Source organism: Pinus tabuliformis, chromosome X (assembly GCF_031772625.1).
Source record: "Pinus tabuliformis cultivar Carrire ecotype Pingquan chromosome X, CPIR1, whole genome shotgun sequence".
Classification (NCBI taxonomy): domain Eukaryota; kingdom Viridiplantae; phylum Streptophyta; class Pinopsida; order Pinales; family Pinaceae; genus Pinus; species Pinus tabuliformis.
In genome coordinates, this window is record NC_142308.1 from 143,140,321 (window position 1) to 143,212,409 (window position 72,089).

The following is a 72,089-nucleotide window of genomic DNA, read 5'->3' on the forward strand; positions in this document are numbered from 1 at the left end:
GCTGGTATACCATCTGTCCCGGCTAGTTATCAAGCACTAGTTGGAGTCCACTCAGGGGCTATTTCGACGACATGGTCTGTTCCTATTTGTTCATCCAGAATCCCATCTGGTATTTCTTATGTTGAAACTCAACAAATTGATCCTGCATGCTAGTATCAATTTGGGTAGACTAGTCTTCAAAGACCGATATATCCTTTGAACACTAGACTGCCGCCATATGGAGGGCAGTATGCTTTTTCATTGTTCCCTCCTGGAGAACAACCATATGAGAGTTCACAACAAAATTCAGGTCAAACTGGAATTACATCCAGCGGTTGGGTACCAATACTGCCTCAACAACCAAGGGTTGTATATTCAATGCAACCAATCCAACCTGTGTCGAACATTCCCACTACACCTGCTATTGTGACTGTGTCGCAAGTACAAGCATTGCCTGTTGTGTGTCAACCTCAAGTCTCTCAGGGTGCAATACAACAACCTCTTGTCTCTACGACTCAATCACAACCTCAGGTTAGTGTTTCCTTACCTGGAACGACTCAGGCTCAAACGGGTACTATCACTCCACATCTTGGTCAAACATCCAGTATTGGGCAACAACAAATGGTCCAACAACCATGGCTAGTACAATATCAACAACCGCAATTCCAACAAACTTACCGAGGATCTGAGCAACAAGGCTTTGCAGGTAATGGACAACCGTTTTTTCAAAACGGTTATCAACAATCATACTATAATGGTTATGTCCAACAACCTTATCAAAGTTACCAGCATCAGATACATTATGCTGGTATGCAAAGACCTACTGCTCAGGCGATCCCATCTTATCTTGGGTATGCTTCACCAAACCTGAATCAACAGTTGCCTTTTGTAGCAACTCTAGAATTACCAAACTTAAATCGACTAACGAATGATCCAATTGCATACACCCCTTGGTGGCCAGCGATTCCTCATAAACTTCCCTCTGATATTCCTAAATTCAATGGAAATCCGGGTGAAGATCCATTGAATCACGTAATGACCTTTCATTTGTGGTGCTCGTCTAACACCCTGAATGATGATTCGATTAGGCTTCACCTTTTTCAGCGAACGCTAACTGGTCCGGCAGCAAAATGGTATATTGAATTGCCTAGAGCTTCGTTTGATAACTTCAGTGCCCTTGCCACTACTTTTCTAACCCACTTTCAGTTACCCATAAGGTACAAAATGGGGATAGAACTCCTTACCAACTTTCAACAGACAACAACCACTCACATATCTGATCATATTCATGAGTGGCGGTGTCGTCTTCGAATGGTAAAGACATATGTTCCCGATCAGCGCCTAGCTGAGTGGTTTATTAAGTCATTATTACCTTCAATTACTGAGGATGTGGCGAAAGGAGGAGTTGTCATTGAAGAGCAAGTCATTGCTCGTGCACAATATTTAGACTTGATCTACACTCAGTCTGGCACGCTCTACGATAAAATTCTTGACGCTCCTAGACCAGAATTTTTCGTTCCTCCCCCTCCTAAATCAAACAGGGACTCTCACGCCGGTGACGGCGTGATCGGTACCTCAAGCACGCAAACCGCAAAGGCTCCATACGGCAAAGCCCTTGCAATTTCTAGTAAAAAAGAAAATGAAAAACCTCTTGCCTCGGAGATTAATGCCGTGTCATCTGACAAGGGCAAGAATCCAAAGCAACCAGGGGGAAAGAAGAAAGGGAAAAATAATAGGAAGAAACTGGAGAATTCACCTCCTGAAAAATCTTCAGAAAACCTTGTTGGGTAAAGAAACCTCATTAACCATGTTTCATATGCGATGAGGACCATTTCACGAAAAATTGTCCGCATCAAGTTGAGGTTACGAAATTTTTAAAAACTTCAACTACCTCAGTGGTGTTGACTGATCTGTTTCCAAACCCAGAAACTAATCTGGTTGCTATCGATCATGCTTCCACATCATAAGTGCTTATGCTATCCGTCTCGAAACAACAAAATGATGCTTTGATATCGACAAGGAATAAAGATTACGGGAATCCACAGTCGTCGAACAACAAGGCTACAGATCAACCTAGTAGTTCGACAACAACTTCCTTAGAAGTTGCTCTGCCCATCATTCCTGAATTAACTATAAATTCGCCAAAGGGAGTAGTACATAAATCGACATTTAATCCTCGTGCTCGAGTAGCACAAAATTATAATATAGTGGAAGATCTGGCTCAATTGCCATCCGCTATGTCAACACTTGAAGTACTGCAGAACTGCCTCGCCCAAAAGCAGGCTTTGTTATCAACAATAGGTGGGATCGATCCAGTGGATTCCAATCTTTTGGCCTTTAACCATAAAGGATGCAAACCTCAGTTACCAGCCCAACTCGCTTTCCTTATACAGGTAAAAGCCCTCAATAAAACTGTTCATCGAACAATCATTGATGAGGGGGCATCTACCTGTATTATGTTAATGAGTTGCTGGAAAACTTTAGGTTCACCACCCTTGTCACGATGATCAACGACATTAAAAGCATTCGATGGAAGAACATACATGCCGTATGGGATTTTAAATAACTTGCAAGTTGAATTGGGGGGAAAGATAGTAGAAATTGAAGTCGAGTTCATTGATGGAAACCTTGACTACAATATCTTACTAGGAAGGCCCTAGATTTATGCTATGGCTATTGTTGTGTGAACATATTTTAGAAAGATTGCTTTTCCCTTCCAAGGCGGGATTACAATCATTGACCATCTGACCTTTTTCCCCAACATTTCTCAAGCTACTGGAAGCATCCCATTGATCCATGGAAGTTCTTAATTGCTTCAAAATATCGGAGTAGGTATCCTAAAAGACCCTTAATGGGTAATTTTTCCCTCCCGCCTCCAAATAATCTGGCGGAAGTGGCCACAGTGGAAACTTGTCATATGATATCTTCTACATCATCAAAGATTAAGAAGAACTCTGACCATTTTGATAGTGTGGATCATCGCTAGGTGTTGCCCAAAGCCCTATAGAATCAATTATCTGGGCCTGGGCGACGAACCCAAATCAACACTCAGCAAGTGTTCGGATAGATAGGTTTCCAGAGTATGGTACCTCTTTCGATCCTTGGTCTCGTATACATTCTACAGACGAAGGAATCATTCAATTGATGATGATAGGAGAGACGCTGTGGGAATATTACCACCATCGTTCCCACCTTCAAGATAACAATGAAGATTATTCAAGTGACCTTAATCATCCTTCAGTTTTTGATTTTCTATTAAATACTGTAAATACAGTGGATTCCGAACGAAATCTGTCCATTATTGAGGAAACTATGGTCATTAATATCTTGAACAAACCTAATGTTGTAGAGAATATTCATGTTGGAAAATCTTGTTCTCCTTCAGAACCGGAAATATACTGCGCTCTCTTTCGCTAATTCAGAGATGTCTTTGTATTGTCATACGAAGAAATGCTAGGCATTGACTCAAGCATCGTTGAACATGAAATCAAGATGTATCCAGATGTCAAATCAGTACGACAACGGCTTCGACCAGTTCACCCAAAGAAAGTTGCTTCCATTAAGGTAGAAGTTGAAAAACTTTTACATGCTGGTTTCATTTACCCTGTTCCTCTCACTGATTGGGTATCGAATATTGTTCTTGTGATGAAAAAGCAAGGAACGATTAGAGTGTGTGTCGATTATAGGGATGTAAATCAAGCTTGTCCAAAGGACAACTACCCTACACCCTTCATCGACCAGATAATTGATGAATGTGCCGGATGCGAAATCTTTTCATTCATGGATGGATTTTCCGGGTACAACCAAATCAATATCCGCCCATAGGACTAGTCGAAGACTGCATTTATATGTCCATGGGGCACATTCGCGTACCATAAACTACCTTTCGGTTTGAAGAACGCAGGGGCAACTTTTCAGAGGGCAATGAACTACACCTTCCATGACATCAAGCACATTGGTCAACTGTATCTCGACGATCTACTGGCTCATTCGCGAAAGCAGACTGATCATCCGCAACATTTGAGAGCCATATTTCTACGTTGCCGACACTACAAGATACGACTCAACTTGCACAAGTGTGTGTTTTGTGTTGGTTTTGGTGGGTTACTTGGTTTCATAGTTTCTAAGAACGGAATTCGACTCAACCCATGCAAGGTTCGGGCAATCCTTGACATGCCTCCACCTTCAAATTTGCTTCAGATTCAGAAACTTCAGGGGAAAGCAAACTTTCTAAGGAGGTTCATTCTAAATTACGTCGAACTTGCTAAAGGTTATACACGTCTTTTGAAAAAAGAAGTACCCTTCAACTGGGATCACGTTGCGCAAGCTTCCCAAAAAAATTTAAAAGGTTCCCTAGTAAAAGCATCATTAATGTATGCTCTTGACTATCAAAAAGACTTTAACCTGTATCTAGCCGCCACAGATACAACCATCGCCATGGTTTTAGTGCAAGAGGACAATGGAATAGAACATCCTGTCTATTATTTAAGCCGCAACTTAAATGATACAGAAAGCAGGTACTCCTATGTTGAAAAGCTAGCTTTAGCAGCTGTTCAAGCAGTACAGAGATTTTGACACTATATTCTCTTTCGCAAAACTACCATTTTATCAGATTGCAATCCTATGACCTACATTCTGTCGTGTCAATTACTAGGGGGAAAATATTCCAAATGGATAGCCATTTTGCAAGAGTTTGATCTGGAATTCATCAAATCCAAATCAAAGAAATCTCTGGTCTTCACGGAGTTACTTTGTGACCTCCCATCATCGTCCAACGATTTAACATCTAAAGTGTCAATCGTGGACGAGACACTGTTTCTGATATCGTCAAGCGATCCATGGTACGAAGATATACTGGTCTATCTCCAAACCCAAACTTTTAGGCCTAACACCTCTTGCTCTGAACAACGACGTATTTGATACTAAGCAAAATACTACATGATCATCAGTGAGACACTTTACTGTCGTGGTGTCAATACAGTTCTACGAAGATGCCTCACACATGAGGAGGCCGAAAAAGTCGTGAATGACTGACATTCAGGTGCATGTGGGGGGCATCTATCTGGTTACACTACTGCACAAAAGATATTACGAACTGGTTACTTCTGGCCCACTATATTCAAAGATTGCATAATTGTAGTCAGAAGTTGCCATGCTTGCCAGATTTTTTATCGCAAAACCAGATTACCACCTGCACCGTTGCACCCAGTAGTTGCTGTTGGGCCATTCACTAAATGGGGCATAGATTTCATGACATGTAACCCCACCTCGGCCAGGGGGCATGGGTATATTATAGTCGTTGTCAACTATTTTACAAAATGGGCCGAGGCGATGCCTACATTAAACAACAGTGGTGAAACGACTGCTCTTTTCTTTTTTAATCATGTAGTCTCTAGATTTGGTGTTCCACAGGCTATAGTCACAGATCATGGGTCGCATTTTCACAATCACATGATGGTTGAATTGACTGCCAAATTAGGACTGTCCCACGATAGTTCTACTCCATATTATCCGCAGGCTAACGGACAAGTTGAGGCGATCAACAAAGTCCTTAAGCGCATGCTGCAGAGAATGATTGGAGTCCACAAATGGAATTGGCATTTAATCCTGTACTCAACTCTGTGGGCATATAGGACATTGGTGAGAAATGTGACCATATTTACGCCCTTCCAATTGGTGTATGGTCTGGAAGCTGTCTTACCAATTCAGTGCGAAATTTCATCTCTCAAGCTCGCAATTGATCTGCTTCCCAAAACTTCAGAGGAAGAGGCTCGTTTCTTGGAACTAATCCACTTGGATGAAACCCGTCGTGACGCCGTGCTGGCTAATGAAGCACATAAGAAACATGTCAAAGCGTAATTTGACAAAAATGTCAAGCCTCGTGTCTTCTCAGAAGGTGACCTGGTCTTGCTTTACGATCAGGACTCTGACAAATTGGGAGCAGGTAAGTTCGAACCATTATGGATGCGCCCCTACATTGTTAAACGAGTATTGGAAAAAGGAGCCTACAAGCTGGTGGATTATGATGGGATTCCACTGTCGCAACCTCGAAACGGGTTGTATCTTAGGCGTTACTATGCTTGATTAAGTGTAGTAATCTCTTTGTATATATGCTTTTGTTACATTTTTTTGTTTTCGTTTAGAGTTGTTATTTTGGTTAGGTAATCCACTTTGCATTTGTTGCAGATGTCAAAATTTTTGGAATCATTTGTTGGGTACGCCGAAAGTGCTAGTTGTAGTACGTGGAACCTATCTTTCGTGGCCTAGGCCATTTTTTCTTCAAGCGACGAGTTAGTAAGTTTTAGAGGGATATGTATTGGCCGATCGAAGAATAACATCGCTGAGTATAGTGCGTTGATCGAACTTCTCTCTGATGCCATTTCGCATGGCATACGCTGACTTGTTCTCATGCTAGATTCACAACTCGTCATTCTACAGCTTACTGGCGTCTATTCCATTCGGAACCCAGCTATTTATCATATGTTTCTAAGAGTCAGGATTTTGGAAAGACAGTTTGATTCCATTCAATATCAACACATTTCCAGAAACTTAAACACATTAACCGATTCATTAGCAAACTATGTGTTGGATAGACATTTGCAGCATTTGTAAAAAAAGCATTTTACATTAACATTTGCATGAGGATTGCATAACTTAACCAAGATAAAAACTCCAAAAATAAAAAATATATAACTGTTTATAGTTTTTACAAAATGTTTTGTGTCTAAGACAAAATCGGTCATATGACCAAGAAACTTAAAATGAATGCAGAAAAGCATCCTAGACTAATGATGCTAGTGATAACATGTCACCGCCTGTGCGATCATGCACAAAAGCCGGGTCCATCGACTCGGCACACCAGTGGTGTGGCGCTGTAACCTCAAGGGTAACTCATCGGTCCTCACATCTTGAATACTGAGAGTAAGGCCCTCGATCTGATCCTGCAACACTGCCAGGGTCTCTGATATGTCCAAATCTCGAAGGACGACCCTCCCTATAGCCTCTCCTGCTGGAACGTCAGCTGCCGCCTGTGGGCGTGCCGCTGGTCGCACTGGCCCAATATCTGCACACACATATGAGTTCGATTAGTCTTGATAACATTTAAAAACACAAAAACATTATAAAACTGATAAACAAAAATGTGGTCGAATCATTTTACCTATGGCACTCCACTGTTCGCCAGCCGGTAACGCCAAATCCGGGTCGCCTCGGAAATCCATCCCAACGTATGGATACTCCACAAAGACCATCTCTTGATGGTCGAACCACTCAAAGAAGGCATCAGAGAAGGAAATTTGTGATTGACCAACATGTCTGGCCATAAGATCAACCCACCTCTGCATCCGTGGTTCCCTCGGTGCTGGCAATCCTAGTGAAATGTACTGAGGCTGCATCAGTGGAATCCTCTCCAAGGCAAAAGCAGTCAAGATGGAACCGTAGCCGAAATTCTTGGATCTTCCATTCTTTACCTTGGAGAGTTGTTCTTTTATAACAAGAAGTACCACCTCACACCAGTTGAACACCTTTGGTTCCAGGCATTCCAGGGCATACTGCATGTAAGATCTGTTGGCCAAATGAAGAGCCGCGCTGCCAGCCAATCTAGCAAAGGTAAATAAAATGGTCCTCAAGGGCCGATCAGTGACATCTCGGATATTGATCTTGCCATCCCTGTTGGGCTGAGATCCATCTCTACAAAACTGGCGAATATAATCTCTCACAGATTCACCCCCACGGGCGGATCCTGATAGTGAGAGAGGGGCACCACACCTCGATAACCCCGTCAGAAAGTAAATATCCTCAGTTCTCAATGGGATAGATTTGCCTCTGATTTGGAATACCTGGTTGATCGGATCCCAAGCATCGAGAAAATACTGCAACAAGCTGATTTGTTGCCTCATGCTAGATATGCGGAAGAATTTTAGCAAGCCACAGTTTCCCAACACAGTAACTGTACCCTGGTCATGTAAGGTAATCATGTCCTCTTCTTCATGCTTACGTTCACGCCACATGAAAACCATCCTAATCCAACAAATATCTGAAACACAAACAAAAGATGAGTTAGAATCCAAATTTGAGCAAAAACAGGCAAAAATTTCATGAAAAATCACTATGCAAAGTTTCCCTTCTGTGCCCATCGCACCCTGCCTTTGAGCAAGGTGAGATGCATACTGACTGGCCAGTGTCCAGCTCAGTATGCATCACACTTTTCGATGCAGGCCAGGTGCGATGGATGGAGAACGAGTTCTTCAAACCCCAAGGGCCCAGAAGCAGGGAAAAACTTGCTCAAAATCAGAAAAGGATGGAATGAAAATGAAGAGCTTAGGGTTAGCTCCTACTTGGTCCTGATGGCGCGGAGAATAGTCCACCGGATCTCTTGAAATCAGCTGATGAAATTTGAGGGGGAAAACCACTCCAGAGCTCCAAAATCCCAAATTTGAAATGAAATGGTAAAAATGAGAGGTAAAACTACTTTTTATGTTACTATTCACGTACTTCAAGTAAAATGTTAGTTTTTAATTCATTTTTCGGGCATATATATGTATTTCTAATCAATTTGATGGAGCAATTGAGCAGGTTGAACGACCGATGAAAGAATCTAACGTGTTAAAAGGTGAATTGAACGTCTTTGACTACCGTTATGAGCAATGTTTCTGCAAGGTCCAAGCTCGTTAAAAAATAAACCAGCCACTGAGCATAGTTTCTCTCGGTTCAAGCTCGTTAAAAAATGAATCCACCCTCGGTAAATAACCTTTGTGATCGCCCTGCTATCAACCTTTTAAACCTTGGTTGTGTTCCTGCCATCACCTCCATTCTTTTGGATAATTTTACGCTTCCATTTGATTGTTTACCTTTTTGAGGAACAGCTGCAATGAGTGGTTCTGTTAGCCACCCTCTTCACATCACCATGTTTTGAGAAGTTCCAAGCTTACCGAAACGAGTTGCTATCCTAAAACGCCACTCGTTCCTAAAAAACAAGTCTCCTTAAACTCTTTTTAGACTCGTTAAATATGAAAAGATTGTCGAGCTATTGGCCTTTTCGGCTCGTTAAAGTAAGGGGAAGCGCCATCCCTCCTGTACGTTTTAATCTTTTGGACCTGAGAAATTATCCCACAAAAAGATCAAGCGCTTGTCTTTTTCGACTCGCTAAAGTGATCAAAAAGTCATCCCTTTTGTATTATTTTATACTTTTTCGGACTTAAGGGATTATGCTATGAAAAAGGACTGCTGGGGTTTCCTTTTCATCGTTTTTCAAACCCTCTAAACATGAAAAGGACAGAGTCATCCTTGTCGTTAAACTCGTTAAACTAATAGTGACAAACTTGTCCACCTAGACAAGAACGAGTTTCACTGTCACTAGGCTCGCTAAAACATAGCGACAGGTTTGCCCGAAGGGAAAATTATAGAACAAGCATATGTTATCCTCCTCAAGCTTGACAAAAATAAAGAGGTACTGGTCAGCAATGACTAGGGAAAAAGGGAAGAAAACTTGAAGAACTTTATTGGTAGCAGGTCGCTCTTGAACATGACACTTTCACTCCATCACCATGATTGAGTTGGGTTGGGTTATTCCGTTCACCGGTCATATCACCATTGGTCCTCCATACCATCCATCTTTTGGGGTTAACACTACCAATCCATCTCAGTGTCACCGATATGTTCAAGAGAAGTCATTCAGAGAATTCACCATCCAATTAACGCCTCATCCAATGCAATACCTTCACCCTTAATTTTTTATGACAGCCATTCCTGAACCTTATATCATCAGATCGTTTTCACATCCAGAAAATCATTTGCTTCGTTTCGTGTCGTAGATGTGGGATACATTAAGGCCCTCCTACGACGGGTCACTTCTTGTCGACATCAGCTCATTATCCAAGAAGTTGACCTAGAAACAACCCTTTCAGTACTTTGAAGCTTGCATGCCTCAATGGCAAGTTTCTCACTTCCAGCGACAGGTATACATCAATGGCCTTCGACCGAAAGATTTTACGTGGTGTTTGACATTGGCTCATATATTCACACCATGCGAATTTTACTGTAGTACCTTGAGGGTCATTATCATTATCAGTGACTCCTCTCGCACCTGTTAACAACTTACAGTATTAGCTGGTAATTAGGCGATGTCTTTCCATGTTCGACTTCAGGACATCTTTTCACATGGATCGACTTATACATCGGGCGAAGATTGAACGAGTTTGAAGACCCCGGATCTAGTTTCATCCATCCGGGCTGCGATATATTCAGGAATATAAAGACATCAAATGTACACAGAAGCTGCACAGATGATCATCCAAGCTAAGGGATGATGACTCTACATATAAAGAATCACCAGTCTGCAACTACAAATGATTATCTGTCCTATGTACATGAAAATGAATTTATAAATCTGAGCATGGGAATGCCTGCCTTAGCTAGATCATAAAAACAAAAATAAAAAAATATGATGATGATGTATTGTATTGTATCTTATATAGGTCACCTTCCAGTTTGAATACCTCGGATCCTCATGATAAAGCATTTCACCCGACATCAAAAGATTTACGACTTCATGCTTTAGGGGGCAACTGTTATAGACATATTTGGGCACTGTAACCCCAATCTTATATGTCAATAAACCAAGGGCTTTTTAACCCCTAAAAGTGTTGTTTCATACCCTAAAGGATCATAGTCAACTGATTACATCATTCCCCAGAAGTTCCACCTGAAAAACCACTCAGAACTGGCCAAAACTGGACCATACTGACTGCTCCACTGTCAGGGTGCGATGCATACTGACTCCTACACTAGCCAGGTGTGATGCATACTGAAGAGGCCTTCTGTGGGGTGCGATGAGCGAGAATGGACAAATGTTTGAGACAGTTTGCTAAGTGGATGCTCATGGAATCTTCTAGAAACTTCTCCTATGACACTTGCCTCTCTGAATTCGCCCAGGGATGAGTAAGAGATCCAAGAAATCTCCAAGTGGAACTAAGAACTACAAGTGGAATGACACTAATCAAAAACCCAGAGATGACTCACACCTTTGCAAACATCTATAAATGGATCCCTCATCTGAGAGATCTAGAGGCTGGAATTTTGTAATTTGTAAGGAAGTGCTGTTAGTTTGTCTTTGAGAAGGAGCATTGTATTGTTGGGTGATCTTGTTTTTCATGAGGTGAAGAGGGCTTTGATGCTGGGAGGATGATGCTGGATCAGACAACTGGGTTGTAATTCTCCCTTCTATTTTAATAAAGTTCTTTGAGTTTTCCTCCATACAATCATGTACTTGTGAATCTTGTTATTTGTAAATGCCATTGTATGTTCAATGTATTTCTGATTCTGCATTGTTTATGATATAATAGATCGAGATGCTTTGATGGTGTTTTGTTACTTTGTTTCTATAGGTATTCTCTAAGCGGGACAAGTAGGAGAGGAGTTGCAAGCTCTATCAAGGGGGAGAGAAATCAAGCAAGGAGTCAAGCGGAAGATCCAGGTTGGTCCCTTTGCTTCTCTCTTATCTATCATACATAGAGGAAATCACAAATTGCTTTGGTTGTTTGTTTCTAACATAGTTGCCAATCTTAGTGGGACTAGCAGATCGAAAAGACACTAGTTTTCCTGGAAACATCACCGCCAACTCAAGATCATGTGTCAGGTAGTTTTGCTCGTGCTCATTCAATTTTCATGACTCGTTGCATACCATCTGTCCATCCTGCATAAGGACTCCACCAAGTCTTCTCTTGCAAGCATTTATACATACTACAAACTCTTTGTCCGGATCTGCAATCTTTAACACTGGTGCATATGTTAACAATCGCTTCAGCTTCTCAAAACTAGCCTCACACTCCTCTATCCATTTAAACTTCTTAGCTTTCCTTTGCAATGATGTAATAGTATAAGCAATCTGCAAGAAGTTCCTAATGAACCTCCTTTAATAACCTGCTAACCCCATGAAAGATCTCACCTCATCCACATTCCTCGGAGTTTCCCACTTCATGATAGCTCTTACCTTTTCTGTATCCACTACTATTCCCTCCTTGGAGACAACATGCCCTAAGTAGAGTACCTAAATCTCAAAGAAACTACTCTTGCTGAGTTTAGCATACAAATGATGCTCTCTCAACAATCTCAACATTGCTACTAAATGATTGACATGCTCTTCTTCTTTTTTAGAATATACCAATATATCATCAATGAAAACAATAACAAACTTGTCCAAGTACAGATGTAACACACTTTTCATCAAGCACATAAAGGTAGTTGGAGCATTATTTAAACCAAATGGAACTACAACAAACTCATAATGCCCATACTTGGTCTGGAAAGTTGTCTTGTAGATGTCCTCTTCTTTAATGCATACCTGATGATATTCGAACCTCAGATCATTCTTTGAGAACACTGCTGCTTTGTTCAGCTGATCAAACAAGTCATCAATCCTTGACAACGGATACTTGTTCTTGATGGTCACTTTATTCAACTACCTATAGTCTGTTGGAAATAATACTGAGAGGGGGGGGTGAATCAATATTATTAAAACTTTTCAATATACCATCCAAACTTATACTTCAACTTATTCTTCAGATATTGATGATTAACTTATGCATAATAATGAACAAGAACATGAAAAACAGATAGTCACACCATAGAACACCAGATATAAGGTGGAAACCCAATGTGGGTGAAAACCACCTGCTGCAATATGTCTCTATCTTCTTTCAATTAGAAACTTCTTTTACAATGATTTTGTACTGGTGCAGTCCTTTACCAGTACGCAAGCTACAACGTGCGGAGAGCTACAACTCTCTCTAGTTTTCCAGTTTCTCCTGGAAGGGAGCTACAACTCCCTACTTCTTTTCATTCAAGGACCACTTTTCATTAATTTTCAGACTGGATCCAAGAACATCAATAAACATCAAATACATGTGAATCAACCAATCTCCTTATACAATCAAACCAATGAGCCACCCGAACTTCTCAGAATGCTGTAAACAGAAAACCAACACCAGTATCCTAAACCCAGAACACAGCAGCAAATAGAAAACATGCAGCCAACAAATATTTCAAAACAGGTCCGCAACTTCACCAATTATAAACCTGCGGATACCCGCACTTCACCTTCAGCTGTTCTGCGTATACCCGCACTTCGTCTTCTTTTGTACTACGTACCCCGCACTGTGCCTTCAGCTGCTCTGCATATACCCGCACTGTGACTTTAGCTGCTCTGCGTATACCCGCACTGTGACTTCCTCTGTACTGCGTACCCTGCATTGCGCCTTTAGCTGCGCTGCGTATACCCGCACTGCGCCTTCTTCTGTACTGCGTACCCCCGCACTCTCGCTTTTAGCTCGCCTACGAACCTCTGATTAGGGCCAAATTAACAGTCCTCCAATGTACTACAGACAGTCAGATCCACAAATCTGATCATGCGCCCAAGAGATCACGAGTTGGCAAAGATTCGCCTTCAAATTTTACCTTGATTCAGATCTAGCTTTTAAAACGATAACCCAAAATTCAGATCTTAAGATATTCAACTTTCAAATATACATTAGCCAAGTGATCTCCTTCCCTATTTATAGTCAAGCCCTTATTCACACCATGGGACAAAACCATCAATAACCAATACAAGGGATCCAAACCGGGGCTAAATTAGATCCTATACCACGGGCCAAAACCACAGAATCAAGAACGACGGGCTAAATACCACGGGCCAAACATAAGAAACCCCACGTGAGCGCGCTTCTCTGCCTTGAAGTGAGTGAACTGGGGGTCCGCACCTCATGAACGGGTAACCTGCGGGTATGAACACACTTCCTGGCTGGCGTACCTGCGGGTCCGCACCTTTTGAACCATTCACCTGCGTACCTCTTAATTTCCAACATTTTGAGAGCCTGAACAGAGCATTGCTACTTGAGTGAGTTGCCATCAAGTACAACACCTGTAACATAGAGCCATACCAGAATCATAATGCCAACAATCTCCCCCTTTGGACTTGATGGCAACCTCAAGATTCGCAACGTCATTCTCCCCGTTTGACATCAAGGGCAAAGGGTTATGCTCCCCCTAAGAACATGCTCCCCCTGACTATAAACCAGATTTGCAAAGAAGCACCATAATCCACCAAACACGATAAATGACCATGAAAGAGATAGAGACATATTGCAGCAATATTCAGACCAGCATCCATGATCTCCTTCTGTACTTCCTCTATAATGCCAACAATGCATTATATGCTCCCCCTGAACCTGTGCAATTCGATCTTTGACCAATCCGCAACCTAGCATATCTACGCATATACCCCAGATGAACCTTGCGTACAACCAACAATCAGAAGAGATTCAATCAACAAGATGATGCATCAACAACCCCCAGCTTTTGCCTAAGGTATTCAAAGGTCTCCCTGGGCAATGGTTTGGTGAGTATATCAGCAACTTGTTCCTTAGAAGGAACATACTCCAACTTGACCTTTTGTTCAAGTACTTGTTCCCGGAGAAAATGATACTTAATCGGTATGTGCTTGGTCTTTGAATGCATGGCTGGGTTCTTTGAAATGCTGATTGCACTTGTATTATCACATAAGATGCAGATGGGTGGTAAACAAGTGATTTGAAAATCCTGCAAGGTCTGCATCATCCAAAGGAGTTGAGTGCAGCAAGATGCAGCAGCAACATATTCCGCTTTAGCTGTAGACAAGGCAATCGAACTCTGTTTCTTGCTGAACCAAGATACTAATCTGGAACCCATAAAGAATGCACCACCACTTGTGCTCTTCCCGTCATCCACGCTTCCGGCCCAATCTGCATCTGTATAAGCATGAAGTGTGAGATCTGTATCTCTAGGATACCATAAGCCATAATTTTGAGTCCCTTGAAGATATTTGAAAATTCTCTTCACTGCCTGAAGATGAGTTTCCTTTGGATTTGCCTGAAATCTTCCAACTATTCCTACTGCATGCATGATGTCTGGTCGGGTACCTGTCAAATAAAGTAGACTTCCAATCATAGACCTGTAGGTTGGTTGATGCACTGTTGCTGATTCATCATTTGCACTGAGGCTACATCCCGTGACCATGGGTGTACATACTGGTTTTGCATCTTCCATGCCATATTTCTTCAAAATCTACTTGAGATACTTGGTTTGAGACAAGAAGATTCCTCCCTCCTTTTGTTGGATTTGCAAACCAAGAAAATATGTCAATTCTCGAAGCAAGGACATTTCGAATTCTTTCTGCATCACTGAGGCAAAGCTTTGACTCATAGATTCTTCATTGCTGCCAAAGATAATGTCATCTACATACACAATAAGTATTAGCAATTTGTCATTTTCAATTTTTATATAAAGATTTCTATCTGTTGATCCTTTTGAAAAACCTTGTTGATGAAGATATTTGTCCAACCGATAGTACCAAGCCCTTGGAGCTTGTTTAAGACCATAGAGAGCCTTCTTCAGTCTGCATACAAGATTTGGATCATTTCCAAGAATGAAACCATCTGCCTGCTCAATGTATACTTCTTCTTCTAAGTCTCCATTCAGAAAGGCTGATTTCACGTCCATTTGAAATACTTTGAACTTTTGAAAGCTTGAGAGAGCAAGGAACATTCAGATGGCCTCAAGTCTTGCAACAGGAGCAAAAGTTTCTTCAAAATCTATTCCTTCTTGCTGCGCATACCCTTTACAAACAAGTCTGGCCTTGTTTCTAATTACTTCCCCATTTTCATTCAACTTATTTTTGAAGACCCATTTTGTCCCTATAACATTCTTATCCTTTGGTCTAGGAACCAACTCCCAAGTGTTGTTCTTTTCGATCTGCTCAAGTTCTTCATCCATTGCTTTGACCCAACATTCATCTTTGCATGCTTCTTTCACATTTTTTGGTTCAGTGGAAGAGAGTAATCCCAGATAGCTTGGAGCTTCTACAATTGTTCTTCTTGTTTGTACACCTGCTTCTTTCTCCCCCAAAATCTGAGATTCTGGATGATTCTTCTGAACATACCTGGATGGAGTCTTCTCTTCTATCCTTATCTGTTCCTCTGGTGCTTCTTGAGGTTCTTCTTCTTCATCATTCTGTCTTTGAGGGTAGTCTTCATCTTCTTCGATATTTTCATGATTTACTTGCCTAGGAATGTATCCCTTTTCATCAACCACTACATCAATGCTGTCAATAATTCTTCCAAGTCTTTTATTGTAGCACTTATATGCTTTGCTGTGTGGAGAATAACCAAGAAGAATGCCTTCATCTGCTCTAGGTTCAAGTTTGCCAAGTTGCTCATCAGTATTCTTAATATAGCATTTGCTCCCAAAGATTTTGAAGTGCTTTACCGAAGGAGTCTCACCATACCAGAGCTCATGAGGAGTTTGAGTGTTGTTCACTCGCACATTTGTTTTGTTGAGAATAACAACCGCATCATATGCATCTTCACCCCAGAAAGTTGCAAGAGTTCCAGACTCATCAAGCATAGCACGAGCCATTTGTTGGACTGTTCTGTTCATCCTTTCCACCACTCCATTTTGCTGAGGAGTTATAGCTGTAGAGAATTCTCTTCTTATCCCATGTTCTTCACAGAAATCGAAGAATTCATTTGAGGTAAACTCCCCACCTCTGTCAGATCTGAGGCACTTAATTTTGTGACATGATTCATTTTCAACCAAGGCTTTGAAGGATTTGAATTTTTCGAATGCTTCGTCTTTGTGCTTCATAAGTCCTAACCAAACAAACCTGGAGAAATCATCAATGAATAATATCAAGTATTCTTCTCCTCGAGGTGTCCTTTTCCTAAATGGACCACATACATCTGTATGGACTAGCTCAAGAGGCATGCTGGCTGATCCTTCCTTCTTCGGAAAGTTAGTTCTGGTTTGCTTTCCAAACTGACATGATTTGCATATGGTGTTGTCTGGAATTTTGATATCTGGAAGACCACGAACTGCCTGATATTTGCATGCTTTCCTTATTTGTGAAAAGCTTAGATGCCCCAACCTCCGGTGCCATAACCAGTGTTCATCATCCTTGCTCAAATAGCATTGTTGTTGTCCTTCTTCAAATATGTATAGATTATTTGGAGTTCTTCTACCTTTGATCACTGTTTCACCTGTATTAAGATCACGAACACGACATCCATTTGATCTAAATATTACCTCGGTTCCTTGATCACACATCTGGCTGACACTCAGAAGATTATGCTTCAGTCCATCAACATACAAAACATTTCCAGCTTTGACCTTTTCTTTTAACTGAGCAGTGCCTTTTCCTTTTATAGTTGCAGGAGTATCATTTCCAAAAGAAACTTTCTTACCCTTTTCTAAAGCAGAATATGATTCAAGTTTTTCTTTATCACCTGTCATATGCTTCGAACATCCACTGTCGATGTACCATAGATTTTCTTGTCCCTCTGCATAAAATGCTATCCCACATCTTTCTGTTTGTGGTTCCTTTATTCTCCATGTTCTGGTGCTTGAGGCTTGTTCCTTTGTCTGCTGAAACCTGCTCCTGCATTCAGAATCTTCATGGCCAAAGTTATTGCAAATAGAACATTCAACTTCATTTTCAAGAGCCGAAAAGTTGTTATAGGTCCTTTTTGTAAATCCGGTCATACTTCTTTGTTTTTGAGCTTCTCTAGTCATGATTGTTTTATATGCAACACATTGAGCTGCTTTGTGACCAAAGTTATGGCAAGAGAAACATTGTCCATTGAAGAAACTTCTACGATTATCAAGTCTACCGGCCAAATGATTGTAATTTCTATTGTCATCCATTTTTGAAGCAAATTGAGAAGATTTTACCTGTGGCTGGTTGTAGCTTTTGTTCACCCTTAAGATGAATTTCCCCTGGTTTACCTGATGGTCTTTGTTTGTTCTCGATATAATTCATCCCCGCTTTACCTGGTGATCTCCATTGTGCTTTTGCTCATTCCTTCTTGCTGCATCAAGATAATTCTTTGAGGTGGATGCTTGAGATGTTTCTCCATTATATCCCATACCTGTCTTGTTTAGTGGAGAACGCTGTACATTGATGATCTCATCCAGAGTTTCAGATCCTTTGACAAACTTAAGATTAATAGCCTTTGTTTTCTCAATTTCTTTTCTAAGGCCAACAATTTCACATTCTAACTTTTCAAGAAGTTTTTCTTTTTCATCAATTTGAAATTGTAGGGTATCAATTATCACATTCTTTTCTTCTATACATGTCTTGAGTCTAGAAATTTCTTCATAAAGCTATCCACATCTATAGCATCCATGTAATCATCATCTTCAAATGCCATTAAAATTTTATAGTCATTACTTCGTTCATCTTCATCACTATTTGATAGACCATCACTGTCTTCATGAGTGTAGTAGCTTTTCTTATTTGCATTCTGTTTCTTGTTCCATCTAGCAGGTTCCTTTCCTTTATCAATCTTATCCTTATGAGGAAATTTGGCAACATAATGACCTACTCTTCCACAAGCAAAACATTTAAAAGGTAACTTACCTCTGAACCTTCCAGTACCCCGTTGAAGATTTCTGACAAAATTTGATTCTTCTTCTTCTTCTGGCACGTGACTTGCTTCATAGTAGTCTCCTTTGCCTGAAGCCTTAAAGGCAACTTCTCTCCTGTTTGATGGACCTCCTTTTCTCATTTCATAGGCAGTTAGAATTCCGTGTAGCTGAGACATAGTAAGAGTTCGTAGATTTTCCTTTTCTTCTATTGCAGACACTTTAGATTCAAACTTGGGGGACAATGATCTTAGAACTTTTTCAACCACAATAGCCTCTTTTATTTCTTCACCCAAGTTTTTCATGCAATTAACAATCTCGTCTACCCGAAGGAAATAGTTAGCCACACTTTCATCATTATACATTCTGAGATTCTCATACTGAATCCTGAGGGTTTGAAGTTTAGCACGCTTTACCTGTTCATCTCCTTCGTAGCTCAAGACAATTTTGTCCCATATTTCTTTTGCGGATTTATATTGCATAACTTTCACGAATTCTGTTTGAGATAAGCATCCCAGTAGAGTATTGACTGCTTTAGCATTTGTTTCATATTTCTTCTTCTCGTCCGGATCTGTAGGAGTAGCTGAAGGAAAAGTGTAGCCTGTATCTATGATATCCCAAACTTCTGTACCAAGAGATTGAAGATAGGCAGTAACTCTTACCTTCCAATAATTGAAGTTTGTCCCATCAAAAATTGGTGGCCTGATTGATGCTTCCCTCTCGTAGATGCTCATGATGAATGATCTTCCTTCAAGTGATCAAGCTTCTCTGAAGGACCTGCTCTGATACCAATTGTTGGAAATAATACTGAGAGGGGGGGTGAATCAGTATTATTAAAACTTTTCAATATACCATCCAAACTTATACTTCAACTTATTCTTCAGATATTGATGATTAACTTATGCATAATAATGGACAAGAACATGAAAAACAGATAGTCACACCATAGAACACCAGATATAAGGTGGAAACCTAATGTGGGTGAAAACCACCTGCTGCAATATGTCTCTATCTTCTTTCAATTAGAAACTTCTTTTACAATGATTTTGTACTGGTGCAGTCCTTTACCAGTACGCAGGCTACAACCTGCGGAGAGCTACAACTCTCTCTAGTTTTCCAGTTTCTCCTGGAAGGGAGCTACAACTCCCTACTTCTTTTCATTCAAGGACCACTTTTCATTAATTTTCAGACTGGATCCAAGAACATCAAATAAACATCAAATACATGTGAATCAACCAATCTCCTTATACAATCAAACCAATGAGCCACCCGAACTTCTCAGAATGCTGTAAACAGAAAACCAACACCAGTATCCTAAACCCAGAACACAACAGCAAATAGAAAACAAGCAGCCAACAAATATTTCAAAACAGGTCCCTAACTTCACCAATTATAAACCTGCGGATACCCGCACTTCACCTTCAGCTGTTCTACGTATACCCGCACTTCGTCTTCTTTTGTATTGTGTACCCCGCACTGTGCCTTCAGCTGCTCTGCGTATACCCGCACTGTGACTTCAGCTGCTCTGCGTATACCCACACTGTGACTTCCTCTGTACTGCGTACCCCGCACTGCGCCTTTAGCTGTGCTGCGTATACCCGCACTGCGCCTTCTTCTGTACTACGTACCCCCGCACTCTCGCTTTTAGCTCGCCTATGAACCTCTGATTAGGGCCAAATTAACAGTCCTCCAATGTACTACAGACAGTCAGATCCACATATCTGATCAGGCGCCTGAGAGATCACGAGTTGGCAAAGATTCGCCTTCAAATTTTACCTTGATTTAGATCTAGCTTTTAAAACTGATAACCCAAAATTCAGATCTTAAGATATTCAACTTTCAAAGATACATTAGCCAAGTGATCTCCTTCCCTATTTATAGTCAAGCCCTTATTCACACCATGGGACAAAACCATCAATAACCAATACAAGGGATCCAAACCGGCGCTAAATTAGATCCTATACCACGGGCCAAAACCATAGAATCAAGAACGGCGGGCTAAATACCACGGGCCAAACATAAGAAACCCCACGTGAGCGCGCTTCTCTGCCTTGAAGTGAGTGAACTGGGGGTCCGCACCTCATGAACGGGTAACCTGCGGGTATGAACGCACTTCCTGGCCGGCATACCTGTGGGTCCGCACCTTTTGAACCATTCACTTGCGTACCTCTTAATTTCCAACATTTTGAGAGCCTGAACAGAGCATTGCTACTTGAGTGAGTTGCCATCAAGTACAACACCTGTAACATAGAGCCATACCAGATTCATAATGCCAACATAGTCAATGCACATTCTAAGAGTACCATCATTCTTCTTCACATACAATACCGGTGCACCCCATGGGGATACGCCTGGCTTAATGTACCCCCTGTCAAGCATTTCCTTCAACTACAATTTCAACTCTACCAACTCAAGTGTACTCATCCTGTAAGGTGCCTTTGATGCCGAAACTGCATCTGGCACCAACTCAAAAGAAAAGTCTACTTCCCTCTAAGGTGATAAGTCTGAAATCTCTGTGGGAAACACATCCTAAAACTGCTATAGAAACAGGTACCTGCTCAAAACATTTGCATCCACCACTTCCTTACCTTTGTCACTAGATATATGTACTACAAATAACACACACCCTTTCCTGCGACTATGATTTTCCTGCATAGTTGTCATCATTCTAATTGATGTTGCTTTCTTCTTACCCCGCAAGACTCTTTGTTCTCCTTTTCATCCAAGCATTCAATAGCTTTGTCACAACAATCGACCTTGCTCCTATGAAGGTAGAACCAATCCGTGCCCAAAAACATATTGTATGATCCCAATGGTAAAACATTCAAATGTGTGGCGATAGGCATGCCATTCAAATCAAATGCACAAGCTCTTACCCAATGATGAACTCACTTCTTTGTACCTATAGCCAACTGCACTAACCAAGAATCTGCATGCACTGCTTTATTCAAACCACACTTATCCATCAGGTTAGGGCTAACATAACTATAATTAGATCCAGGGTCAATCACAATAGAAACAACTTGATCACAAAGCTTATTGTCCATCTCAATGATAGATGCCTAATGGTCTGCCTGTTTGTTATCCAATGCTGCATAGATCCTAGGAATACTCTGCCCAACATCTCCCATTCTCTGTGCCTCTTGAGCATTGTATATCTAAGGCCTACCACCCTAATGTTGTGGACAAACTCTCCTACGATGATCTCCTCCACAAGTCCAACACTGCACAGGCTCCTTATTCTGCTCCTTAGTTCAAAGTCCATTTCCTCTATCAGATGCATTGAACTTCTTAGATGGTGTTGCATTCTCTTTATTACCTGTACCCTGAGGTCTTTCTCACTTCTTGTATCACTTTCCTCTGTTCTTATCGTTTCCCTTCGAAAATTGCTTAGTCTCTGATTTGCGCTTCGATTGCTCATAGCAATACTTTAAATTTTGGATGGACTCCTCCAATGATTTAGGCTCATCAAACTCAATCCTGTATTTGAATGCAATGGGTAATCCACTAATGAACCTCTGAATCTTGGCCTTCTCCTCCTTGAGGTAAGGCACATACCTCAATAGTTCCAAGAATCTGCTAGTGTACTCCTCATTTGTTTTCGATCCCATATTTAGATTATAGAATTGTTTTGTCATGTCATCAACGCTTCTCTTCAATAAATACTTCTTCTTGAATAGCCTCTCGAACTCAATCCAAGTCAAGTCCTCCTCATGAATACCTCTAACATTCTTCACATATTCCCACCAAATATTTTCTTTACCTTTGAGACTGAATGTAGCTATTCTGGCTTTCATGTTCTTTGAGTAATCATGCAACCTGAAGAACTTCCTCATACTAAGCAACCATGCCTCTACATCCAATGATTTCTTCATCTCTCCATCAAATGTAGGTGGCTTTTCTTTCTTAAACTCATCCGAAAAATATCCCCTGCCACCCCTCGAACTGGATGGGCTATGTGTTGGTCATGCATTCATGTCGTTTGCATATGTGTTTCTTGTGTTGTAAGACCATATGCTTGTTTCATTTGTATGGTATGGGTCATGGTTATAGTGAGGTTTCCCTAGGAAGTTGATGGTGTTGTTGTGGAGTGTTTCTTCATGAGTCTATGGTTGATTCTGCATTGTTTATGCACGTCAGTATTCACATGTGGTCAAGTGTACAACGGTGTGGTGGTTTTTGTCATGCATGAGGTCACAATATGTGTAGTTGATATGGTCATGCATTGATGACTGAACTCTAGCTAGAATGATGGCTATATGCTTATATGCTTAATTATGATGATATATATATATATATATATATATATATATATATATATATATATATGTATGTATGTATGTATATAGATAAGCATATATATATATATATATATATATATATATATATATATATATATATGTATGTATGTATATAGATAGGCATTAGCATAATCAAGATCACAACACAATTACGAGTGTTCATAATGTCAAGGTTAAGAGAACTTGCTTTATTCGTGCAAAGTGTTCACAACAAATCCCAACTTAGTGAAGGCATATGTTACCTTAGGCCCATTTACTTTACCTTTCCTGTTACCTTTCTCATGATTGTCCTGCCACCGTCCATTTACCCCAATGGACAAAACCAACCCAGCTAGTTGTCATATTCTTGCTTTCATCTGCCCTTTATTCATGCATTAAACTTCATGTAGGTCTTACATTACCTGTGGAGTTCCACTTAGCTCTCCTCGAGCTCCATTACCTTTCCTCTTTATCCTAACCAATTCCAAATATGCTTAAAACATGAAAGGAAATATCAAGAAGATAAGATGAAAAACATAGAAATCTAATCAATAATACAATAACACAAACAAAGTGGCATGACCATGCACTAGTAAAGTCAAAACCGTAAATCAAGCACATACAAATCATGAAACACCAAAAGCACAAAACTTTCAAAAAACACCATGACTCAAGCCCCATGGTTTCCTAGTGCTTCCAAGGGTTCATAAGTAAAATCTCAACCCGAGCCTTCTTCAAGATTTCACAACAACCTCTTTTTCCATGTGATTCCCTACATGATACTACCATAAATACACAATTGTTAGTGCATTAATAAATATAACAATATACTAGTTTCCTTACTTTGTTGTACCGAGCACGCTGCCCTGCAACTGAACACATGCACATATCATCTCTTAAGGGGTTTCAATTCCCTTGATGAATTAAGCTATAACTAAAAAACATCTATTATTCCTTCATCTGATCAACCATCTTCCATGTAGCTTCCTCGGCCCCAAAGTGGTTCCACTCACTTTAACTTGCTTTATTGCTCAGTTCTAGAGCATGATATTTTTCGCTACAAGATGGATTGAGGCTCTACCTGGAACTCTCCTTCTGGTTCCACCTTCCAACTTGATAATGGATGCCTAATGATCTGCCTGCCTATCATCAACTGTTGTGTTGTCACCTATCATACCCTCGTGTAAATCGATCATATGGTAATATTTCTTATCCCTGGTATAAAGAAGGATGGGTGAAATATTGGTTGACCAAAGGGAAAGCCCAAAGGGAGAGTCGAAGTTCGAAATCTAAATGGGAGGCCGACCATCGGGGGTCGATTCTCGGAATGGTAGATATCAGAGATATGCTAAGAATATTGGGGGTCGATATTGGAAGGATCGACAAAAAGGCATATTAGGACTTTGAGATATTGGAGGTTGGAACACAAGAGATCTCGACTGTCTATTTAAAAGTGGAGCCGAAATGGAATATCAGAGCAGGTAGTCTGAAGGAAGGTATATCAGAAACATTGCAAGGCTAGACCTTAGATCTGAGTGATATCTAAAGCTCAGAGTTTCTTAACTCTTTAATAAATGAAATTCTTTGAAAGTCCCAAGGTTATCGAGAAGACGAAATACAAAGGAAATTGTTGAAAGACCAATGATTGTGGGGACCCTTTCTCTCTCCTCCAAGAGGACACACGACAACATGTGATTGGCCCTCGGGAGTTGACGTCAACATGATGTGGCAGTACGGAGGACATGTGGTAGTCTGTTTCATCGTTTTTAGGTGTCCTAGTGGGGAAAATCCGTGTGACACCTGTCACCACTCAGGAGGCGCCACATGGAGATCATGACCTCAACATGATGTCAGCGCAAAGGTTGACATTTCAGAGGGAAGAGATTTCATAACTCTTGTGTACTTGCAAATCGAAAAAGTTTCTATGAAAGGGTCTTCCGATGTATGATTGACACATGGTCATGGTAATTTAAAAGAGCCAAGAACATACAATAGGCCTTAACACCTAGTGTTGTAAAGGTGCCATGTGGAAAGTATTACGGAGGTTGGTTTATTAGAAGTAGGAGGCATCGTAACTCTATTCTATTTACATTTTGAATAAGCTATGAAATAGGGATCTCCTGATGCTAATGGGAATATGATCGTAGAAGAGCCAAAGGACTGAGGGCATAGAGAGGGATTGACACCTAAGCGCTATAAAGAATATCAGAGGAAGAAAACATCGTAACTTTGTTCCAATTTTAATTTGAAAAAACTTCCGATGAAAGGATATTTGATTTGTTGGTGGCACTTGATTATGGAAACTTGAAGAACCAAGGGCGAAAGAGGAAATACAAAGAAAGATAGGCCCTCGGCAGGGCCCTAAAGGCCTTAGCACCTGAATGATAAGCCGTCGGTGACAACACCCTGTCCTTAGAAGAGAAACAGGAAATGGGGCTAAGGAACAAGGAGCTAAAGGCCAATTGAGACTTCGTAATATTGTAACATCCTTTTGATAAAAGTTACGATACACATGGCTTCGAAATCTCCAATGCATTGTTGTATGAAAGCCTCCGGTCACAACTCACGATACTATGGTAAATAAACAAAAGGGGGCTAAGAAAAAAGGAGCTGAGGGCATCAAAATTTTATGATTTCATAACATATTTTTTAATAGAGTTACGAGATGTATTAGGCTCTGATAGTGTAGCATAGAGGTAATAAAGGATGGATGGGTCGACAGCTAAGTTGCAGAGGTCCCAACACCACCACATCAAACCATGGCCAACTCCAAAGAGGGATAGTCCAAGCAGGTAGAGGGAGAAAGAGACAACAAAATTGGCAAATAACCCTGGTAGGAATATCATAACAAAGGTGTTGCCAGATCATCAGCCCACCACAAATCTAGATAATGGAGCCTGAGTCCACCTTAGGAGATCACATGAATTGACATCAAAGATATTTTGTTGTGTTAATTACGACACCTCATGCTTTTATGTTTTGTTCATTTTGTATTTTCAAGAAAAGTATCAAGTCTGTTAGGTAATAATTAGGACAACTATGCCATTCACATGCTCAGACAACTGGTAGTTCAGACAGCTGTAGCATTCTGAGACAGTTTGTAACTATTGTTTTAGCCCTCTCTCCATATAAAAGGAAGAGGAACTTAGTAGTAAAGGTTCTCATATTTTGCTTTTAGAGGTTCTATTGTTGCTGCAACAAAAACCCTCCAAAATATTACGTACACTTTAATTTTGGAGTCTACTATGGATCTTGCGATCAGTCGTTCCATAGTCATTTCTTGGTTAGTTGATGCTTTTGAGCTCCCTTCTTGGACTGGAAGTTTCTAAGTCACTTGCTCACACATGCTTAGTCTGTAACAAGTGCGTGAGCACATTGTTTTACACAATCTTAGACAAGCATAACACGTTCCATCAAGACTGTTCCTGTGTGACGTTCAATTCATGTCGACATTCAGTGCACACTGGAAATGATAGTTTCTCACATTCTAGCTGCATTTGTACTTCCATTTCGGTGAGTTTTGAATACTTTCACCTTTGCAAGTATCGTTTTCATGTTTTTGACTATCTCTTTCACTTTCTTTCACTTTAATTAGTGTCGTTTTCATGATTCTTTGCTTTTCCATGTGTTACTTTCACTGTCATTCACATATCGCAAGAGTCGTTCACACTTCAACAATTGTTGAATTTTCTAATGTTAGCTGTCGCACAACGTATGTGTGCTTGTTCTGGTGGTTTCAAGGGGTTATCTTTGTGTGAATGAGCTTCTCTAACCATGTAAACATTAGTCCCACTCATTCCCAAAGTTTTTGATCTGAAATTGAAACTACTCGTAAATGCTTTGCAAGGTATTCAATTCAGTAACATACATGTTTAAAAGATGTACATGTCTTGCAGTTAAAAACAAATGAAATTTTTAGCTGTTCATGACCCATTTAAGTATAGTAGAATTATTTCCTTTTACTATTTAACACACTAAAACAAATTTTTTCTGCAAAATAACTCAACCATAGATGCAAAAGAAGTTGATAAAGCAGTTCACCCCTCCTGGGCTACATCTGCTGGGTCCAAGGCTCCCAAATGGGCATGTCCTCGCTTTGATCAAAAGCTTAAAATGAATATATAGCTGAATAAAAGCCTCAATAGGAGAAATAGACTATAAAATTGGATTTAGAACACTCAAATCTGTCAGGAATGACTATTGGTTCTCCTCCAATGGGTACTTGCAACCCTATACAGCTCCCACAATACTGGGCTCTAGTGGCTCCTAGAACTTCCATGGAGAAAAAACACCTGCAAACGACCTCTGATTGATCTCTAACCTGTGCCAATGGCTTCAAAATCATCTGAATTGTCAAAATAAAAAAAAAATCGTCCAAAAAGGACTTCCCTAGCCAAAGTTATGGCTCATTGAAGTTTTCCCCCAATTGGGCCTAGAATCACTCCAGCTAACTGTAGTTGAGTCCAGTTAACTCCGCCAATTATGGTGGGACCGCCCAAATTTGGCGGTCCGCCAAAACCTCCGCCAGTCTAACCGCCGGTTACGCGTTGCAGTTAGTGTGCATGTGAACGTTTTATGGTTGGCGGTTCTGTGCATTGAATTCTGCACCAAACTTTCGGGTTAACGGGTTGTTAACTCCCCATTCATCCCGCATGTGAACACGTTGCACTGGTGACCGTTGGTTATCCGTTGAAGGGTAGAGGTTTGGTCCCGGGTTCCTGGCGAGGTCGTATTACGTGGGGGCTGGCCCCCTTCAGGCCCTGCCTCAACACAATTCAAACTTTTGAAAAATGGTTTTTGCCGCTTCCATATCAAAACCCGCAACGCTGGCCTAACGATAAGACTGTCCATTGATGCGAGGGAGGTCCCATGTTCAAAACTTACCAACGCCAAATTTTTTATATATGCGCCAAATATAGATACAATGACATCATCCTGGGCCACGTGGTGGCCTCCGGGCCTGCCACGTGGTAGCCTGCCATTCGCTATCCGAAAAGGAATATTCTGGGAATATTCTATTTTAATTTTTTTTGAAAAAAATTCAAAATTTCAATGTTATTGGGCAATTTTTCTTTTTGGCATAACTTCCTCATATGGAGACCGTTTTCTGAACCGTTCACAGTGCCGAAATCAACAGGACGAGCTCTTTCCATTCATTCAAGTTTGAAACAGTTCTGAGCACTTTCATTTTTGAGCATTTTACGACACTTGGGACATGAGCACCTGATCACGCCTCCCCATTGGGAAGCTTTTGGACCCCAAAAGCCTTCAACTACCTGTTAAAGAGGTGAGGGTACAGCTCCCTCACTCTGTCCATCTCCATAAACTTTGATTTGTTCGGTTTGCTGCCTTTGAAACCAACCCAAACATAATCTACATTGCCCCTCCTTGAAGTGCGTGTCCTTCTGTCAAGGATTGTATCTTCTTTCAGCTCATATAAGAATTTTGGCGAGAAATATTTTATAAATGGCAGCTGATCAACACTTTCATGATCAGAGATCAAAGGAGGTTCATACAAACGTAAGTTCTCCACATTGACAACAGAATACATTTGCATGTAGGAAGGCAAATCTAATTGAAAAGCATTATTTCCAACCTTCTTGAGGATTTTGAATGGACCATAACTAATAGGCTTCAACTTTTTACCTTCTCCTTACATCCTTTCCTTACTAATGTACATCCATACCTCATCCCCTTCTTGAAACTTGTGATCGACTCTATGTTTGTCGTGTCTTTCCTTGTACTTGCCTTGACTCTTCTCAAGCTATTCTTGAATTTGCTGATGTATTTGCTGAATTCTTTCAATGTATGAATGAGCTTTGTCAATATCACTATGTCCCTCAATGGCGACATCTTTCTCAAGAATGAAATCAAGAGGTGATTTTGGCAAGTAACCAAAACAAGCTTCAAACGGTGAGGTGTTTGTGGAAGAGTGCTTGGCACAATTGTAAGCATGTTGTATGTAGTGCAAATGTTCATCCCAAAGCTTGGGATTCTTGCTGCAATAACCTCTCAAAAGGTGCACAATGGTTCTGTTCACAACTTCTGTTTGTCCATCTGTTTGCGGATGGAAAGTAGTACTTTTCTTCAACTTTGTGTCCATCATCTCCCATAGATTGGACCAAAAATCCCCCACAAATCTGGAATCCCTGTCACTAATAATGGAAGTAGGCAAGCCAAAGTGAATCCATACATGATGAAAAAAAAATTTAGCAGTTATAGTTTTCTTACAAGGCATAAGTATACACATTTTGCTGAAACGATCAACTACTACATATAAATAATCATGTTGCTTTCTAGAGTTTGGCAATCCTCCTACAAAAGCCATAGAGATGCTCTCCCATGGTCTAGAAGGTACCGGCAAAGGAGTATACAAGCCAAGCTTCCTATTACTAGGCTTGCTTGTAACACATAATGAACAACCTCTAATGAACCTTGAAATAGAATCTACCATGCGAGGCCAATAACAATACCTCTGTAGATGTGCAACTGTTTTGCTTACACCAAAATGGCCAGCAATAAGAGAAGAATGAGCTTCTCTTATGACATTTATTCTCTCCCCCTGTGGTATACACAACTTGCCCAAATGAAACAACAAATTGTTATGCATGTGATAGTCATTTTCCTCTAAATGATTCCCTTTACTCAAGTTAGCATACACATCTTTGAAGTCATCATCAGATGCATACTGTTCTATGTAACTATCATGTACAATGGAATCATTCTTAAGTAAAGTAACATCACCAATAATAGGCCTTGAAAGCATATCAACAACTTTATTCAGAGTACCTTTCTTGTACCTTATTACCAAATGGAACTGTTGCAAGAAGCCCATCCATCTGAAGTGTCGTGACTGTTGTAACTTGCTTTGTGATTGCAAGTACTGTAAGGGCTGATGGTCGGTATGTATAATAGTTTCTTTGCCCATCAATTAGTGTTTCCACTTTTTGACGCTTTGTACCAATGCATACAACTCCTTATCATACGTAGGATAATTTACAACAACACCATTAAAAGTTTCAGAATTAAAAGCAATAGGCTTACCATGCTGTAGAAGAACTGCACCCATGGCATAATCACTAACATCGGTTTGTATCTCAAATGGCTGTCTCAAATCTGGTAATGCAAGGACTGGAGCTGAACTAATCTTCTCTTTCAAAGATTCGAAAGCTTTTTGCTGCTTGCCTCCCCATTGGAAAGTATGGTTCACACTTGTTACTGCATACATAAGAGCTGCTATAGAAGAGAAGTTAGAGATGAGCTTCCTCCAATATTGAGCTGTACCCAAAAAATTTCTTACCTCTGTAATGGATTTGGGAGTAGGCCACTTCACAATAGCCTCAATCTTAGTAGGATCAATTCTCAAAGCACCTCCTCCTACTATGTGTCCCAAATAAACCAAAGAAGTCTTTCCAAATTCACACTTTGAAATTCTAAGAAATAACTGATTCTTCTTCAAAACATCAAGTACTTTCCTAACATGCATGATGTGATCTTCTCTAGACTTGCTAAAAATTAAGATGTCATCTAAGTAGACAATAATGAAATCATCAAGAAAAGGACGCAAGACATCATCCATTACCCGCATGAAAGTTGCAGGTGCATTGCACAAACCAAACGGCATCACAAGCCATTCAAAGAGTCCTTGTTTGGTTTTAAAGGCTGTCTTCCATATGTCACTTTCTTCAATTCTTACTTGATGATATCCACTACGCAAGTCTAACTTGGTGAAATATCGAGCATCTTTCAGCTGGTCTAACAAATCATCTATCCTTGGGAGTGGGTAACAATTCTTTACCGTTATCTTGTTCAAGGCCCTGAAATCAACACACATATGCCAAGTGCCATCTTTCTTTGGAATCAGTACAATCGGTGACCCACATGGCGAAGTACTTGGTCCTATGAAACCCTTGTCCAACAAGTCCTTGATTTGCTTCTTTATTTCAGCATTCTCCATAATAGACATGCGGTACATGCCTATGTTTGGAAGAGGACAATCTGGATGCAATTGGATTTCATGCTGAATCTCCCTCTTAGGAGGCAAACCTGTTGGCTCCTGAAACATCTCATGATATGCATCAACTACATCATACAGATCTGATTTAAGTTTTGGATCACAATTGTCAAATGACTCATGATTCACATCAACCTTGGGCTTAATCATAAGAAGAACAAAATTCTTACTTGAATTGACCAGATTTTTTCCCTGTCCTGCATTCACCATCGCTATATTTGTCTTCTTGCGATGAGCTCTAACAATGAACTCCTTGCCATCTTTGAAAAGATGATATTTGTTTTCATAGCGATGAAAAATAGCTTTCCTGTCAAACAAGTAAGGACTTCCCAAAACAATTCCTGCTATATCAAAAGGTACCACATCAAGTTCAACTGTGTCAATAAAATGTGCAGTAATTGCAAAGCGCAATGTGCACTTTCTTGAAACTTGTAAATTTGCATCCTTGCAAATCCATCCAAGTGGATATGGCTTCGGATGTGGAACGATCTCAAGTTTAAGCTGCTTGACCAAGTCTTCTGATATAAGGTTTGCTTGTGACCCACTATCAAAAAGTGTGTCCATCTTAGTATGTTTTGAAATCACCATCACATGAAACAGTTCAATTCTTTCTTCCTCATTAGGAGCTTGTACATGACAGTTTGAGGTACTAGTGCTGGCTTGAGTTTCAATTTCTTTTCCCTTCAAGTTTTTCAAACCCATGGCTGCAATTTTGGTTTCATCACCTGAATCATCCCCTAAATCTTGTGGTGTAGATGTAGTAGCAACAATTTTCTGTTTCCCTTTGGATTTTTTAAATTGAGGTCTTTTTTCAGGATGTAATTTCCAACAGTTTTTCTCCTCATGGCCTGGTTTAGAACAGTGTTTACAGATCACTTTCTCACTCTCCTATTTGTCAGATGCATTCTTTTTGCCCTTTCCCTTGGAGGTTTTCTCTTTGTTTTTCCCCTTGGGGGGCTTGTTTCTACCCTCTTCAAATGTGTTTTTTCCCCTTGCCTCTAAATGGGTAGCTTGGACACAAACCTCGTCTAGGCTAGTAGGGTTAAACATCAAGATGGTGTGTCTAAGGTAGCTATGCAAGCCACCAATGCATTTCAGCAAGGTTTCCTGGGTCTGTAAATCTACCCCTAACAAGAGAGCTCTTCTCCTGAATTCTTGGGTGTAGTCTTGGACACTCTGACCCTTAAGTTATCTGAAATTTTGCCAGTTCATAATGGCTTTCTGCATGTGAGCAAGAGGATAAAACTGTTTTTTAATGGCTAACGGAAATTTAGTCCATGTTAAGGTAACCTTACCAAATTTCTTGATATCCTCTTTGGTCTTGGCCTCCCACCAGACCAATGCTGCTCCATCCATTCTCAAAGAAGCCAACTGAATCTTTGTGGCATCATCATGCATATTCTGGATCCTCAAGTAAACTTCCAACTGCCTAATCTAGTTGTCAAGCTTTTCTGCATTCACTTCACCATTAAACATAGGTAATTCGAATTTTACATCAAGCTTCAAAAAAGGACTTTTTCCAGAGGATCTATGCTTATGCACAGAAGAAGAAGATGAGGATGAAGAGGAAGAAGGTGACGATGGGGGTGGTGGATCACCATTACCTCCATGTCCTTTCTTGGAATGATCATCATCCTTCTTACCTCCTAAAGAGCCCTCTCATTCATGTGGATGTTTGGACCCTTCTCCAGCCAATTTCTCATTTATTTCTTGGTACAATATCCTTACCATTTCAGTGAGGTCCAAGAAAGCCTTTCTGAAGACTCTTTCTTCTTCTTCTTTTGGATCCATGTCTGCAGGAATTTCTCCTTCTTGTTCAGACATTCTTGAAGCTTCTGCTGAGACTCTTGAGGGTGAAATTGAAGGTGGAGGTGATGGCTCTCTGGCCTTCCTTGACTGAGGATTCTCTCATTCTCTAGTCAACTGTCCTTCCCCTCTTTTAAGTTTCAACCTGGTAAGCATCAATACTTGCAAGACAGTCATAAGATCTTTGCACAAAAACAATCAAAAGACAACTACACCAAAGATTGGCTGAAAGAGCATTTATCTACTTTGCAATTGTATAACAAGAGCATTTCGAAGGCTTCCTGGCTCGTTTCAGGCTCTGTCTATAGTTTATTTGACTGCTTTTAATACAAAGAAACAACAACATAGCTCCGATACCAACTTGATCTGAAATTGAAACTACTTGTAATTGCTTTGCAAGGTATTCAATTCAGTGACATACATGTTTAAAATATGTACATGTCTTGCAGTTAAAAACAAATGAAATATTCAGCTGTTCATGACCCATTTAAGTATAGTAGAATTATTTCCTTTTACTGTTTAACACACTAAAACGAATTTGTTCTGCAAAATAACTCAACCACAGATGCAAAAGAAGTTGATAAAGCAGTTCACCCCTCCTGGGCTACATTTGCTGGGTCCAAGGCTCCCAAATGGGCATGTCCTCGCTTTGATTAAAAGCTCAAAATGAATATACAGCTGAATAAAAGCCTCAACAAGCGAAATAGACTGTAAAACTAGATTCTAAACACTCAAATCTGTTAGGAATGACTACTGGTTCTCCTCCAATGGGTACTTGCAACCCTATACAGCTCCCACAATGCTGGGCCCTAGTGGCTTCTAGAACTTCCATGGAGCAAAAACACCTGCAAATGACCTCTGATTGCTCTCTAACCTGTGCCAATGGCTTCAAAATCATCTGAATAGTCAAAAAAAAAAAACCGTCCAAAAAGGACTTCCTTAGCCAAAGTTATGGCTCATTGAAGTTTTCCCCTAATTGGGCCTAGAATCACTCCAGCTAACTGTAGTTGAGTCCAGTTAACTCCGCCAATTATGGCGGGACCGTCCAAATTTGGCGGTCCACCAAAATCTCTGCCAGTCTGATCGCCGGTTACGCGTTGTAGTTAGTGTGCATGTGAACGTTTATGGTTTGCGGTTCTGTGCATTGAATTCTGCACCAAACTTTCGGGTTAACGGGTTGTTAACTCCCCGTTCATCCTGCATGTGAACACGTTGCACTGGTGACCGTTGGTTATCCGTTGGCGGGTAGAGGTTTGGTCTTGGGTTCCTGGTGAGGTCATATTACGTGGGGGCTGGCCCCTTTCAGGCCCCGCCTCAACACAATTCAAACTTTTGAAAAGTGGTTTTTGCCGCTTCCATATCAAAACCCGCAGCGCTGGCCTAACGGTAAGACTGTCCATTGATGCGAGGGAGGTCCCGTGTTCAAAACTTACCAACACCAAAAGTTTTATATATGCGCCAAATATAGATATGATGATGTCATCCTGGGCCACGTGGTGGCCTCCGGGCCTGCCACGTGGCAGCCTGCCATTCGCTGCCCGAAAAGGAATATTCCAGGAATATTCTATTTTATTTTTTTTTTGAAAAAAATTCAAAATTTCAATGTTATTGGGCAATTTTTCTTTTTGGCATAACTTCCTCATACGGAGACCGTTTTCCGAACCGTTCACAGCGCCGGAATCAGGAGGACGAGATCTTTCCATTCATTTAAGTTTGAACCAGTTCTGAGCACTTTCATTTTTGAGCATTTTACGACACTTGGGATATGAGAACCTGATCAGTTTTAAGAATTGTCGCATAAGTTTTGTCACGGTCGTCGTAAAGTGTACGTTTAGTATCGCACTTATCGTAAAGTCATGACAAAGTTGTCCCGTTGACGGAAATATTTTGTTAACGTGTTTCAAATGATATATGTTATTATGTCTTCCAAGTGTTTCAAGTGTGTGATCAGAGTCAAGTCATATCACTGTTCACAACAATCCCTTCGTTCCCACACTTAGCCAAATTTCGACAAATTCCCAACAACCTAGTCTCATCTAGCCCTCCTGAACTATGAATTGCATAGTCTCAGCCCTCAAGAAGTGACCTTGTCTCTTGGAACTATGCAATGCGCAGTGTCTGCCTCCCAGAAGTGCACATTTCGCAACTTCAATGCTCAAACCTTGACCTTGGCTCCTAGAATTGCGTAATTCCTCCTACCAACCTGGCCTTAACTGCACATTGCACAATGTCTAGCCTCAAGATCATACTTGAGGTCCTCAACAACGCAACTATGCAATGAACCAACCTCCTCTGCCTCCCAAAATTGTTTAGTTCTCCCAAGCAATGCAAAACCCCGCAACTAAGCTCAGTAAGTCCATAAACTGCGCAGTTTATCTCCCCAGTCTTACCTGAATGATGTACTGCATAGTCTCAGGGCTCAAGCTCACCACTAACTCCCTGAGATGCAAAATTGCACAATCACTCGGGCTCAACTGTCCTCCAAAACTACATGATAGGCTGATCTAGTGCCCATCCCCTCAGCTTGTCACCCTAAGCTCCTAGACTGTGCAATTTTCTTCCTCAGCCTAGGCTGAACTACGCATTGCATAGTCTCAAGGCTCAAGCTCACTCTTGACTGCCTGAGTTGTGTAATTGCACAACTTCTAAGCCTCTTTCCCAACCTATCATTCAGTTTCGGCTCAATTAGTTGATCAATATGCACCATCTTAGATTAGGGGTTTATTGAAGTGATATCGTCTTGTCATGAATGGATTACAGACATAATTACTCTATCATGATATGGAAATATGATGAATATGGAGATGGAGATGGAGGATATGCTATAAGACACATATGGAGCTAAAGAAATAATATGATCATCAGGCAAGAAGACAAAGGAAAATCGAACTCTAACAGAAGATGAAGATAAAGATCACATGGAAGACTCCTCATCTTCAAGTCATAAGGAGGAGGAAGAAGAAGAACATGTACCATCTTTTTAAGAAGATACAAAGAAAGAAGTAGCAAGAAGGATAGCTTGGCACTATCACATCATCATGCAGTTCATGTCATCGATGTCATGTCATGTACTATCACAAGTCATCACATGCCACATCATTATTGTGGATTATGTAATTACCTATTCGAAATGTATTTTAAAGTGGTAGTCCAATGGACACTTTTAGAATATGAAGATTCATGTAAGGTCAAAAATTCATAGGAAGTCAAAAAATCATGAGGGTAGTCAAAGAGTCAGAAGGAAGGTGAAGCATCACCTCTTGGTTATATATACACCCTCATTGTATGAGAAAAGGACTTTTTAACCTTGGTTGCTCCCGCAAGGCATTAGAGAGACAAACTAGTTCTTTTGAGGAACAAGGATTGGCTCCAACGTTCCACTATTGGATTTAGTGATGTTCATTGTATACATGTGTCCTGGAACTTTTAATTCATAACAGAAGCCTTCATGGCCAACACGTTCTTCATGCATGGATTATGAATATTTGTAAGACTATTCTGCGGATGTTTGTATTTCGTTTTTGCTTTCATCTGTGTTAAAGTAGTTGAACTATTTTAGTTATTTTAGTACTTATCTTATTGAGAATGTGCTATAATGGTTGTTATTGTTGCCCCATCCCTATGGAATATTCCACAGGATGCTAGACAAATCTTTCTCATTGATTGGTTGTAATGACCATCACATCTTTTGTGGACTATTCCACTGGATGTTAGACGAATCCCTCTTGTTTGCGTGTGTCTCTTCTTGGGTGGTACTATTACCTCTCTCTTAGAGGCTCACTTTAATATTTCCCTCCGCAGTAGAATAACTTTGACACACCTACAACCAAACACTCACCAGACACACCTTCTTGCTTTCCGAAGGCACCACGCGTCCCTCTCTTGCTGAAAGGTGGAGCCGAGCCGATATTCTGGATGGGGATCCTACTCCAAACTGTGTGAGGTATAATTGGGACTTCACATCGGGGAGACCCCTTGTTTAATGTATTTCCAACACTTTCAATAGGTTCTGAATTCTGTGTTTAAGGGTTCTGAACTCTGTTTTAAGAGGAGGTTCCAAGTTTGGTTTTAATTTCTTGTTCCCGAGGTTGTTATTGTTTTGCACATTTTTCACCTAGTTTGGGTCGATGATATGTATTTCATTCTCCAAGATTAATGAAGAAGTTATTGGTCATTCCAAGCATTATGATATGTAGTAGGTGTTCTTCCTTTGTATGTCATTTCATATGTGTATTTTGTTCTTCAGAAATTATGTAATTGTAGCTATTGGATTCACTCTTAAGTCACATATTTACTAATGTTATGTAATAGCAGACATTACCTGTGAGATATTGAGTTGAAAGCCTTAAAATGCACTCCATGATTTCTGCATTTCATTACTTTTATATTTTCATGATTCTACTAGGATTTGTTGCATAGGATTTTGTGTTTATACAACCCTTTGCACTAGGTTCCTCCATTACATTTCTCCTTTCTATCTTTACTACAACTACAAAGTTAAGCTGCATTCTGTTTGTGTCAGCCACCAGACCTGAACATTTATTCTTGGGAATGATATGTTGTTCATGTGTATACTCAATTTGCCTCTGAGAAAGGTAATTGAACCAAAATATAAATCATTGTACATTTATCTTTTAAGATGCACTGGTTTATCTTCATGAGAGACCAATATGTCCTAAGCACTGACCTATCCTCAACCCAGGGTTTGTTTCTAGGCGCTACAACATCTTCTGATGTCATTGTCGAGGAACAAATTTAAATATTTTCCCATTGGGTATGACATTTTTACATTCCTTCTGTGAGGTGAGAGAAGGAAGCGTGGGTTAAAGATCTCTCACCTTGGAGACTCCACTCTTTAAATCTTCTTTTTAATCGTCATGGCTTTCAAAAGGCCTAATGCTTGCTCTGACACTTCTCAACATAAAAGTCTCCTTGTATTTGACCCCGAGATCTCTCACCTAAAGGGGTTTTCAAAATGGCTCTTCCTACATTTTTGGCCAACAAATTCGCCCCATTAGATTTTTCTTTTGTTGTTGATTACCCTCATCATGTTTCTCCATTTCACAAATGGTATGCCTATTTGCCTAGATTTAATGAAAGCGTAGATCAAAGCCCGAATTAACACCTTAAGGACTTTCATGAATGCATGGAGCAACTGGGTATTGTTCATGAAGATGTGAAAATGAAATTGTTCATGTATTATTTAGATAAAGAAGATAAGCTTTGGTATAAAACTCTACCTCATGGCAACATATCTTCTCTGAAGAGATTCCCCATAACATATAATGATTTTTTCAAAGGATTATATACACCAGCTTCTTTGTTTGAAGATTGTTGTGAATATTTTAATGTTGAAAATATTTCCAAGACTAATGATGTTGTTGAAGATATTTGTAGAGCTCAACTCCAAGAAAACATATACTTGCATCAAGAAGTAATGTCCAACAATCAAGAAATGGAAGAAGGAGACATTGTTAAGCTGCAAATAAACCATCAAAGAACTTGATGGTTTTCCTTTATATGATTTGTATGACTCAGATGGGGAATTGGTTGTTGCAAGACCACATCAGTCCCAGTCATGGGAAGCTGTACTAAAAGAGGAAGTTGACAATGGGGTTAACAAAGAGGCTCTAGTTTATGATTTACATCCTTCATATGGAGATCAAGGTATTATCATATGCCAAAGACAACCACAAGAAGAAAATGATTCCCAATAAATAAAGGCAACTTCTTCTTCTAAGTATATATCAGTGGCTTTCGATCAGTTTTACTTGCCCATGTTTATACCTACTTCTGTTTTTGAAGTTCAAGGAGTTGGTAATAAATTTGATTAATATTCTTTGATTTATGATTCATATGATTCAAAGGAGGATGATGATCCTCTTAGGGGTATCAAAGAGTCTGCCACTCCTTACTATATAATCCTTGTCCAACTTGTACCTTCTTTGAGACCTGATTCCATTTGCACCATTAGTTTTTCTTCCTGCCTATCTCCATGATTGATTCCCAACAGTCCCTTCTTCTGTAAATATGAAAGACTTTGGAGGATGACTGCATTAAACTTGGCTTGCTTTTCTTGAGCTTTCAGAAACCTTTCCTATGCTTCAATCACTCTCTCATTGTCTACCTTGCAACCTACAATCTCTGCCTTCATGCTTCTCAATGTATTTGCAAGATCAGGAGAGTCTCCCTCTCCATGCTTCTCAATTGATCTCTCCTATCTAACCAATGTCTCTTCCGGCCTATATGGGGAGTCATATGAAATATACTCAACTATTTTTCTCTTCATCTCTTGGACTTCTATTTCCTGCAATATGCCACTGTTAGCTAAATAAAAGCATAATCAAAATCCTACCTCAACTTACTACTGTTGAGGCTATTGCATCTGTATAGGCCAATCCAGATTAGCATGATAAAACATATCATAAGCTTATAATGTACATGGATATAATAGAAATAACAATCAATAGCTGATGCACATGCATGATAAACACATAAGTGATCAATGCACCACCAAAACAATAAATAACTGATGTGCAATCATGTGAACCATATAGATATGCAAAATAATCTACATTTACCTCAAGGTATAGAGCTGCAACCTCACTCTAATACCACTTTGTAACACCCCATGCCACATTTACCTCAAGGTCCAGAGCTGCAACCTCACTCTAATACCACTCTGTAACACCCCATACCACATTTACCTGATTTTACAAGCTTACCAGGGTAAACATGAGACGAGAGTTACAATTCCTAATCCAACAACCGAGTTCCGTTATGGGAGTGGGGTCAACTATCCAAAAGCTTACTGCAATCTTTCAAGGACACATGATCTTCCAACATTAGACACATTTCACTGGTGACCATTCCCTGCGTTGGAACTACCCTTTTCACCCACTCTGCCTCCCAGTCGCACTCATGTAGGCAAGTGCATGCATCCAGAAGGCTCCAACTACACTCACAATCTTCCCTCCATGCGACTACAACTGAAATTGTCCAGATAAGAGGGTGCGACCTGAAGCCATATTCCATATCTTTAGGCTAGTCTTTAGATCAAATTCCTAAATCTACCAAAAACCTTCCAAAACTCTGTCAACAAGGTTTGTGTGTTTGTATACTTAATTGTAGGGTTTACTCATGCTCCAAACTTGGAAAATACATGATGATGATTTCTGCAAACACTTGGTAAACATAACACGTACATGTCATGAATGCATATATGCTCACTGTATCCTTAGCTTCATCGGAGAATCATCAAGAAGGCTTGTGCCCTCTCAAACTAGCTGCATGAAACACATCTCAGCTCATGTTTTCATATAATCATTTAATAACTCATCAAACCCTGAATAAGATCCATAACAAGAGCACATCATTTAACTATGCCTATAACCAACATTTAACTAGAATGAAGCCATGAAAAGCCAATCATAAAATCAACACAATAACCAATACATGTGCTCATTGTTCTCAACAAGAAATAACATATAATAAAATATGCATAAAGCCAACCAAGTCAGGGACTTCCACGTACCACCAGACCATAGATTGGGCTGAACCAAATTTCCAATCAACCCCCTGCCATATTCTAAGCATGAATGTGAGATCACATGGGATAAACCAAAACAGAAGCAACTAGGGATTCCAAGGCAAAATCGCCTCAACCCTCAATCACAGTGATCCAGAAATCACCAAAACCAAACAATCTTGGATGCCTTCGACTTTCTTCACCATACTTAGAGGAATTTTCCTGTCTCCACCCACTGATCAAGAGCTTCAGGAGAAGACCATCTCCACCATCAACCCTTTTGAATTTTGCTGAGACCACATCAATCAGGATCCTAAATCTATCGGCAATCCAAAGCTTAACCAAAACATGGAACCCACTACATCATGGCTATCCAAGAAATGAAAAAGGCAAGGTTGTACATCACTGTCAATACAAGAAAATCTCATTCCAATGGCAACAAACATGACCAATAAACCAATGCATAAACCATGCATAAAATTCCAGCATGATAAATCATACATGCACACTGTTACCTGCAAATCCGCAACTATTTTATTCCCTTACTTGCTGCTGTCCAAACTTCCTCTTACGCTCCTTTTATTTCCTTGCTTGCTTGCTCCCTTGCATGTTATCTCTTGTACTTTGATTTATTCCTTAGCAAAACTAAAGCTGTAAAGTCTGAAATCTGATCAAAAGATGTCAATTGTTTCTTAGATACCTTTTATCAATGATGTTTGGTGTCTCTTCCTTTTCCATTCCTCTTTTCTTTCATTTTCCTTTAATTTCTCTTTAATTTCCCTTACATGCGTATTCTTGTCTCTTCATATTATTTTTCTCCTAATTTCCTTTATTTATTTTAATTAATTCCCATTTATTACCCTTTTTCTTTTGCTAATGACAATCCAAATGAGAATTTCCATATCCATTAATTAACCACAAGTGACCCCAATGTGATGTTCCCTCCCCATTCAACATGGAATACGTGTCCCATGACCTTGGTTGATTTTTGCCTTTTTACATGGAAATATAACCCGAGGCTGTTACAAACCCCTCCCCCTTGGGGTAACACCGTCCTTGGTGTTCTATGACACTTATTACCAGCAAAACATACTACTTATGGAGATTTATAAACACAACTCGATGCAATATTTATAGTGACGAACTGTTGAAAACATGACAAACATACTACTTATGGATCTTTATAAACACAACTCGATGCAATATTTACAATAATATACACACATATACATATGCACATTTGATTCAACCAACAAATAAAAGGATCTGATGCCTGCATCAACAACAAGGGAATATAGAGGCTCACACCTCCATCCTCAAAAGTATTACCAGGTATTCACCCCCTTCCTAGGAAGTCCAGAATCCACTGCTAAAATCAAAGCCTACATCAATGTCAAACGCTACAATCCTGGCACTAATTTCTCTCTCATTGAACAATTACAAGCTCATTGTTCCTAGTCACACTCCCAATGTGCTTCTGATTCCACTCAACAATGCTATTGACTAATTTTTTTTTCCCCGACCTTCCCTTTGCTGCTTCCTAGTCCCTCAGGCAATCCGGTCACCCCATTTTGTGCAGTTACTCACATTCCAAGTTTAGGCATCCCCTTCTCTGCTTCCCAATCCCTCAGGTGATCCATTCATTGGCAAGGTTTCCTCTCATCGGAAGGTCCAAAAAACCAAGGCATACCCCTGCCTTGAAACCATCATAACATTCATAGCATGCTTGTGGCAATCAAAGGACACTATTGGGTACCAATGTCCCACAATGGCCTTGCTCTTGAAGTGATTTACCAACATACTATTGCATGTTCCAATTCCTTTTTGCTACTACTGCTAATTCTCTTGTAGCCAATTCCAACCACCCAAACCAGGCATTTTCCATGCTTTCCTGTACCAAGCACATAATTTCCATTAGACTCAAAAGGAATTGTAATAAAATCAAATATTATGTCATTAGTAGCTCATCAATGAGGTGACATATACAACTCTATTTAATTCCTTCCATAAAAAGTCAAATTAGCTCCTTGATCAAATCATCATGTATAAAAATATCACATATGGTTTGCTCAAAACTCAACCATCATAAATCATAATCATATGTTATGTTCATAAATTTGAATTTAAAACTAAAATAATATATTGATACTTATATTTCAAATTGTTCTTTGCTTCTGCCTTTTTTCTTTGTCCTTTCCATACACATAGTAGATTAGTTTCCAAACCCAGCAAGCACCCAGTGCCTTCTTTTCTCTTCTCTTCCAAAGCAATGAGGGAATTTGAAGACTATATCGCCTCCTCCCTCAATATCAACAAGAAGACCATTCCTATAGTCCCATACCTGTCTGTCCCAAAACATTATACAACACATACACCTACACACTATGTACCACAACACTTTCACATATATAGATGATACAACACCACACGTACACAATGCCCATGACACAATACAACACGTACACAACACAACATGTACACAAAAACAATGCTCCACATCCAAATATCACACAATCTCTACCAGGCATTCATTCCTCTAGTGTCTTCCCCACGACTTACTGTGTGCATCTATGATTCAACTCTAGGATCTATGGTGTTTCTAATTATCCAAGCTTTTCCCAACATGCTGCAAGTCACATTGCTAAAATCAAAGCATAAACGCGGAAATATTGAGAAATGACCTCTGCACATATTAACTCAAGATTGGACTCTTCCTAAGCTATCCAGGGCTCCAGGGACTACTATCTCAACCCACAACCTCCACAGAACCCAAGCTGTTACAAGGCTCACACCCAAAACCTCTAGGGAACCTAAGCTGTTACAGGGCTCCAGAGATCCTAACCCAACCCACAGCCTCCAGGGAACCTGAGAACCCATCCCCTTTGCTTCCCTGTTAATAACATAAACATGAGCACAATTATAAGCACATAATACTAAAATCATAGATCTTCCAAGGCTACTTTTCCCACTTGATTCCTCATATAGCTAGGAATATTTTCATGCCATTCATATCATCATTCTCCCCATGAATGATCCTTGGAAAGAACATATAAATCATAACTTCAGTGTCTAATCACATACACACACACACACACAAGAATTAGCATAATCATGATCACGACATAATTACCAATGTTCATAAGGTCAAGGTTAAGAGAACTCACTTTATTCGTGCAAAGCATGCACAACATTGAGAACAAAAATTCCCAACTAAGCCAAGGAATTTGTTACCTCAGGCGAATTTACTTTACCTTTCTTGTTACCTTTCTCATGACTATCCTACCACTATCCATCTACCCCAATTGATCCAACCAACCCAATTGGATGTCATATTATTGTCTTTAGCTGCCCTTTATTCATGCATTGAGCTTCAATTAGGTCTTACATTACATGTTGGGTTCCACTAAGCTCTCTCCTATCTCCATTACCTTTCCTCTTCCCCCTAACCATCCCAAGACCTCAAAACATAAAAGGAAAGATCAAGAAGACAAGATGAAAAACATATAAATCCAATCAATAATACAACACCACAAACAAAGTGGCATGGACATGCACTAGTCACAGTCAAAACTGTAAATCAAGCATAGATAAATCATGAAACACCAAAAGCAAAAAACTTTCAATAGACACCATGAATCAACCCCCATGGTCTCATAGTGCTTCCAAGGGTTCATAAGTAAAAGCTCAGCCTGAGCCTTCTTCAAGGTTTCATGGCAATCTCTTTTGTCATGTGATTCCTTTCATAATACTACCATAAACACACAATTGTCAGTGCATTAATAAATATAACAATAGACTAGTTTCCTTACACAACTGTATCGAGCATGCTACCCTGCAACTGAACACATGCACATATCTTCTCTTAAGGGATTTCAATTCCCTTGATGAATTCAGTTATAACTAGAAACCAATTATTTTGCCCGCATCTGATCAACCATCTTCCATGTAGCTTCATTGGCCCCAAAGTGCTTCCATGCACTTTAACTTTCTCTATTGCTCGATTTCGGAGCATGAGCTTATTCTGTTGCTGGATGTATTAAGGCTTTGCCTGCAACTATCCTTTTAGTTCCACCTTCCATCTTGATAATGGATGCTTGATGATTTTCTTGCCTGTTATCAACTGCTGCATAGATTTTGGGAATGCTCTGACCTACATCCTCAACTATCTTCGCCTCCTGAGCATTGTAAATTTGATGATTTCCACTATGATACGATGTACAATCCCTCTTGCGATGGTCTCCACCACAGGTCCAACACTTCAATGGTTCTCTGCTTTTGCCTTTATTCTACTGCTCCAAAGGTAGAGACCCATGTCCTTTCTCAACTGCATTGAACTTCTTATGAGGTGCCACATTTTCCTTATCACCTACATCCTGAGATATTCCTCGCTTCTCATGCCATTTTCCTTTAGTCTTCTCATTACCCTTCTAGTCACGCTTTAACTTAGGCTTACACTTTGACTGTTCATAACAATGCTTCAACTTCTTAATGGATTCCTCCAAAGACTGAGGCTCATCAAACTCAATTCGGTCTTTGAATGCTAATAGAAATCTGTTAATGGACCTTTGGATATTTTCTTTCTCGTCCTTGAGATAGGGCACATATCTCAATAGCTCTAGAAATATGGTTGTATACTCTTCATCTGTTATGGAACCCATCTTGAGCTTATAGAATTCCTTTACCTTTCCATCATAATATATCTCAGCAATAACAATCAATAAGTGATGTGCATGCACGATAAACGCATAGGTGACTGATGCACCACCAAAACAATAAATAACTGATGAGCATGCATGTCAGCCATATAGATTTGCAAAACAATCTACATTTACCTTGATATCATTGTGTTGCAACCTCGCTCTGATACCACTCTATAACACCCCACTCCACATTTACCCGCTTTTACAAGCTCACTAGGGTAATCATGAGACAATAGTTATGATGCATATCCGAACAACCAAGTTCCAATTATGGGAATGGGCTCTACTATCCCAAAACTTACTACAACCTTCCAGGGACACATGATCACCCAAACATCAGACAAATTTCACTGGTGACCATTCCCTGGGATGGAACCACCTTTTTCAGCCACTCTGCCTCCCAACCACACTCATGCAGGCCAGTGCATGTGGCTAGAAGGCTCTAGTTGCACTTACAAACTTCCTGCTATGTGGCTATAGCCAAAATTCTTAGGTTGAGAGTGTGCGGCTAGAACTGTATTCCGAATTTTTAGGCTAGTCTTAAGGCCAACTACCTACATTTTCCCAGAACCTTCCAAAACTCTATCAACAAGGTTTGTGTGTCTGTATACTTAATTTTAGGCTCTACTTCTTCTCGAGACTCGACAAATACATGATGATCATTTATGCAAACACTTGGTAAACATAACACCTACAGGTCATGAATGCATATATGTTCATTGTATCAATAGTTTCATTGGAGAATCATTAAGAAGGCTTGTGCCCTCTCAAGCTAGTTGCATCAAACACATATTATCTCATGCATTCATATAATCATTCAATAATTCATCGAATCATGAACAAGATCCATAACAAGTGCACACCATTTAACCGTGCCTATAACCAACATTTAACCAGAATGAAGCCATGAAAAACCAGTCATAAAATAAACACAATAACCAATACATGTGCTCATTAATCTCAATAAGAAATAACACATAATAACATATGCATAAATCCAACCAAGTCAGGGACTTCCACGTACCATTTGACCATAGATTGGGCTGAACCAAATATCCCTCTTTCAGCCAATCACTCTCGTGCCTTATTCCAAGCATGAATGTGATATCGCATGGGATAAACTAAAATGGAACCAACCAGGGATTCTAGAGGCTAAATCTCCTCAACCCTCAACCACAGTGATTTCACCTAAACCAGTCTGGAAATTACCAAAACCAAACAAGCTTGAATGCCTCAGACTTTCTTCACCTTACCCAGAGGAATTTCCCTGTATCCACCCACTTGTCAAGAGTTCCAGGAGAAGACCATCTCCACCCTCAACCCTTGGGAATTTTCCTAAGACCACCTCAACCAGGATCCGAAATCTACCGGTAATCAAAAGCTTGACCAAAATAGGGAACCCACTAAATCATGGCTATCCAGGAAATGGAAAAGGAAATGTTTTACATCATTGTCAATCCAAGAAAACCCCATGCCAATGAAAAAACATGACCAATAAATCAATGCATAAACCATGCATCAAATCCCAACATGCTAAATCACACATGCACACTATTACCTGCAAATCCACAACTATTTTATGCCCTTTTTGTTGTCCAAACTTCGTCTTGCACTCCCTTTCTTTCCTTTCTTGCTTTCTCCCTTGCTTGTTCCCTCTCTTAGAGTTCAATTTCTTCCTTAGAAAAAATAAAGCTGTCAAGGCTGAAAAATGATCAAAAGTTGTCAATTGTTTCTTATATACCTTTTTGTCATTGATGTCTAGTGTCTCTTCCTTTTCTCCTTTCTTTAATTATCCTTTATTTTCTCTTTAATTTCCCTTGCATGTATATTCTTGTTTCTTCATCTTCCTTTTCTCATATTTTCCTTTATTTATTTGAATTAATTTCCATTTATTTCCCTTTGCCTTTTTCCAATGCTAATGTAAATGCCAATTTCCATAGCCCTTAATTAACCACAAGTGACCCCCAATGTGATGTTCCTCCCCATTCAGCTTGGAATACATGTCCCATGACCTTGGTTGATTTTTGCCTTTTTACATGGTAATATAACCCGTGGTTGTTACATTCCCCTTGAACTTGAACTTGAGATTGTTTTTAGAAGAAGAATTCAAAGGCAAAGTCTAACGGAACTTAATAATCCATTAGGATTCAAATCTTTACTTGCTATTAGAAGATTATTTGTTGATTGAAACTTTCTAACTCAAAAGCAAATGGTTCCTTTGTGGTTGAAAACTGCTTTCAAACCATTTTATTTCTCTTACATTGTAGGTTATCCTCATGACACACCTTCTCATTTGGACAAATCACCTAGATTCCATGGTGATAATGTTGTTAGTGCAAAGCAACATTGGCATGCATTTGTGTAATATATAACGACTCTCTTGATTTCCTTTGCAAATGTCTTCAATTTCATTTAAAAAAATACTAGAAAGTAGGTTTTAGGATTGCTTGATAGTATTATTGATTCTTTTCAAACATATCAAAATGTTTACTTTGACAGATGGCTAGAAAAGAAGGAGAATTGTTTTATTTTAAATGCATTGACTAACATAAAGAGGAATGAAAATGAAACTATTGAAGAATTTAACAACATATCTGACAAAATTATGCAAGAAATTCCTCAAATTCCTCAACCTATCAAAGGCCACCATTTTGGTGCACTACATGAATGCATATCGAGGGCATTTCAATTTCATCTTGAATAAATCCCAACCTACTGACCTTTTAGTTTCCAAAAGCAAAACAAAGAGTTGGATAACAATTGAATCTTCTAGGGAAGATAGAAAATTTGAATCATCCTAAGGTTAAATTTGACAATAAGAAAAAGGAAACTATCGTTGTTAAGCCTTCTCCAAATCATGTCAATATTCCTATCGAAGAATTGAGGAACATGGATACATATTTCGTACAAACAACTAAAGCATTGGAAAGTAGAATCATGCAATGGGAAGAAATCAATAACAAAATTAGTAATTGCCAAAGAATGGATATCAAGGTCCTCTTCCAAATCAAAGGTCTCTGACATTGTTGGAACCAACCAACATCCTTACTTTTGTAGGTTGTGCCAAAGTTTTTATGATGAGAAGACTTGGCTCATTTACTTAGAAACAACTAGAGTGTGATTGCTTTTTTCCTAAACATAAGTATGGATTCAATGGATATTATTCATTTCTCCAGTCCTTGAAACTTGTGGATGGTACTAGACATGAGGGCCAAGAGCATCCATCCATGACCGAGGGATTTTCCTAGATGCCACAATTTCCTCTTAAAATAATATTGGCCCCAAATGTGTGACTATACCTTGTCCTAACAATCTATTATGATATTGGATCAACACATAGACATACTAAAAAATGACTATCTTGACATATTTGCATTTAGGAATGTAGTCTATTCGAGTTTCTGAAGTGACTATGGCATTAGTCTCCATTATCACTCCCTTCGTGCTCACGTCAACACGACTATTGGGAATAATAAGTGTGTGGATGACTTTAATATGTTGTTGTGTTGCTGCTTCCCATCAAAGACTCCATAAAATGACACCACCACCCAAGACCCAAAGTTTAATAACAATAAAATACAAATACAACAAATTCGAAGAGATAAAACAATATTAGATATATATTTGTTGCTGATTTAGTTTAGTTGATGTCTTGCATGGTGGAAGATAAATTAAAAACATAGCACAATTGTGCTATAATTTTACATGAACAAGGCACTTTTCATGTTTCTTCACTTGTTAAGCAGGTCGACACTAAAATGTTTCTTCATCGATTAACCAATCAACCAGATGTTAGGGCATTCATGCTCTAAGTCAATGATATATTCTTTGAATTTTTATCAAGCCAATAATTCCACATACCATGTTTAGCTTTGGTTTTTTTATTATTTTCTTAGTGGTTCAGGGTCACTGGAGATCGGTGACTCACTACGTCCACGAAATATTGTTCTAAGCAGATCCCCCCAAAGGGATCATTTCCTACTAGCTCAAACATGGAGCTTAACCCCAAAGGTGTCGAGAGAATTGAACCAATGATATCCTAATAATAGAGGTGCTTAAAAACAAGGACTTGACCAATTGAGCTAACCATCGAGGCTAGCTTTGAATTTTCATGTGAGCCATAAACTATATGAAATTATGTAGCTCAACTCAAGAGTATTGATATCGACATAGGCCACAACATCCATTGGATTCCCCTTCAGTCATATTGAGGATGGCTCCAAGTGTGTGCATTTATTGATGTGTTGTAGTGGTCTACCAACTAACCATGGCTTCATGCAAATTGTATACAACTACCAACTTTTATATGATAGAAAAGATGGTAATCTTCATAAATAAAAGTAGTCACTACATTGTTCAAAATCATCCATTCCATATATAATCTACCTTCTCTTCTTTGATTTTTTGCTTTGGCTACATGATCAATTTAACTATTCAATTGGCTCTTGGCTCTTGCTCCCATGACCGACAATCCTTTCGACCAACATTGTCTTACATGATCAATAAACCAAAATTTTGATGGTTTCTTCCAATCCTCCCGCTCTCTATTCGAAGTATTGGCTGAACCTGTATCACAGCATTTGTGTCCGTCCCATGTGGTCACTAATCGGTCTGCCTTCTCTCGAACCCAAGGAACATCTATCTCTTTGTGTGGCTGGAGCATGAAGCAAGGCACGATGTGGACAGGTTCGTATACATAATGGGCTACTGGGGTCCCTTCCCTAACTCTCTTCTTTCTATAGCAAACTTGACTCCGTGCTTGGCATTTATATAAAGAGGAGGTCATCATGTTCCCACACTCGGTAGTTTGTTACTTCACTATAAGCAACCTAGACATACATTATCAATTCCTTGATCCAGCCACCAATTGTACAGGGGGGATGGCCAGCCAGAGAAGCTTTAGAATAAGGGCACGGCATGGCAAGGAAGAGAGGATGCATTAGGGGAGGGTATAGGGTGTCTAGTCTCGTTCTTGGCTATCAATATTGGTGGGTTGTTTGGGGGATTTAGATTCATCGGTCAAGCAAGTGGTTAGGGCATCCATCAGTAAGTTAGGTAAGGGGATAAATCGAGGTGGTAAAGAGAGAAGGTGGTTGGTAGCATGCACGTAAGTAAAGGGAGCAGAGTAAGATATGTAGGCATGTCTTCTTAATCTCTCGCAGGATTTTAGTCTCACTATGATCACTTAACAAACACGTCTTACAATGAGCATTCAATGGGAATCCAAAATCATTCAACAATGTGACAACATCCATGAACAATATTTCATCAATATCTATGATACATAAACTGATTTTGTCAGTATAATACACAATTAATATTTGAAGTTATAGATTCTCAACCTCATCTTTTACAAGTCTTCAAATTCAACATCTCTTCCAAATTTGAGCCACAAGCAAATTCTTTAAGCAACATCCACCATTTCACACACAACCTCAACATTTGCCATTAAGATTTTACGAGCATTTTCTTAAAAACAATCTTCAACGTGCAAATTCTGTTTATCTTCCACTAGCCTTCGATCTCTTCATCTCTATTTTATCCACTCCATTCATCAGTTATAGTCCCAAAATCAATACAAATGACAATGGAACCAATGTTGATGGTAGAGGCTTCATATGCAGATAAAAATGGACTACATCATGTACACCAACAAGAACACACACATAGACATAGGAATAATTATTGGGAAGGAATTCCAACCATCTTTGAATTAAGTCTTCATGTGTATTTATACATTAAGGGAATGGTTGGAGTGATTTTACCTGCTCCAACTAATCACTCATTAATTTACTATATACATTTACTGCTTATTACATGGATTTACTTATACTTAGTATGATGACTATTACATAGGCCTAAGAGGCCCCTTAACATTGCTTCTTGTAAAGTATTTATTTGAAAAGAGTTGATAGATTTCACATTCAAAGGAATCACATTAAGATAGCATCCAAATGCTTCTAGGTCATTTGTACATTGATTTCAAGAATTTGTTGTAATGGAGATTAAAATCCTTGATCCTCGAATTTTTGTCAAGATGGATTTGAGCGAACTTGTAAGCAATGTATGATATGCAACTAGTTGAACATGTCTTGACATAAATATTCATTCCATATCACCATAAGAAGAAATTGTTCAAAGAGGCGGTGAAAGATATTGTATATGGCTCGCCTATATTAAAGTTTTCAAAGTATTGCAAAGCTTGATATCCCTGCGTTTTTCTTAGCTAAAGTAGGTGGGGTCCCATTAGTTGAAATATTATGAATTATTTATTTAAGTTTCATGTCTTGCCATTATATGGAATATAAATTTATAGTTTAAAATAAGCATTATTGAGAGTTTGTTATCATGCCATATGCATATTGGTTCATTTTTACAAGTTATGTATGCAATTTTATTTCAAACTTGTGATTTATGGTACAAAAGTCTGTACATATGTATAATTGTTTGGCTAACATGAAATGTTGGAAAATGCTGATAATGCATCGGTATCTCACAAAATATGTTATGATATTTGTCCCATGGCAAGGTTGAAAAAGTCTATAAGGAAAAAAGTTACATGTTTATATGATTATATGTAAAGTGGTATGTTTTGTAGTGTTATGATGGCAAGGAATGTAAATGGCATACATTTTATGTTATGTGGCCTAACATTGTGGTACACTGGTATGCTCTCACCTTGGGTGGGAATTTGATAGTTTTATGTTATAAGTATTACATAATATGAGTATAAGGCATAATGTTGAATGCATAACATATTATATGGAAAGTTGATGTATGGCAATGCAGTTGGTCATGCTAGTAATGTTGGTTGTGGTATACACCATGTTGAGCCATGTATTAAGTTCGTTAAAGTTAAGGCGCTCAGTTCACTTAGTTTGTTGAGCTATATTGTTAGCATCATCTGTGAGGTTTACCAAATGAACAAAGATCTTGACCATTTCACAAAGAACTATTGGAGGAAATTTAAGCTTGGTAAATGACTCTTCAACAAAAGAAAAATCTTGGTTGATGGTCAGTACTCTATGTGGTTAAAGTAAGCATTACTGTAGCATGATTTTGTTATTAGATGTTTTAATTTGGCTTGGTGTAGCATGGAATTTTGATTTTATTCTCCTTCCTTTCCATGCTCAGAATGACAAAAAAATACTGTTTGCATGTCATGGTTTTGAGTTAAAAGAATCTTTTTCCTCTGCTGTACTATTTCATGCATCCACTCCTCTTTAGAAAATATTTTTAGTATGACTACCTTGGGCACTTTATTATGGATAACGATGGCTATGTTGCTGAATATCACATGCTAAATGTCGGTTGGCACATTTTGTGAATTACATCCACTCACACTCTCACTTTACACTGTTTACTTCATTTGGTTGACTCTATGCACTCTATAATGATAAAATTTGTTAAGGTTGTAAACAAATGTTAGAAAGCATGGATGGTTTTAATATTTAAATAAAACAATCTTTTATTTCTCTTACCTTTATGAGGATCATCTGAAGTATTCAATGATAAAATAAAATAATTTTTCCTTAATAAGTTAGGTTGTGTTCATGTCATACTATTGATGACACATACTCTGCGTTTGAGATATTTTGTGTTTGGTTTTTAAAGAATATTTAGGGGCAAATATGATGAAGCTTTGTATGATAGTTTTTTTTTACCATCTGAAAAAAAAAAGAAAAAAAATACTCGATATGTTGTATACCATATTCATTTGGTTTTCAGTGTCGTTTGCATGGAAATATTCGCGACGGGTTTTGTTATTTAAAAGAAAGTTTATGCTATAGCTTTTTACCTCATTTTGTTACAAATATTTACTTTGTTTAACCGATAGGATTTGAGAATAATCCCAGGATGAAGATATAAGGGTTCTTATTTTAGGATGTGCACATAATACCAAATTCAATCTAACCATTAAATCAAAGGTATGATAAAAGAAAATAAATTATATTTATGTAAAATATAACATTACCAAGTTAATTCTAGGTTTAATTTGGTATTTTGTGCACATCCTAAAATAAGAACCACTAGTAATATAAAAACCACATATATGCCAATGAGCAATTATTCAATTATCCTTGGAAGAGATTGGAAGGATTTAATTGGTGGGTATATTTCAATGGATGGAACACACATGTCTTTTCAAAAAGTTAGAAAAGACATTATCATGTTCCATGAAGGACAATTTTACCATATCTTGAAAGTGTACCAAAACTAGATGTAAATTTTATTGAAGAAGATATCAATGATATTCTATATCCTTAGATGATGATAACCCTGTTTCAACATCTGTAGATTTTGTTGATGGTATTTGGCATAAGCTCTTTGATGGTGCATATTTAAGTGAAGGAAATGGAGTAGGTATTGCACTTTACTCTCCTATAGGAAAAACAATTATAACTCATCTTATATGCTTGAGTTTACATGTACAAATAATGCAATAGAATTTGAAATCTTAATTCTTGGATTTGAGAATGCCTTTAATTTAGGTTGTTATCATCTTATTGTTTTCAAAGACTAAGAGCTTATCATTATTTTGGTTAAGAAAATTTACCCTCCATAAAGAAGCTTTTAAATATATATACGCAAGCGATTTGGCAGTTAATCTAGAATTTGTTATTTTTCAATATTATACACATTTGTAGGGAGTTGAATTCCATGGATAATAAATTAATTGTTTTTGGAGCTAGTCCTATAAGATAGTACTTCCTAAAATTCCATATTGTAATTTCTTTTAACCATAATTGTAATTTTGATATTATGAATCCACACGAGGAATACAACAATACATCATAGATAAAAAATAATATTTAAAGGTTGTGAGAACAATTCTATTATAGACTGGGTCGATCATGACTCTATATGTCTTTATATATACATTTCAAAAATTTCAAAAACTAAATACGTGTAAATCCTTTAAAAAATTCCTAAAAATGGACAAAATTTATAGCTTATATGATGGCCTAGCTATATCTATAACCTGACTCATATGGTACCCTGGTCTTGCTTGTCCTCCCGTCCCATATCACGTTTTGCTAGATCATTGAGATTTGGAAGCTATGGATACTTCATATTCACTGAGTTGGATGAGCGAGAAGTGCGATTGCTTCTTTTGGAGAATGCAGATTTAACTTTTCCATTTGGGCTATAATATATCCCAACTTGTCTCGAGTTCTACTTATTTGAGATTATTTATGGTTAATAAGCTGCTCCATAGCCATAATGAGGGAAGAGGTTAATTGATTATATCGGGGCTAAAGCCTCAGGATGATAGTAGCCACACCCTCTTCTTCTCCATGCACCCTTTCAATATTCTCCAACAAATTTACTCTAGAGGAGGGAGGAAGAAGAGTAATTTGTAGAGATAAATTGCCAAGAAATTCCAAAATGCAACTCAAATCATGATCAACCTAGAGAGTGTTTGGAACTTGTCATAAAGAATACAATGCTTGGAATCCACCAACATGACCCTTTGAGGGAAAGATGACCTAATTTTGCATGGAATCATTCAAGAAGAAGGCAGATAGAGCCAAATACTGAATCCAACCACCCTTCAGCTCGATCCTCCAACTCCAAAATGTTAAAATCAATAAATTTAATCATGATCCAATTGTCCTTGGCTCCCATCTCCCAAGCCGAGACTTCCATCTAGAGTCAAATATAGATAGGATCCTCCACAAAATTAGTTGATGAATATGACCGGTGAAACTCCCGATATGCCATTGTGTCAAAATTCCCATTAATCCAGATTCCCTCCTATAGGAGATTAATCCCTTACATAATTGGACGACTCTTTCAATGATAGACTTCCTATCACATCATTTTGTACTCATACTGTGGAGTTTTATGAACCATAACTAAACTAGCTGAGATTGTGTGGGAGGGAGATGTTCATCAACCTTTTGAATAAGTGGACAGGATGTTGAGTGCGATGATGGAGGGGGGAATGAATGAGAGCAACCACCATATTAGCCATGTAGTGACACAAGCACGTGCCTTCCAACAACCACACATCTGGCATAATTATCATTAAGGTGCTTTGATCCTTGAGGTACATTAAACCTTTGTTCTGAGTGGTGTTCACTATCATTAAGGAATTAAACATTTAGACTTGAGTTCATTTACCATAATCTCTCCCTTTTCTAATTTGACCCCTTGATTCACTAATTGGTCTGCTTCCATGTTATTTTGCCTTAATATGTGGATAACTTTGAAATGCTCAAATTTATGTGATTAGGATTTAAATAGGAACACAACAAATTACAAAGATAACCATAAACACAGAGATGTAGCGAAAATAGCACTTCATTTCATTAATGTAAGATACTGAAATATGCTTACAAACAGAAATGGAAATAAAACTAGCTAGGGCGATGGTAGCTTATCTCTGAGAAGAGATGTGGCGGCTACATGCCTATGAACTGATTTACAATGAGGCTCAAGGGACTTTTTATTGAACAATAAGAGCAAACCCTAAACAACCAAAACCCTAACCCAAGGAGATGTAACACCAAGAGTTTATGGGCCCCATTGGGGTGAGTTGGACAACCAACTTCCCGGGGTCGCGACTTGGTCATATTATCTCCATTTGACGCGCATGATAACCCATTGGAAAGATCTCTCCGAGGACTACGACGGAAAAGACGATTTTAGACACAAAATTTCTAGTGGTAGATTTCCAAAAAAATGTTGTTTAGGGCCTCAAAACGGCTCCGGAAGTTTAGGACCCGAAAAACTGCTAAAAATAGTAAATTGTGCTACAATTAAGGAAACTGAAAAACTGAAAGAAGCAATGGTGGGGGTCCAAGTGGAATTGGTGGGTGGCCACCAATATCCACCTGGATCATTCCTCCCCCTTTAGGAAGCAATGGTCCCCATTGCATTGAGTTCCTCCATGAGATAAGGAAACTTCTACTGAACTTGGTCCCTTGTGAGCCACTTGCCTTGGTGAAGGAGTTGGCCTGCTTTGAAAACTCGATACAATTGGATATTCTGTTGGTGAGTGTGCTTGATCCGTGTGTCCATGATTCGATCATTTGCAACTTGTTCCATGCAATTTAGATTTAAATCTGTGGGTGTGAGTTTTTCTGCAATGTCGAATTTGTCTAGTAATGGTGGAAAGTATGGTCGAAGGCGGTCCACATTAAACACTGGGTGCAGGCCAAGGAATGGGGGAATGCTGAGCTCAAATGCATTATCTCCCACAGCCTTGTTAATGGTGTAAGGACCATGTCGGAGTGGTCTGAGTTTTCGATAAGCTCCGGTAAGGCGTTCCTTTGGCAAATGCAACCAGACTTTGTCACCCACCTAAAACTTGTGTGGCACCCGATGTTGATCATGTCGCTACTTGTACTTGGCATTTGATTTCTCCAGAATGTCATGGACCTATTGGCGAATATGTTGGATGTGCTCAATGAGGCTGTTTGCCTTATCTGTTTTGGACTGGACATGAGCTGAATCTGTGTGAGTAGCTACAAATGGCATGGCCACTTCAATGGGACATAGTGGTTGGAATCTCAAGCCCACCTGAAAAGGGTTGTGGCCAGTCGAGCTGTTGAGAGCCCGGTTGTAGTTGTGCTGAACATAGGGGAGGCTCTCGTCCCATCTGCATGGATGCTTTGAGTTGTACATGCACAGAATGTGTACGATCATCTTGTTGACAACCTCTGTCTGGCCATCAGTTTGAGGATGGAAGGCTGTGGCCTTAGTGAGTTTGGTGTCCAGCATCGACCAGAGACTGAACCAAAATGTACTAAGGAACTTGCTATCCCGATCTGAGATGATATATTGTGGGATCCCAAAGTGTACCTACACTCGTTCAAAGAAGAGTTTAGCAGTGGCTTCTGTTGTGATATTCTTCTTGCAGGCTGCCATAATGGCCATCTTCGAGAACTTGTCGACGACCACAAAAAAATAGTTGTTTCCATGCTTAGTGGAAGGAAGATCTGACATGTAATCCATGGAGATGGATTCCCAAGGTCAACTAGGGGTAGGCAGCAGGGTATGGAGGCCTTGCTTCTTAATGGTCGGTTTGGCAATGGAACAGGCAGTGCATGATCTGATGTACTTCCCGACATCCTGTCGAAGATTCAGCCAATAGAAATACTTCTGCAGTACTGCCATCGTTTTCTCGACCCCGAAATGCCCAACAGCCTGACTGTAGTGTACTTCCCAAATCATCTTGGCATGCTCGCTTGAAGGAACACAAAGGTGACCCAGGTGGCATAACAGGGCATCCTGGAGGTGAAAATCTGGAACATGCTGACCCTCCAAGAGTGTATGGTATGTGTGGCCAAATTCTGGGTCACTTTTGTAGAGAAGTGGCCAATCAGAAGTCTCGTGCCCACAAGAGTTGAGCATGGTGGTTAACACCATGATCGGTGGTCAACTGAGGCAATCTGCAACAATATTGGTGCTTCCCCTCTTATACTTGATATTCAAATGGAAGTATTGAAAGTATGTGGACCACTTCTAATGGCGATCATTCTGCAATTTCCCTTGGGTCTGTATGAACTGCAGGGTCGGTGGTCTATGTGGATGACCGTTTCCTTCCCCAAAATGTAATGCTTCCATTGTCGGCAGGCCTGCACAATGGAATACATCTCTTTGTCATAAGTGGGGTACTTCCGGACTATGTCTGAAAGTGTCTCACTGTGATATGCCACTGGATTCCCATGTTGAGTAAGGACTGCCCCAATATCATAGTCAGAGGCATCTGTCTCGACTTCAAATGGTTGTTGCAAGTCTGGTGATGCGAGCACTAGTGCCAAGCAGAGGCGATCTTTTAACTCTGTGAATGCCTTTTGTTGAGATTTGGACCAAAATAATTTTGCTTTCGCTCCTCCCTTGGTGACTTGACTCAAGGGCCAAGTGATATGAGAAAATCCCAACACGAACCTGTGGTAGAAGTTGGCAAGACTTAGAAAGCTACGAAGCTCTGTCAGAGTGGTTGGAGATGGCCAATCCCAAATGACTTAGATCTTGGCTAGATCCAAATGCACCCCCTGTTCATCAATAATGTATCCTAGATGCTGAACTTGGGTCATGCCAAAAGTGCATTTCTCCAAATTGGCACATAACTTGTGTTTCTGAAGTGTTTGGAGAACCTGTCGGATGTGGTGGAGGTGCTCTTCCCAACTATGGCTAAAGATTAGGATGTCATCCAAGTATACCACTACAAATGAGTTGGTGAATGGCCGCAAGATGTTGTCCATTAGCCTCATGAAGGTTGCAGGAGCATTCATCAATCCAAAAGGCATTACCAACCATTCGAAAAGGCCCTCCTTGTCTTTGAAGGTAGTCTTCCACACATTGGAGTGTTTGATTGGTATTTGGTGATATCCTGATTCAAATCGATCTTGCTGAAATATTTTGCCCCATTTAGTTGGTCCAGGAGGTCATCAATCCGTGGGATCGGGTACCTATTATAAAAAATGATCTTGTTCAGCGCTCGATAGTCAATACAAAGTCTCCAAGTCCCATCCTTCTTCTGTACCAACACGATCGGGCTCCCACAAGGTGATGAACTCGGACGTATGTGACCTTTTTGCAGCAGCTCCTGAATCTGCCTCTTGATTTCATCATTCTCCATAACGGAGCACTGATAGATTGGTCCATTGGGAAACGACGCACCTAGGGTCAGATCGATGGAGTGCTTGACCTGACAGTGTAGAGGAACCCCTGCGGGGGAGGTGAAGATGTCTGCGTACTCCTCCACGACCTTGTCCACCTGTAGTTGTTGTGTAGAGGGGCCCTGTCTGGAGGTCGTGGCCACCGTCTTCTTCTTTCCTTGAGGGCGTATCATCAGGAAAACAAATTTCCCAGTTTTGGAAATGAGCTTACTGCATTTTTTTGTAGTAACCAAAGAGATGGCAGTAGGCGGTGCTACCTCTGGTACCCTGTACACCTTATTTTCCAAGGTAATAATAACAGCACAGGGCCTTGATTCATACACAACATGTCGCTTACACAAGTATGATTGTCCTAATAATACATCACAAACTTCAAGGGGAGTAATGTCACATGATACCTTATCCGTGAAGGGCTTGATGTTGTATGGAAGGCGACACTGCTGGCTCACGCGAAGATCTCGTCCTTGGTGAAGCCATCTGATGGTGTACGGTTGTGGATGTGCTGTGGTCGGTAAGCCCAGCCTCTTCATGACCTCTGCTGAAATGAGGTTCTTTTGGCTCCTGCTGTTGACAATGAACTGTAGCGGGGAGCCCTTTACCCACCTCTGGGAGTGGAAGAGACGCTCCTCCTCCTTTGGATCGTAGGGTTCCTCCTTCTGGATCTTCGTGGTGGAAACAGTGGCTTTGGGCTCTACATCGATAATCTGCTTCCCTTTGTCATTTCCCTTGTTAGGTTCTGAGTCAGAGTCGGAACATGCATCTGATTCTGAAACCTTTAGCTCAGCCACCAGTGTCTGCTTGGCTTGAAACTCACTTGTGTTGTGAGTGGAGCTCTTATGGAACTCACACCACTTTCCCGTGTCCATTTTTGGCTTCTTGACGTTGTTCTTTGCTTGCAGCTTTGGTGGGTTGTCTTGGGCTGCCCCGCCTTGGCTTTGTCCTTTGTTCTGTGGTTTGGGGGCACCTTTCCCTTGCTTCGAATTCGCAGATCCAAAGTCTCGCTTCTTCTGTTTAAACTTTTGCTCGACCTTGACGGCATATCGGTATGTCGTGCCGAGCGAGGAGATGTTCAGGAATTCTATTTCTTCCTGGATGTACTTGTGCAGGCAACCGCGGTATTTGAGTACCAAATGCTGCTATGAATCCTTGATACCCAACTTTGTGCGAAGGATATGGAAAATATTGGTAAACTCTGGCACGTCTTGGTCCCTTCCCTGTCACAGCGTGGTCCACTTTATGTATTGATCCTCATAGCTTCTGACAGGGTAGTACTTCTCCTTGATGGCATCCCGAAATGAATTCCAAGTGGGTGCAGCTGAAAATAGTGAGCCTGTACTTTCATCCTTCTGCTCGTAGTAGGTTTCCCACCAGTCCTTGACGCGGGGGGCTTCTTTGAGAAGAGCGAAAGTAATCTTTTCCCGACTGGAAAAATCATGAACAGAAAAATAATCCTCTAGCAGATTTAACCATTTATCGACAACATTTGTGTCAATCTGACCCTCGAATATAGGGATTTCAAAATTAACTTGTACCTTAAACGGTGTGGCATTTCCAGAGTAGCTGTTGGAAGCCGATGCATCGCCCCTGGGTAGTCGCTGAAGGATCTAGGCAAAGTTGTCCATCATCGCGTTCCTTCGTCGCTCAAGGGCTTCTTCAAGCAAGATTTTAATAGGATTTCCTATCCCCTCATATTTCTTTTCATTCGCCATGGGAGGCCGTCGAGATTTGCAAGGTTGGTCTTGCAAAGGTTCGACCAATTCAAGCCCTAACTCCTTATATCCAGACCTCATTGGGGACATGCAAAGAAAAACAGAGAAAAAAAAGCAGACCGCTTTGATACCACTGATCCGGATTTAAATAGGAACGCAACAAATTACAGAGATAACCATAAACACAGAGATGAAGTGGAAATAGTACTTCATTTCATTAATGTAAAATTTTGAAATATGCTTACAAACAGAAATGGAAATAAAACCAGCTAGGGCGATGGTAGCTTATCTCTGAGAAGATATGTGGTGGCTACATGCCTCTGAACTGCCTTACAATGAGGCTCAAGGGCCTTTTTATTATTGAACAATAAGAGCAAACCCTAAACAACCAAAACCCTAACCCGAGGAGATGTAACACCAAGAGTTTATGGGCCTCGTTGGGGTGAGTTGGATAGCCAAGGTCCCAGGGTCGCGACTTGGTCATATTATCTCCGTTTGACGCGCATGATAACCTGTTGGAAAGATCTCTTCGAGGAATATGACGTAAAAGATAATTTTAGACACAAAATCACTGGCGGTAGAGTTCCAAAAAAACGTCGTTTAGGGCCTCAAAACGGCTCTGGAAGTTTAGGACATGAAACACTGCTAAAAATAGTAAACTGTGCTACAACTAAGGAAACTGAAAAACTGAAAGAAGCAATGGTGGGGGTCCAAGTGGAATTTGTGGGTGGCCACCAATATCCACCTGGATCATTATGCAATAAATATTTTGTCCTTATGAGGAGAGTCCTCAACCTTATATTTTTAGGGAGTGAGCATTTTTGCAACTAATATATGAGAAGGAAGGAGTCTCCTATCATCATTAACCCCAATGTCTTAAGTGATAGAGCTTGGAAAAGGCCCTAGTATAAATTGTAAGCCTCTACTTGATTGTTTGTAGCCATATCCAAACCCCAATAATACGAAATTTCTCAAATTCCTCTAGGGTAATAGATACCCCCCGCTCCTGCCACCCTTGATCAAATTGTACTTTTAGCTCTCTATTGTTCTCCTTTTCTAAACAACATAGAACCTTGGAATTTTTTTTGATGATAAAAGTATATGTGGTTTTTATCAAAATGAGCCTCTTAACAAAAAAGAAATCATTTCTTCCCAAAGGGATTAAATACTTTGGAAAAATCATTTTTTTCAAGTGATGTAAGCAGTCATACGAAGAATTCTGAGAATGATTCAGAAAGGAAAATAGGTGGAACCATCCTAGTGAACATTAGGACTCATGAGGATTCAAATATTTTAAATATTGGAACCTAGTAATTAGAATAAGAAAAACAAACATTCATTGACTTGTTTTGTGAATTTTGTGATGTCTTTGCATGGTATTATAAAGATATTTGTGGTTTTGATTCAAGTGAAATTTAGCATGCAATCCCTATTAAAGAAGATACCAAACCAATAAGACAAAGACGTAGGCTAGTGAACCCTGCACTTGAAGCAACTATTGAGAAAGTTGATAACCTCTTGGTTTCTTATATAATTTTCCTTGTTAAATATATTGAATGGATTACAAACCTGTTCCAGCAAGGAAAAGAACAATGATATTAGATCATGTGTTGACTTTTGAGCTTTGAATAGGGAAAGTGCAAAACATAACTTCCCACTTCCTAATATGGAGTTGACCTTATAGCAAATTACAAGATCTCAAATAATCTCACTCCTCGATGGCTTCCCAAGATATAACCAAATAGGCCTCAACCGATTTGAAAAATTTAAAACTACTTTTACTACCCACTAGGGTACCTTTGCTTATGAACACACGCCTTTCACTTTAATCAATGCAGGTGCTACCTTTCAAAGAAAATGAAAATAAATTTTGACCTTTTAATTTGTAAAATTATTCATTTATATCTTGATGACTTAACTATTTATTCTAGAATCAAGAAGATCATTTTGATTATCATAGGCATTTTTTTCTTCACCATAGAAAATGTAGAATGTCTTTAAATCGTACAAATTCCATTTTTGGTGTTAGTGTAAGAAAATTACCTATGCATTTAGTATTAGACTCTAGAATTAATATTTATCTAGATGTTGGAAATACTAAAGGGGGGGAGGTGAATTAGTATTTAGTAAATTAACCAATTTTTGAACCATCAACAATTCACAATATTAACCATTAGAGATTGAATATATGAAGACAAAAGATTTATAATTGAGATATAATATTTTCTTAATATATAAAGAGTACAATCAAGTTGATAAACTATGACTAAAAATTTTGTAGGCCTTGACCTATGGGAGACACCAACCCCCAATTGGGAACCAACTTAGTGAATCCACAGGAGATACCAGTTCCCTAACTGAGCACCAACACAATAGAATTCGTGGTCACCAACCCACAAGAGACTCTAATCACCAGTTGAGTACAAAATCAACTCCAAGTTGTACTTTAGATTCCTCAATTGCTTTTTCCTAGAATCACCATGCAATCAACAAATTTTCACTCTCAACTCTGATTACAACCACATGGCCTCTACTTGGCTTTTTTCCTTCTTTGGATGTTCTAATCTCATCCCGACTATTATGAATATAATATATATAAAAATAATAAAAATAATAATAATAATAATAATAATAATAATAATAATGAATAATTAAATAGTGATTCCTTTGTAAACATATCATCTCATATCAATTCTCTTATACACTAGTCAATATATATGTTCTTATCCTCATTGGATGACTTTATATTCCAATTATTTGGATTACTTAACTGATATATGGATTTTGTTCATTACATTGGTATCAAAGCTATTTGACCCTCTAGTCGCTCAACCACTACATAGACTCAGTCTGATCCGGCAATTGACCATCAATTCTTCGTCAAGTTCGTCGACTTTATTGCCATTGCAATTGAAGCATTTCCTACACAACATCTAGAGTTTCTTCATTTCGTTGGATTCATCATTCTAGACTTTAGCCATAAATGGAAAAAAATAAATTATATATATATATATATATACTAGGCAGTCGCAACCACCTTTTTACTGCTGCTGCCACCGACCAGCGGCCACTGCCACCACATGTTCATGCTTCCCAACTACAACCCGCGCTTGCCACCCCACCTGATCCAGCGACCGGTTCCCCTAACCCCATTGTATCAAGTTCCGCCACATCGCTCGAGTTAAATAAAAAATACAACTAACATTATTCATTAGTTGTGGAAGTTCAACCAACTATTTATACTACCCACCAAACCCTATTATCTATTTGTACCACACCAATTGAAATTTGTACATATGACTCACATAAGTACTTTTTGTACAATAAAAAAAACAAATAAATTTGTGAGAAGACGGGGTTAGAAAAAATCAAAAGATTTGAATTATTAAATTGTGAAAAGTTACTCGAAAAAAAGATTTGAATTATTAAATTGTGAAAAGTTACTCGAAAAATTGTGAAGGATCGTGGCCTTTTAAATCAAGCTCCAACTTAAAATATTTTAACGTTTTAAATATTATTTTCCGAACATTAAAGGGTTGGGAATACAATTTTTCTGGCTTATCATAAATTTGTAAAAGTATCAAAATTAAAATAAAATAAAGTTCAATTAAAAAGAAGATTTTATTATTGTTATCCCAGATAGATTAAAAAGATAAGTGACAAATTTATACTTTAAGGTTATATATATATATAAATATATAATTTGATGTTCTTTTGTAAAGAGAGAAAATATTATTATAAAGAATAAAATAAAAGATATAAAAAAATTATATATTGAAAGAATTTTTGGAGGTGAAAGAAGGAAGAGTCAAGAAAAAATCAGTTTAAAAGTAGTTTTAAGGTATGAAAGACAAGGTATTTAGATTCACATAATGTACTAGTGAAGGCCAAAGATTATATTTTAATTAAAGGGCTAACACACGTAAACTTTTTAATCAAATTATCATTTTTATCAACAAACACAAAATGGAGTCGAATTCAGAAATGAAGGAAGGAAGATTATAAGAAACTTCATATAACTATGCTTCAGTGCTATTTAAAAGTAAAGGGACTCTTTCAGGAAAAGATGCTACTATTTCTATCTCGCCCGTTAAAGGTAAAAATTATATAAACCCTTATCTTATTAACCAATTGGTGATTCCCAAGTCAAATATAATAGAAAAATTAGACCTATAGAACACAAAACAATATGACATATAAGAGTTTGAAGATTTTTGTGGTGAGAATTTTGAGGGTTTTAAGAATTCAGAATATCCAAAATATCTATTTTTGTGTCGACGTTTCAGGTCTATAACAAAGCTCATCTTCAGGACAAATCCACAAAGAAGAGAAGGGATTAAAGGTAATAAATATGGAATGGAAGGAAGAAAAGAAAAATAGAGCAGTCCAACAAACCCTAACCAAACGTATAATGCAAAGAAAAATAAATTTCATAGAAAATGGTATAATTCTAAATTCTAAATATTTATATTTTAATGTTAGAATAATTAATAATCATTATTATTATAGTTTTTTTTATTAAGAATAATTAATAATAATAATGATAAAGTTAACAATAATAATATTTTATTATTAGTATTAATTTATAATACAATTAGTAATAATTATTCTCATTACCAATAATAAATCATTAATTAATAATACTAATAACAAAGCTAATTATTATTAATTTGTAGTTTAATAATAATTACAATTAATAATGATGATAGTAATAATAATTAATGATCTAAGAATTGCTTAATATTATAGGTTTGTTAGGGCGTGTATGAATGAGAATTTTATGTTAAGGTTTAATATGAATGAGAATTATATGTTATTGTTTAATATTATAGGTTAGTATGGGGCAATATAAATGTTATAGATTAGAATTTAATGTTAAGGGGATTGAATAGATTTGGATATAAGTTAAAGGAATGTTAGGGGAGGCAGGACAAAAAATATAGAGGGTAATGAATGTGAGGGGGAGGTTAGGGAAAGAGGATTAATGGGGTGAAAAGGGGTCAATGGGAAGAGGGAGAAACAATTTATGTTTCAGCTATGCGGGAGAGTAAGGAGATCCAATTCTTGCTTACTTCCAAACCCCCATCCTTATTGAGATTGTGAGGATGCTTAATAATTTCAAGGGCTTCACAATTTTTCGCTTATACTGATGCTTTTCTTTAGCGATAACCTTAATGTCTTCAAGGAAGACATGGTGACAAGTCTTTGCTGAATGTTCCGCGAGTGCTGAAGATCAAATTCTACCATTTTTTATGTCAGTGCCATGTTCTTTAAGTCTAATTCTGAAGGACCTTCCTGTTTCTCCAATATAACAATCTCCACATGAACATATGAATTTATAAATACCCTTTTGTTGGAGGTGATTAGAGCTATTTTTAACTAATCTCATCTTTTCTCTTATGGTCGACAAGGGCTTGAAAGAGGTTTCAGTATCTTTCTTACTGAGAACCTTATCCAGCTTGTATGGGACTCCCTGAATGTATGGTAGATAAGCTCTCTTGCTAGCAACTTGGGAGATTTTTGCATGGTGACTGCCTTTAGTTATTGATGTAGCTCTTTTGATGGTATTGATGATGTCCCTATTTTTATACTCGATGTTTGAAAACATATTTCTTCTTCAACATGAATAGTGTTTGATATTTTAAAATCTCTTTTGAAAAGAGTCTTGAGTACCCCCATATTTTGTGCTAGGTTATGGTGTGAGTTCGCATGTAGGTGGTGATTAGTGTGTGCTTTCTTTCTGAACACCTTATGTCCAAGAGATCCATCTTCATTTCTTATGGGGAGAATATCAAAGAACGAGATACTGTTGTTTTCTTCAACCCCCATTGTGAACTTGATATGTTTAGATATATGTTTGCTCAAATAATTCACCTTGGAAGGTGAATAAAGTGGAACAAAGACATATTTTGGCAAGTTTCGCGGTTTGGGGGTCCGTTACCTCTTTTCCCAATTGGACAAATTCATCTAAAGGGACCTTTGTGAAGAGTTGGACTGACGACACAATCTTTCCCGACGACACAATCTTTCCCGACTTGCTCTTTATTTTCATCCCTAAGAGCTTGAATCCCATCTTCAAGACTACAAGTAATTTCTTCTATTGGAATACGAATGGGGGTTATGGCAATGTTAAGCCCTTTATTTAGGACTTCTGCTTCTTCTTTTCTTAATTCATACGAAGAAATATTTACAACTTTTTTATTACTGAAAATTCTAGGGGAGGAGTTAGAAACTTGAGTAATCATGTTTCTTATATTAGGCTTTTTTATTAGAACCCATGCAGGGTAGATCAACAATACTATTGAAATTCTCATATATTGAAGGCTATTGGTTGATAGTGTTGTTGTCGATATTAGTCATGATACATGATTCCATTGTCATGCTTGTTGTAGAATCCACACCAAGGTTTTCCATGCTGTCAGATATATCCACACTGACTTCTTGAATTTGGTTTATTCGCGGGCTGTTACTGCTGGTGTCGATTATACTTGATTATATTGATATGCCTGTTGGGTAATTTAATTGACTGTTAAATTACTTGCATATATATGTCAATTCAGGTATGTTAGCTTGCGAAGTACACTATACCATATGTTGTAGGAGATTAGATTCCAATATTTATGCATAACTGAAATGAATTGGAAACTTCAAAAGGAAATTAGATTCTTTAATATAAACTATGAAAGTACTAAGTTCTTTGAAAGTCAATTAACGTTAAACTATAAAACAAATAAAGATTATTGATCTAAGAAAACATGAGATTTTACCCTATGAAAGCATGGAGATTTTGTCCTAAAATTTACAAACTTTAATCTATGGAATCATGAACATTTTAATCTAAGAAAGCAAGCATTTAATCTATGGGAAGCATGAGTTTTTTAATTAATCTATGTAAAACAAACCATGCATGATAATATGAAAGAAATGGAAAACATCTATACTATTCTCACAAATCTCCAGGGGGCCCTCTTGAGGATTGCGAGGTATTGAAATGATCAGGGATCAGTATTTTAGCTAAAAAAGTAAAAGTGCTCAGAATTGCTTCAGACCTAAAGGATCGGATATAGTTCGTCTCCATAATTCCAACACTATGAACGATTCAAAAATCTGACATCGTATGCAAAAGTTAGAGCTTCCGAAAGTTTGGTAAAAAAAAAATCAAAGTCAAAGTTTGACTAGATGTCGAGTCAGCATGCAAAGAATATTCTCCAGTTTCAGCCAGTGACACTGACAAGTGTCATCTCCGGATTTGCTAGTGTGGTTGTGTGCAAGGGAAATTGCCTAATTGACCTTTAAGGTGGAATTTGAATTTGTTTTTATTTTAATACTATTATATATTATTATTATTTATATTATATAATTTTTTTAAACTATATATATATATATATATATATATATATATATATATATATAAGTATTAAATAATAAACATATTAAAATCCGCATGCGTAATGATGGTGGCTATATTAATTCGTATGGTGGCATACATTAATTACTATGGTAAAAGTGTATGGGTTGGGCAAAGATAAGTTTTGAACCCATAACCTCCACCACCCAAATACTACACCTTACCAATTATAAAAATAGAGCCACGAAATTATATTTAAATGCATGTTAAAGGACCAATGGAATAATGGATAGTGTTTAGCACGCTAATCACGCTTAATATTAATTAATGCCGTTTAGAATTTAATTAAACGATTAATTAAGTTGGCGGAATTTATGACGGAGCCACCAAATCTGGAACCGTCACCAAATTTGGCAGACTTGACTCGAGTCTCTCTAGATTTAGCAGTGGTTTTGTAGGAAAAATTGGTTTTGCCATAACTGAGGCAATTCGCAACCAAATTTCGAAAATGAATAGTAATTTTGGCTAATTGGCATACTGGGAACTCATTAGAGTAGGTTGCAGAGGCAGAAGAAGTCATCTACGGGTATTTTTGGTCATTTGAAGATTTTTGAAGCTTAGGGCCACTAGGTGTTGGAGGCCATTCTCATAGCAGCTGGTAACCAAATTGAGTAAAAAAATATTCATTTATGATAGATTTGAATGTTTTAAACCCATTGGAACAAGTTCCAAGAGCATTGGATGCATGTAACAACAATTTGAGAACTATTGAAGCTAATACAAAGGTCCACACTATGAAGTTGGACCAAGGAGATATAGCCCAAGAGGGGTGAACTCCTTTAACAAAAAAATGTGTATTGAGCTCTGTTATTTGTGTTTGCTGTGTTTTTATATGCTGTTGTTCAGCCATTTAAATTCATTCTTTTAAGTTCATTCAAAACACTAAATTTCACAAAGTTAGATGAATTCACAATCACATGTTCATGGATAAATTATTTATGGATAAGAAAACTAAAACATATAAAATTTTATATCTAGAAATGATACTAGCACAACATTAACTAGCAAGCAATTTTAGATCAAGTTGGTATCAGAGCACAAGGTTGCTTTCTTGATTTGATTGAAGGGTTTAATAGTTGCAATTATTGTTATGATTACGAGGTTGAAGTTGCAGAGAGGAGAACGAAAGCTACTAATAGCTAGTCCTAAGATTAAGAAAAGAAGGAAGAAGGCCAAGAAAGCACCATCCTCACCCAATTTCCGCATAGAGAAGGAATCTTAGAGGACAAAAAAGATGAGAAGAAGGATTCCAAAGGGAATGGTGGAAATCCACCTTCATCTCCACCATCCTCATCATCTTCACCATCTCACACAACATCATCTTCCACTACCACCACTGCCCATACTCATTCCAAAACCCCAAAAGGAAAAACTACATTATTGAAATTGGACATAAAATTTGAACTTCCCATGTACAATGGAGAAGTGAATGTAGAAAAGTTGGACAATTGGATTCGACAGTTCGAGGTGTTAGAGTCGGTCTAGTAGCCCTCCACCAGAGATCAAAGCTCTTTGCATTTCATGATTAGGTGTCCCATCAGTGTGATCATGTTGCATTCCGTTAGGCATGCCATAATCCTAGTGGAGGGGGTTTGTGTCTTTATTCCCCTCTTGTTTGGCACTGCTGGTTCAGGTTTGTTCAAGTAAATAAAATCCTCAAAAGGGTCATTCATCTTGCTTTAAGTTTTAAGGTCTTAGGTCTAGGGTTGAGTCCATTTTTGTCTTGAGAGGTCATAAAGGACCAACAGGCCAGAGGGATGTCCTTCATTAAACATTTCTCATCATTGTATAGCTAAAATTTCACCTTGTTCTCAAAAACTCTGTTTTTGAAAACAGAGGTCATTATCTCATTTTTGTAAAAATTCTCAAAATTTCAAATTCTTCAAATGACGAAGTGTAGCCTTGGTCTCCTTTGCCAGAGCATCCCAGAAGCTATCCCTGCAAAAATTTTCAGAAGAAATCATCATTTCAACCAATTTTTCAAAGAAATGAAATCAAAGGTCAGAGCCAATTAAATCAAAAAGTGTCAACATTCAAAACATTAGAAAGTGGGTTTTGGGCAAGTAAAAATTAAAAGGAAGCCTATAAAATCATGTCACTCCTCATTTGCAAACTCATTTGCCTCTCACAAGCTAAGTGTAATCTTGCAAAGGCGATTTTAGGAGTTCTTGAGCAAGTTGAGCAGTTTCAGGGGCGCGCTACGCGTCAGGAGAGGCGCGCTATGCGTCAGGGGCGCGCTACGCGTCAGGGAGATTTTTACAGTGTAATTTTGCAAGTGCGCTACGCATCAGAGGGGCGCTACGCGTTGGGCAGGGCGGGCTACGCGTTGGGGTTTCAGCTCAACAAACTACCAGCAAGTCATCAAATCGATTTTTCTCTCAGGCAAATTGCAGGTAGGCCTCTCCTCCATGGTTAGATTTGGTTTTGCAAGATGAAAGAGAAATTTAATATGTTCAAATGCTATGAAATTGATAAATCAAAACCCTACATTCTTATGGAAAATTTAAAGTTTCAAAGGTACTAGGGTTTCAAATTTCTTTTGCTGTCCAAGGTTGCCCATTTATAAATCCCTTTTTCCCTCATTTTCATCACCTTTCTCCCTCAAATTTTCATTTGAAATTTCATCATTCTCCTCTTTAAAATTCCTAAAAGCATACTTTATTCCTAAACCCTACTTCACTTTAAAATCCCACAATTTTGTAATTTCCCATGCTTGTCTTCCCTAAAATTCCTTCTTTGTGTTTATTCTCCCTAATTCCCACATGTTCCCCTATCCCTAACAATTCCCTTGTATTTATGTCCCCTTGATGACATCATTTGAAAAAGTCAAAAAGCAGTTAATTGGGTGCCAAGTCAGCAATATATTTCAGTCATCTTGCCTTCATAAACATGTCAGAAACCGAATCAGATTATGAGCAGAGCTATGACAGTGATTCAACACCCGAGGTAGAAGTGCCAAGGAGGCATCATAAGGGTGGTAAGGGTGGTCGGCATGTCAGGGAAGAGCCCACTTCATTGGCTCATTTGCAAGCTTGTCCTCTTGCAATGTCATGTTTTAGGTATCAATCATGCTTTGGGTATTGTGAGAGGATCTCACAAATTCAACACCATAGAGAGTTGGTCCGCCTGTTTGTCCTACATTTGCACAATGGCCATGTGAACCTTGCAGGAGTAGATTTCACCTTATCACCTGAAATGGTTGCTCAAGCCACCGGGATACCAAATGTTGGGGAAGAGTGGACCAAGCGCAAGCTGCTAGATAAATTTCATTATGAACCATACATCAAACCCGGATGCATGAGGCACCTTACTGCTGTTTTTCCTTTCAGATTCCTAAGGGATGAGTATGCACCCTTGATGAGGCTCATTATGCGCTATTTCACTTGTGAGGGCAGATTTTCACGTTTATATTCGTACCATATCCGTTTGTTGATGCATTTCACCCGGGTACGAATGATGAACATTCCATTTTTCATGTGCCGAAATATAGAGAAGATGGTGCCCGTAGTGCAAAGGAAGAATCCCGCACAGCAGCTCAAAAGTATATATCATTATGCACTGATCGAGATCATAGTGATGCATCAGTTGGCACAGCAGGGTATTGCTTGGGAGGATTTCATTTCTCGTGATTTCTTCATGGTGCCACAGCCACCTCCCGAGGTTGTCCGTGATGAGGGAGGGCCTTCACAGCAGTTTGATATTCCTGAGCCAGAGCATGTCAGCACTCCTCCAACATATGTTACATATCAAAGAGGCCACAGGGTCTTATTTGCATCTGCCCGACGAGTATTATCTCCACATCAGGTGGAAGGGGTCTCGCCTTCTTCATCAACACAGCGAGTGTTATCTCCACATCAGGTGGAAGGGGCCTCGCTTTCGACAGCAGCACAGGTACAAGAGAGAGGCAAGCAGCCAAAGATTGATGAGGGGCGATCAGGTGATCCAGGAATAGATGTTGTTGACCTTGATGTCATTTCTCCTAGCCTAGAGTCAAAGGAGATCATCCAGCAACTAAGGGCTGAAAATGACTTGTTGCAGCAAAAGTTGGAAATGGAAAATTGGACAATTACATATTTAGAGCAGCGCAACAAGCAATTAGAGGATGAACACACTCTTGATGAGTTGCGGAGGATCCGAGAAGACTGAAACTTGGCTCGCAAGAGACCCGGTGATTTGACACCTAAGGAGCAAAGCTCTATGCTCATTCAGGTGAACACACATTTATAGAGGTTGATAGAAAAGGCAAACAGGGACAAAGACATGCTCCGCCACATGAAGAACCATTATTGGGCCCGCATGCATGTATGCAAAGCAAAAATGAAGGTACTTAAAGCATGTTTGGCCAAGGCACTAAAACGGAGGAAACTGTCCGATCCGCTTCAAATTTTGGCTGAAGCTACCTTGAGGGAGCATGGTGCTCAATGATACACCTCCAGCTCAAAATTCAGGAAATTTGGAGCAATTTTGGTCAATTTTGAATTTTTTGTGCCAAACACTGGTTTTTGCCCTCAACGCGTAGCGCGCCGCGTGCTACCCTTAATTTGGGGAGGTCCATTTCAGGAAAACTCAGCATTTTCATAT